This window comes from Zingiber officinale, chromosome 5B (genome assembly GCF_018446385.1).
Source record: "Zingiber officinale cultivar Zhangliang chromosome 5B, Zo_v1.1, whole genome shotgun sequence".
NCBI classification, from domain to species: domain Eukaryota; kingdom Viridiplantae; phylum Streptophyta; class Magnoliopsida; order Zingiberales; family Zingiberaceae; genus Zingiber; species Zingiber officinale.
Window position 1 is genome coordinate 86,129,724 of NC_055995.1, and position 70,851 is coordinate 86,200,574.

At 41.7% G+C, this 70,851-nt stretch overlaps 4 protein-coding genes across 5 annotated transcripts; 3 read left to right on the top strand and 1 right to left on the bottom strand.

Annotated features, from left to right (window-relative positions):
• The first annotated feature begins 4,114 nt into the window (after positions 1-4,114).
• LOC121984797 (protein SET DOMAIN GROUP 40-like) lies at positions 4,115-10,588 on the top strand. 2 transcript variants are annotated; one of them, XR_006113000.1, is made up of 8 exons: positions 4,115-4,347; positions 4,423-4,573; positions 6,485-6,616; positions 6,714-6,854; positions 6,941-7,162; positions 7,637-8,308; positions 8,383-8,446; positions 9,900-10,588. XR_006113000.1 is itself a non-coding variant. In XM_042537930.1 (7 exons), the coding sequence occupies exons 1-6, from the start codon at positions 4,157-4,159 to the stop codon at positions 8,261-8,263; spliced, it is 1,464 nt and encodes a 487-aa protein (XP_042393864.1). In that variant the 5' UTR covers positions 4,115-4,156; the 3' UTR covers positions 8,264-8,308; positions 8,383-8,718. The 2 variants fall into 2 exon arrangements, 1 of the variants encoding a protein (XP_042393864.1); XM_042537930.1 differs by lacking the exon at positions 9,900-10,588 and having other exon boundaries at positions 8,383-8,718.
• Positions 8,894-10,469, bottom strand: LOC121984798 (RING-H2 finger protein ATL8-like). The gene is made up of 2 exons (XM_042537931.1): positions 9,941-10,469; positions 8,894-9,539 (listed from the first exon to the last, which is right to left on the bottom strand). Exons 1-2 carry the CDS (start codon positions 10,467-10,469, stop codon positions 9,508-9,510), a joined length of 561 nt encoding a protein of 186 aa, XP_042393865.1. The 3' UTR covers positions 8,894-9,507.
• A 10,980-nt stretch (positions 10,589-21,568) lies between the features above and the next one.
• On the top strand, positions 21,569-23,852 carry LOC121984799 (glyceraldehyde-3-phosphate dehydrogenase B, chloroplastic-like). The gene is made up of 9 exons (XM_042537933.1): positions 21,569-21,813; positions 21,915-22,028; positions 22,103-22,264; positions 22,336-22,503; positions 22,581-22,741; positions 22,822-22,883; positions 22,979-23,028; positions 23,096-23,502; positions 23,603-23,852. Exons 1-9 carry the CDS (start codon positions 21,727-21,729, stop codon positions 23,736-23,738), a joined length of 1,347 nt encoding a protein of 448 aa, XP_042393867.1. The 5' UTR covers positions 21,569-21,726; the 3' UTR covers positions 23,739-23,852.
• A 132-nt stretch (positions 23,853-23,984) lies between these two features.
• Positions 23,985-26,462, top strand: LOC121984800 (probable serine/threonine-protein kinase PBL21). Its single transcript, XM_042537934.1, has 5 exons — positions 23,985-24,303; positions 24,381-24,544; positions 24,639-24,828; positions 25,157-25,548; positions 26,026-26,462. The coding sequence occupies exons 1-5, from the start codon at positions 24,195-24,197 to the stop codon at positions 26,281-26,283; spliced, it is 1,113 nt and encodes a 370-aa protein (XP_042393868.1). The 5' UTR covers positions 23,985-24,194; the 3' UTR covers positions 26,284-26,462.
• Positions 26,463-70,851: the final 44,389 nt, after the last annotated feature.

Genomic DNA, 70,851 nt, shown 5'->3' on the forward strand with positions numbered 1-70,851 from the left:
CTGATTAACTAAGAATTTCTTAGGGATATACTTTTTTGAAATATTTCTAATTTGTCCCTTGTGATATCTAAAATACTAGTTTAGATTAGTGAATTTTCTAAAGCTTGTATTTGATGAACATGTATGATTTTTTAAGTTATCTACTTGTCTTTTCAAATTTTCATTTTCTAATTTTAATTTGTCTAATTCTTCTAATGGGCGAGATTTAGCTAGAATTACTTTTAAATTTTTAATCTCTTTTTATAATTTACATCAATCCTTAGTTAACAATTTAACAAACGTAAATAATTTATCCGGAGGAAGGGATCCTACCTGACTTACCTTGTCGATCTCGTTATCCATGTCTCCCCCTGAATTGTTGCTTTTTTCGACGTAGCTCCCCCTTCATTGATGCTCTCGATGCTCATTTCAGACGAGTTTGAATCGTAGCCCTCGTCTTGATAACTTGCCATTAATGCAAGTCTGGAGAAGGCCTCGACTTCCGATTCGGACGACATATCGCCCCACGTTGCTTTTAGTGTCTTGAATTTGTTCGATTTGACAGACTTCTTTCCTTTGTCCTTGTTTCTTAGCTTAGGACAGTTGTCCTTGACTTGCCCTTCTTCGTTGAAGTGGTAGCATCGGATCATCCTTTTCTTTCTACCCTGTGAATGGTTAGTTTTTCTAGATTTACATAATTTCTTAAATCGTCTTACCATCATTATCATTTCTTCATCGTCGAGAGAGGATTCTAACTCTTGTTTGTCTCTCGATGCCTTTAGGGCGATGTTGTGCTTTGGCTCCTTCATACCTGCACATCTCGATTCATGCACTTCAAATGTGAAAAATACTTCTTTTAAGGAAATAGTTTCTAAGTCCTTGGATATATAAAAAAACATCTACTATTGATGCCCATTTAGTATTTCTAGGAAATGAATTGAGTGCGTACCTTAGTGAATCTCGGTTACTTACCTTTTCTCTGAGATTTGAAAGTCCGGTGATAAGCTTCTTAATTCTTGAGTGCAGATGCACAACTGTTTCGTCTTCTTCAAGTCTCAGGCTGGTGAGCTGGTTGCGAAGTAAATCCCATATTGCGAGCTTGGCTTCGGACATCCCTTCGTGCAGCTTAATGAACTTTTCCCACAGTCCCTTTGCTGAGTCGTAGTTGTCAATCCGGTTGACTTCTTATGGCGGAAGGACGCTCAGCAGATGAAATTCTACTTTGTCGTTTGCCACGTAGTCGACCTGCTCCTTTTTCGTCCACTGGTATTTTTCTTTGCCCTCCGGTACTATAAAATCAAATTCTATAATTAAAAGTAAATCAAAGTCAATTTTGAAAAATACCTGCATTCGCTTTTTCCAGCTGGCGAACTCCCCCTCGAACTTTGGTGGATATATGCTTGGTCCGACCATTTGTTCGGTGCTTCGATCGGCGGTTAGTCCTCCTGAAGCGTCCTAGCTTTGATAGCACTTGTTGGATCGCGTTGGTTGACTAGAAGGGGGGTTGAATAGCCTGCCCAAATAAAAAAACAAAACTACCATTCTCGGACTTTCAAAAGAATACTTGCATTAATTAAAGAAAGAACTAAAAAGGTAGAGGCATAGGAATTTTTACTTAGTTACAACCGGGGAGGTTGGTAATCCAAGGAATGAACCGCACTAGTATCTCCTTCAGGCGGAGAAGCCTCTTACAGCAATAACGTAAAAAAAATAGAAGCTAAACTAAAAATGGAAGCGCAGAAGTGTTGGTTTGCTAATTGCTTGAATGAATGAATAGCTTCTGGACCAAGGTTGTATTTATAGTCTTGGTCGGGGCGCCTAGATGGTTCCAGGCGCCTAGGAGGGAAATAAAATTTTATCCCCTTAGCAACGGATCGTGTTTGACTGTGATCCAGTTAAAATCCAATTCCGAGCGCCCGGAATCGCTCCGGGTGCCCGAACTTGTCCGAGCGCCCGGAATGGGTCCGAGCGCCCAGACCACTAAAGTCAACCTAGTTGACTTTTGGTCCGAGCCCTCTTCTCTAGTGCTGCTCGCCTCGGTCTGAGTCTTCCGCTCCGGTTTCGCTCGCTTGGGTGATTTCAGCCAATCGAAATAAGGCTCACCCGAACCTAATTTCGGCCTTCTCGAGCAATCTTCCGCTCCGGCTTCTCGTCCCTCGGAAACGCTACGCGCCTCCTTCTCGTCTGTCCGCGTACTCTTCCGCAGCACCTCATACCTCAGACGTACTGTTCCCGTCGGCTTTCTCCCGTGTCATTCTTCTCGCTAGCTGCGTCTTTTGCTCAACTCCCTATGCTCCTAAGCTCCTGCACACTTAGACACAAGATTAAAACACCGCAGAACCAAACTTAACTTATTGATCACATCAAAACAACCTTGGGATTCCAACAAATTGAACATATTAGCACCCAATTATGATTGTAGATCCATTAATTAAAGGACTACCACCAACGACATTTAATGAACATGTCATAAGGATGGACATTATGAAAAATTGTTAATGACTCCATAATTAAGTTTATGCTCATTTGTATGATTCTCAGAGCTCTTTTAATGTTGTTTCTGATACATTAATGCATCATGTTTTTCTATGTTAGTATGAATTATGCCGTTATTAGCAAGATTTGTTTCTAATAAAAAATATTATAGATGGACCATTATGTTGTGTCTCATTTTAGTTCAAGTTAAGTATATAACTAATATTGTGATACATAGAAGGAAGTATGTCAAATTAATGATGTATAACTGTCATGATCCTTATTAGTTTTTACTTAATGATGGTTTATAATTGACCAATTTAAGAAAGGATTTATTTTACATATTATGCATTATGTTTGAAGTGAATAAAGTTATATAGTTAAATGGGAAAATGTTAGAAATAATTCCTTTTTTAATTAATACCCATACATTTATTTCTCTATTCATTCATATGATTTTATTATGATTAAATAGCCATAATTATTATTAATGACTATATTTATATTGGCCAATGAAGAGACAATTCTCTTCGTATTCATGCAAATAAATTTAAAGGAAAATGAAAATATCATTCTCATATTCATGTAATATGAGAATTAATGTATTGCATTAAGAGATAATTGAATGTATACATTGATGGAATGCGTAAATATAGCAAAAGGTGATTCGCTTGCTCCAACGCCTTTATCAACACATTCCTAGGCCAACACGGAGGAGATAAATCATGAGTGACTACTAACCATTAGTACAATGATCAAGATATGAAGAAAGACATGCTCAGACACACTAATGGAATGTGTAAATGAAAAGTGACAAAATGATTCTCTCTCTATCCAATATATAGGTCTTTGCTCCATTAAAAAAGTTAAATAAGAAGAGAGGTCAAGATAGAGAAATATAATTGTTTAAGAAATTTTAATTTTTTCATACTTGAAGGTCATCATAAGTATGTTTTACTTTTAAGTATCATATTATAAAAATCATTTAGTTCAAACCTTGGGTATTAAGGAGTATACAATAACTTAAATTACATACGCATGAATGTGCATATTCACATTCATAAAAATATATGTTAGGTTAATAATGATAACTTTGAAGCTCAAGCTAAGGTTGGTAGCACGATTTGAGTGGAAATGAATTCGAAGTTAGAACGCCAAATCAAGTGGAGATGGAGGAACCCAAGAACAAACCTCATATCAAAGAGTTTGATGAACTTAAGGGAAAGAGAGCCAAATCAAGTGATGCTTAGAGTTAGTTTAGTAGCCCACTTTGCTTGTTCATAATAGAAATATTAATGTCAATATTAGAGTTCTTACATTTAAATTAAGGATGTTCAAAATTGAAAAAAAAAAAATAAACAATTAAATCTATACTGAGATTTGAAGAATTTAATACATAATTTAAGTTATTAATATCTGCTACTCATGATGTTAAAGATTAGTTTGTCGAGAGTTTCAATTATTAAATATTTTTCACACTTTATTTTCTCTGTATCTTACATTTTCCTCGATTTCAGGCTCTTTTTGTGAACCAAATGGAAAAAAAAAAAGGAAAATCAAAAGGTAATTTTTAAAAATATTTTGGGACTTCATTAATGTTAAAATGTTTTTTTTCTTTTTAAAATTAGTATTTAAACATTTTGTTACCTAGTTAAGCTACGAAGGGGAAGGGATAGGCGGAAGGGCGACTCAAAGTCTCAAGATGGCTAAATCCGCCGAACAGGATTGCATCGCCGCCCTCCTCTGTTTGGCGGCGCAGCTGGGCATATCCGATTCGCCGCCCTCTCCATCGCTTACTCTCTCCACTAACTCTGGCCATCCTTCTTCTTTTACCTCCTCGTTTCCTTGTTTGGGTCATTCCCTTTTCGTCTTCTACTTCCCCGATGCCGGCGGGTAAGTGTTTCGTTCTTTACTTGCTGCTATTTTCTATTGCTCTTGAATTTTCATAATCTTCCTTTTGGTCTGCAGCCGAGGACTGGCCGCTGCCCGAGACCTCGAGAAGGGCGAGCTGATTCTAAGAGTACCAAAGGCTGCTCTTTTTACAACGGATAGCGCGATGGCTGATGCCAAATTGGCGTCTTGCCTTGAGAGGCATCGACATCGCCTCTCCCCCGTTCAGGTCGGCTCGTTTCATTAATTTAGATTTTGTTCCATTTCATTTCTATGTTCTAGTGTTGTTTGCATAAGATGGAATTATTAGACATAAGTATGCAGATGAAGATGTTCGAATTTAATGGATGAATAAGTTGAGAGATAGCCCGGCCATCAACCACTGCAATTTCTTCTCAAGGTTGAATCTTTGTTGGTCATCCTTGATCCAGTTAACTGCATAGACAAACTAATCCTTCTCAACCTGAAACTGGACCTAAAATTTTACCCTATGCTTGTATTTTGAGAAAGCACATATGTAAATGATCCTGGATAAAAGAGCAGGGAAAAAATAGTAATTTATTTGGTGTTGTTATGGAGTAATACAAGTTGAATGTGGAAAACTGTCTGAATCCATGATAATTAAACGCTCCTTGCATGTAATGCTTATGTAGGATATCTGACAATTCTATGGACACTCAGTTGATATATTGTTGCAAAAGCACTCTAGCATTGTATTAGACATTTGAACTTTTGAAGTATTCATCCTCTTGGGTATTAAACACTGTTTAATGAAATGTGAAGGAGAATAGAGTAAATCTGATGGTTGAGATCTTTTGTAAAGAAGGCAATATGTAACCCAGTTTCTGAAATCTTTTGAAGGATACAGATTAATCATGTGTGTATGAGAGGCACATATGCACGCAATAACAAATTGGATCACTAGTTTTGCATGTGAGAGTTGTGGACCATGAATTGTCCAGGACCTCTGGAAATGGCCAATTCTACAAGTACAGACCATTTGTATCTTATTATAAGCTCTCTTGGTTATATGATAGCTATATAGCTTTGCTTTTTCTTTTTCCTTTGTGTGTGTGTGTGTGTGTGTTTGGGGGTAGATTATTGGAGAGTTGATTTAGGGCATACCCCGATAAAATAAAATATATTAATTATCACAATAGAGTTTGGTGAAACAACCTAAGAATAGCCAATCATATTGGTCATCAGGTTAATGTCTTATGCGCAAGAGAATTTTATTGGTTAAAAAAATGGCTATCTCTTGTTATATTATTTTGAAGTATATAAAAATAAAACAATTCCTGCTTGTTAGCTTCTGCTTCTATTGGTCTGAGTACATCTGACTGACCAAGTAGTTTTAAATCTCATCTAAGACCTTCTAAATACCATCAGTTAAACCTGTCGAGTACTCGAGTTATTGTGTTTGCCTAAATGTGCAAATGGAAATGCCATCTAAACTTTAATTTCTGTATCTTATGTGGGTTTTCCCTTTATATTGGCACTATGTTGGATAACAAAGAAAAATCGTACAACTGAAATCATTTTGTCATCAAACTAATCTATTCTTTGCCCCATTAAATCTAACTGAATCAGAAAATCCCTGAGAGCAGATTTCATGGTCAATCAACTATGTCTATCCTTTTACAATACAGTTTATTTAGCATTTCAACTTGACAAGTTTACTAAATCAAGATCTATAATATAAAATAAATGGTAGTTTCATCATTCGTGGTGTTGAATCAGAAATCTCAAATACATACTTTTGTGGATTGTATATGTATCTGGACTTATGCTGTAAATTTTATATATACAAGACTTTTCATAACATATCTTGTAAACTAGCCACATAGCCATTCTATATAATTGTATCTTATGAGGCCCCCAGGGCGTAGCATAGACGGTGGGCGCATGACATCTCTGGCGTAATAGCCAGGGGTCGATTCTCAGAAATTGGCGACCTGGGGTTTACCCCACCATGCGCTTGAACCTGCATGTACCTCCCTCCATATCCGTGGGGCCGGCACTAGGGGGGCCGTTAATGTAGCGGATCTACATCTTATGAGAAGTTAGACCGTTTCATAAAACTTCTCTCTCCTTCCGAAATTCCTCTTATTTTTATGACCAACTAATGGTTCATTTTCAGATGCTAGCAGTATCCCTGTTGGCTGAAGTGGGAAAAGGAAGAAGTTCTCAGTGGTACCCTTACTTGGAGAATTTACCTCGTAGTTATGATACATTAGCTAACTTCACCAATTTTGAAGTTAAAGCTTTTCAAGTAATGTTTGGTATAGTTGTTTCCCTTGTTTTCTTGTAATTTATGATTGTCTAGCATACTTATGTGCCACCAAAAAGACTATTCTTATTATTGTCAGGTTGAAGATGCTATTGGAGCTTCTGAGAAAGCCATTGCTCTGGCAAAGTCAGACTGGAAAGAGGCTGTTGGCGTCTTGAAGGAATTGGACCTTAAGCCTCAATTTTTAACTTTTAGTTCCTGGCGTTGGGCTTCAGCAACTGTAGGTCATGGATCCTAAACCATTTTTGCTTATTGTTTCTTCCAATCACTTAATTATTAGTAATTTTATCTGTTTTCTGCTTGCAGGTATCCTCTCGGACATTGCACATACCCTGGGACAGTGCTGGTTGCTTATGCCCCATCGGCGATTTGTTTAATTATGCTGCACCTGATGAAGAACATTCTCCTGAAAACTCAGAAGATACACATCCTGATGTCCCAGTATCGAGGTTAACTGATGGTGGATATGAGGAAAGTAAAAGTTCATACTGCTTTTATGCAAGAAAAAATTACAAGCAAGGAGAGCAGGTACTTTGCTGACATGTTTGAATCATATACTCTTAGAGCCACCATAGTGTAACGTCTTCTAAGTTTTGGTTTTCTCCATAGATATTTTCCTTCATAGTATACTCTTCTTTTTTTTTGAGCTTTTTGTTTGGTTAGTAAAATGAGAGAAAATAGGTTGAGATACTATGCACATGTTCAAAGCCAGACGATTAGAAGGGTTGAATTGATTAGATTTGAAGGTGTAAGGGATAGAGAGATCAAAAAGAGTTAATGTAATAAAAATAATTTAATTAATTTGAATATTGTTGCCTGTTGTACACCTCTATTATCACTCTGCTCTTAGGTTGAAGCTGGAGATGTTGTGATTACAACTGTTATGCCATTAGAACTTTCGGATCATAAATGACTAATAGATTGTTGAACTTCTATGTTTTACACTTAATTTTTTCGCAACTGTGATTAACTTGGCTGTTGTACCTGAAATTTTCCTTTCAGGTACTTCTTGGGTATGGGACCTATACTAACTTAGAGCTTCTAGAACATTATGGTTTTCTATTGAAAGAAAATCCAAATGACAAGGTGTTCATTGACTTAAATGGAGGAATGTGCACATCAACTAGTTGGCCTAAAGATTCTCTTTACATCCAACCGGATGGAACTCCTTCATTTGCCTTGTTATGTGCTTTACGCTTGTGGGCTACTCCGGCAAAACTACGTAAGACAATTGGGAGTCGAATTTATAGTGGATCATTAGTGTCGGTGGAAAATGAGCGTTTGATCATGAAATGGTTAGCTAAACGCTGCACATGTATATTAGGAAGGTTGAACACTACAATTGGTGAAGATAACAGGCTACTTAGCAAGATTGACAGAATGATTGACCAGTATTCTTGTCTAGGATCGACAGAGACTCTCTATCAGGACAACGAAATTAGGGACTTTTTTCAAGCACATGGCATCAAAGAGGAAGGGTATGATCATATTCAACTGCTGAAAGTTAGGAGGTATCTGGAGAGATGGAAATTGGCCATTGAATGGAGGGTGGCCTATAAGAAGATTCTTCAAAGCTGTGTTTTTTACTGTGAAAACATGGTTTGCTGCCTACCTATCAAGCATGCTTAACAGACAGATCAGTATATCATGGATTTCATTGGAGATATTAAAGATGTAAGTTTTTTTAATGGGCCGTACTTTAGTCCTGCAGCTGTTATTATTATTATTATTTTTGCTTGATAATCCAGGTATCATCTTTACCGACTCAACTAATTATGGAGGTGGATGGTCTTCTCCCAATTCGTCCATTAGGTAAATCCGGAAGCATGAGCAATTTCTTATTCAGCAGTCAACCACTTAGATTTTTCATCCATATTCAACTGACAACCAGCCAAACACTAGAAGAAAAGCAGAATCTTCTCCTGCTTTATATGCATAGGAATTTGATGTAACGTAATCATCTATAGAGGATCCAATGAATGTGCCCCTGGCATGGTGCAGCTGCAAAAGCACATTAAAAAAAAACAATGAATGGAGATCATGCTTCAAAACTTTGTCCATCAACAGAATTATTGTATTTTATAGCCGCCACTTTTGAATTCTCAAACTGCAAACAACTTTACAGCATGGTTTCTAGTTTGAAGGCAGGCATGTAGGCCCCAAGCACAAACCCACTCCAATAATTACTCCCACCAAACTTGCCAAACTACATATGGATGATTCTTCCCCTTTATTTTCCTGCTCCCACCTCTCATTTTGATCCAAGGAGAATTTAAAATCAAATAATCATACTTCCTTTTGTTTAGCTTCTTGGAGAAAATTCCAATTTCTTTTTCAGTGCATTCTGTTCTTTAATTCTTTAAAAATCCACCAGCCAAGAACCTTGGTGGAGTAAAATATAGTCCAATGGTGGAGGAAGAGTTGCCTTTCTCATTCAAACTTAAAGATGTTAAGATATAGTCCAATGGTGATTATGTAATCCATCACCAGAACAAACACTTCCATTTGTTTTAACTTCTTGAGGAAAATTCCAATTTCTTTTTAGTGTCATGCTATCTCGCTTCTTTAAAAATCCACCACCCAAGACCCTTGGTGGAGTAAATTAATTCAGAGGTGGAGGAAGAGTTGCCTCTCTCAATCAAACTTAAAGATGACTACAAAGGAGACTAGAAATGGCCAACTTCAGTTCATATTCAGATGCTTCAGCTTAGGTTGTTTTCCACAAGCTTTTCGTTTGATTTCTATGGTATTTTACAATCCTAAGACATCAATTTGCCAATGAATGACCTTGTTTCCCAAGTCGGCATAAGTTAGTGGGAGAAGAAAATCTCGAGGAAAAGTAATCAATCAAACACTCCCATCTGTTCAGCTTCTTAGGAGAATATGCCTCCAGAACTTCGGTGCACTGAAAGAACATCAAATTATCATTCTTTTACTCTTACTACTACTGAAAAATAAAATCCACCATCCAAGACAATTGGTGGAGTAAAATACAGTCCGGTGGAGGAAGAGTTGTCTTTCTCGATCAAACTTAAGATGTCAACAAAGGACTAGAAAATAATGGCTTTAGGTTTCTTGAACTGATGAAAAAGTTCTTTTAAAGTTTTAATCGACATCTAAAGGTGCTTACATATTCAAGATGTTTCAAGTCGAAGTTTTGCTCGATTTTTGCGGTATTGAACAATACAAAGGCACCAATTTACAGAACAATGGCCTTGTAATCCATTACAAGAACAAACCCTAACCAGAGAGATGAATTTTACAGGTATTTTTAATGAAAAGGTTAAAGCTAGGGGAGGAACGTACCGGCGCTGCCGTCCTCTCTAGCCTCCGTCGCAGAGGCGGCGGAGGTGGAAGCGCATGAATTCTCGGAGCTCGCTCCGTGCCGCGGCGACGGCTGGGCAGCGGGGGCCGCGACGACGAGGACCCGGCGGCAGAAGGGGCAGCTGGAACGGGACATGAGCCAGGTGTCGACGCACCCGACGTGGAATCCGTGTCCGCACTGTGGCAAGATGCGGATCTCGTCGCCACCCACGAACTCCGCGAGGCAAATTGGGCACTCGGCGGGCTTCGCGTCCGCCGAGGCGGCGTAAGCGACCTTGGGAAGATCCCCGAGCGCCTTCTTCTTGAGCCCCTTGCACGGCGGCGCTGCGGAGGCTCCCCGGCGGAGACAGGAGCAACGGGCCACGAGCGCGAGCCCGACAAGGCAGATCAGCGCGCAGAGAAGCGCCGCGAGGATCACCACCACGTCGGAGTCTACTGCGAACGGATCCGATGGCTGGGTCGCCGGTAGCACATCGGAGTTCGCCTGCAGGATTCTCGCCGCCCGGGGCATTGGCGTATCGAAGAGAAGGGCGTGCGACTGTGGAGTGAGCTCACAGCTGTTGGGATTCGATAACAATTAATTGCCTTGAAATAAATAATAAAGTATAATTTCCGTTTTGCTATCTATAATTTACCATCTTTCTAAAACGATCGCTCAAAATTTTACAGAATACCTCTAAAATTTTCAGGATTGCTATTACAACTATAATAAAAGTATATCCTTTCTTCCTCCTTATTTATTAGAACTTACTATTTTAATTTAAAATATAATCTTTAATAATTAATTTTGATTAAATTGTTTATTTTTTTCTTTACCTACTAAAAATAATTTTAAGATTTATTAATAAATTTTTTTTATCATTTTTATATAAAAACATATATTGTCATATTTCTTTTTAGTCTCATACTTTAAAAGTGATAGTACCAGAGAATATTTTATAAAAATTTTAGACAGATAATATTAAAAAATATAATTTTCTCAACCTTTTGACTAAGATCAAATATAGTATCTATTTTATTTTTATCAATTTAATATCTGATATAAAAAAATAATTTGATATTTGATATAAAAAATTAAATTAATTTTTTATTAAAAAAATCTTTTATAATAACTCGTTATTGGGATTCTCAAGCATAGTCAGAATTCTTGAGTGCCTAGCCTGAGGCGCATGTATGATGATTAATTCATATTATTTCTTATTGAATATTCAATTTTTATTTTTCTCCTCTCAGGTCTATGAGAAATCCGATATCCATAGTATACTCAAATATCATATTACACTTATAATTTTTTTTTCATTTATATATATATATATATATATATATATATATAATCAGTTATTTTGATAGTATTCTACAGAACCGTCTTTAATTCTTTATACTCAATTATTTAATCGGATTAAAAAAAATTCTTTCATTTCCTTTCTGATTCGGATGGAATAGAATGTATATAGAAAATTTGGCATCCCTAATCGACTTTATTTACCTTTTTAAGAGATCTCTGTATGGAGTCTTCCTAGAACTTGCGGTAGCACCCCCAAAAACTGCAGCCACTATGTCGAATGACAGGCCTCACTTGCATGAAAGAGGTTGAGTATCTCAATGCACCTTCTACATCGCTTTACAATCCCTGACAAGGAATAGTGGAGCTCAACGTGACACATCCCTGGCATTGAATGAATCTGCGATTGCAGATTCTGAACCTGTTAAAAATAAAGGAGTCGATGTTGTGCGAAAGTTGAATATACGGAAAGTTAAGAATTTGACGTTCACGTTGATCTTTTACAGACTCTGTTCGGATTTATAACATAGATTATATTAGTACTGAGTTCAGAACCGTCAATTTGGGTTGGGCCCATCGGGTTGACCCGCCCCGCCAAATAATTTAAGTGGGTTGGGTTGGAATTTTATCAACCCAAGTCCACCGTGGGCCGACCCGCCTAGGCCCGCGACCCGCGCGGGTCGGCCCGCTCGGGCTTGGGTTGGCCCGCGGGTTGGAAAACATACGTAAGTTAAGTTTTAGATTAATTTATTATCTTTCTTTGTTATAATTTTGAAATAAAAATAGTAATTTTCATCCAACATAAGTACTCGTTCATGTTCATTTATATTTAAAATACATGTTTATGTATACATTTAATTGTAGAAAACTTTGTCGAAGTAAAATATTGAAGATATGAAATATTTTTTAATTTTTTAAAAAAATTTTGATGGGCCCGCGGGTTGGCCCGCCAAACCCGCAACCCGCCTTAGAATGGGTTGGGTTGGAAATTTCCCAACCCGCCAATTTGGCGGGTTGGCCCGCCCCGCCCCGCCAAATGATTAACCCGCCACGGGCCGACCCGCCCCGCCACGGGTTGGCCCGTCTGACAGCTCTAACTGAGTCAGAAAAGAAATTTTCGATGTTTATCCTCTGACATTAAAGTCAGTCATTGGCGATGAAAAATAAAGCAGAACAATAAGAAAAATAAAGCGAAGCAACAAGAAGACTGTAGCACAAACAGTGAATATCACATACCTCCGTCAATGCTTGGACTCCCTTTATATAGAGCTCTGGTAGTACGCGTGCACGCTTCTCAAAGCTTTCTCTAAAAAGACTTGTCAATAAAGTATCCCTGACACGATACCTTTATATCTGAAGTGACAATGGAAGTTTCCGCCATATGATCTTCTAGCAATCCATGCTCGGTGTCGGCGCCATCAACTCCCAAAAGGATGTTGATGTATATCAATATACTGTATCGCTAGGCCGAGTGGGTTGGTCGCTCGGTCAGTGATTCGCCGCTCTAGTGCCCCGTCCTATCGACCAGTACCTCGATACTCCTTTGCGTGTCTGCTCGACCGAAGCTCCACTCTGCCACTGTCGAGACCTGCTGCTAGGCCGAGCGGGGGTAGCCGCTCTGCCGAAGTTGAACTCTGTCGATGTCAGGTTCTGTTGTTTGGCTGAGCGGGGTAGCCGCTCGGCTCGACTTCTGCATGTCGTCTCCCTTGAGTGTCAATTGTTTGACTTCTCTTCGTAGCGAAGGCGACGACAGGTCGGAGCCTTCTCCCCGGTCGGGGCATGCTTCTCCTGACCTGACGATGCCATCTACGCATTGACCGCCTTGAATTTGGCCTCCTTTGACTTTCATCGTGGTAGCAGAGGTGGGACCCCTCATTATCACCGCATCACATGCCTCTCACTCAAGTCTAGTCGAAGGAGGTTGTAAGTCCGACTGACTGGACAATTGTCTGAGCAGTCTTCCACCCGATCGGCCTTCGACCCTATGTGGTTTCTGTTTGGGATGCGACCGCTCCTTGTCGATCGACCCGTTGAAGCTTGTCGTTCGGCCGCAGATATGCTCCCTCAATCCGATCGGCACAACGAAGGTTTGTACTTATGAAATCTTTGCTAGGACTGTCTTGGGTGAACGTGAGTCAGGCTTACGTCACCCAAATTTCTGGGAAAACATACAAATCTCTTCGCATTAAGACTGAGCACGCCCCCATGCCCTCATTAAATGCCGACCCATGGCGATCGCCACGTGTCCTGCTCTCTGTCGTCGCACGCCTGATGTGATAGGTGGATATCCACTATGATGTGACTTTTGGCAGTTCAAATTCAACGGTGAGATCTTGACCCGGGTTTCCGTGACCTAAATCGGAAGGCTTCGGTTGGCCGACCCCAGGCTTATGAGCCCGTGCATGACGCCACATTTGCGCACTTGAAGCGAATTCTTCGACGACGCTCCTGTGCTCCGGCGACATCCTTCTTTTTCGCTCCTCCGACGACCTTTCCAGTAAGCTTTCTCCCCATCTCCCCTTATTTTCACGTCTTCCGGCGTCTATTCTTCCTCGTCCTAGAGTTTTTCGGCGTCTCAGTGTTCTGACGACAATTCCGCCACTTCATTCCTTCTCTTTCTTTCTTGTTTTGCAATGGCAAGTTCCTCGCAGCCTCCCGCTGGTAGCCCGGGGCTCTGGTACACCTCTACCGAGTCCCGGTTTGACGCCGGGGATGCTGAGAGTCTGAAAGCTGCTTTTGAGCTTCCTCCTGAATACGAAGTTGTCCTTCCTTCTCCCTTCGATCGACCGAATTCTCCGTCGCCTGGCTGTATTTGCTTCTTTAGGGATCATTTTACCACCGGTCTGCGGTTTCCCATCCATCCCTTTTTCTCTTCCGTATGTAAATATTTTCGAGTCTCCCTTCATCAACTAGTGTTGAACTCCTTTCGACTGTTGTGCGAGGCGGTGGTTCTTTTTCTCCTGCACGACATTCCACTTACTCCCCGGCTCTTTCATTACTTTTATTATCCCCAATCATCCGAGCCGGAGACTTTCCTTTTCCAAGCCCGAGTGAGTTTGATTTTCTTTGATAAAATGTCAACTTCCAACAAACACTGGAACGAGTACTTTTTTTTTGTGCGCTTTCCCGAGCGGTTGGATTTTCCCACCTCCTGGCAACTCGATGTGATGGCTCAGCCTCCATTAAAAAAGTACAAGAGCCGATCGGACTACCTCAACGTAGCTTCAATGTTGGCTGGTCAGAAGTATAGCATCCACAAGCTGCTGCTGGAGGGTGTCATTTATATCTTCGGCTTGGGTCCGATCCACACCCGGCTTCCGTTTAGCCTAGGTATGTGACCTCTTTACTCCTTCCTTTGATTTTAACTGATTTTTCTTCCTTTTTTTTGCAGCCGAAGTCATGCTTCGGCCACGTCTGGCCGACAAGGCAAAGCTCACGGATGCTGCGATCAATGCGACCGCTGTGGAAGAACTGGGGAGCAGCAGGCTGCAGCCGGTCAGCTCACAAGAGGAACCTCAGGACGAGAGCAAAGCGGCTCCCGCCTTGGCAAGTGGTGGAGCGACCGGTGGCTCCCCCGAACGGCATCCGGTCGTTCAAGTTAAGGTAGCATCAGGCTCAGTCTCTTCAGCAGAGCCCTTGATTAGGCGCAAGAGGCGCTGGGCGAAGACACCATCGCGTTCTGCTACCTCAGCGATGCGATCCGTCGAGCGGGTTGGGACTTCGACCCCCACTCCAGTTCAAGAGACAACAACTCCTACATCATCTGACTGGACTCCCTCCCTGTCCAGTCTGCCGCAAGGAACCATCTGCGCGCCGCCCCGTGGCCTTTATGCCACCAAAACCGAAGGCCAAGAAGTCGGGCATCCGACCAGTGTCTTTATCACGGTCGTCCGGACGAGTTACTTTTGCAGAATCGGCCTCGAGCGGCCAACGCCACATTACGGCAGTTCTTCACCTGCCGACAGAAGAATGGCGTGAATCCAACGCCGAATCCTAAGCTCCGGAGCACGAAATTATTATCCAAGGGCCGCTCGCCCAAATATGGGTCGATACCCGGGGCCGTGCGGCGATGATACCTCCAGGGGTGCTCGCGGACAACCCAGATGTCTACTGGGGTAAGTTTTGCATCTTCATAGTTTATTCCCAATTGACGCTAATATTCGCTTCGTGTTGCTTGTAGTACTGGGTGGAGAGTCTGGCCATGTGCCAAAGGCTCACATTTTTGGAGGAGGAAATGAAGAAGATGAAGGCGTTAGGCAGCCAATCCTCCACCGCTCAAGAGCAAACAAACGTCAAGGTGGCCAAACTGCGGCCCGATCTAGAGAAGAGCAACAAACCGCTCGAGGCCGAACGGGAAAAGAGTTCGGGGCATGCCACCCTTCTGGCTCGGCTCAATAAGCAAGTCACCACCTTCGACAATAAAATCGAGTCGACCAATGCGAGAAAGAATCGGGCTATCGAAGACCTTGAGCTGAAGAATAAGGAGGTCCGGACCCTCGCCCAAAAACTCAAGGAAGTTGAAGATTTTTTGGTCGCTGAGCGAAATAGCCGATTGACTGAAGAGGTTGTTCTTTGCAGCCAACTCGATCGCGGCCAAAAACAATGAGCTTACCACCTCCAAGGATGAGCTGGAAGCCTCCCGAGCGGCCCTGAAGACCTACCAAGATACCGAGCCTAGCCGTTTCGACGATATGAAGAAGAATTACCTTCGCTCGGATGCTTTCAACAAGAATGTCGCTGATCGGGCTCTGCGTCTTTTTGATCTATCCATCGATGGGACGATCGACCAGCTTCACGAGGGAGGTTACCTGTCGGCAGCTCTGACCAGTAACATCATAAGCTGGGACAAGCTTACCTCGTCACTACCTGATGACGTCCTTGACTACCTTGAGTGAGGCGGAGAGCTCTTTTAATTTTGAGTTTCATAAAATTTTGAAGTCTTAATGAATACTTGTCCGCTTGGACAAGGTTTATCTCCTTGTATGTTTTTCAACTCTTTTGAGCATTACAAGAACTTGTGGCCTCGTAACTTCGATCGATCGTCGGAGCATTTCTAAAAATAGTGTCGAACGTTCACTATACTTTGAAGACTTCGAGCTTTTGAGTAGCCCGGGTTCACGGTCAGCTATTCATCGATGCTTGCCCTTACTTAGCCAAGAGTTTAAGGTCGTCGCTCGACCGTCGAGGAAGATTATGCGAACACTGGGGTTTAAGGTCGCCGCTTGACCGTTGATGTACACCCGGGTTTAAGGTCGTGCTCGACCGTTGATGACGACTCGAGTTTAAGGTCTCCGCTCGACTGTTGACGTACACCCGAGTTTAAGGTCGTCGCTCGACCGTTAATGGAGACAAGAGTTTAAGGTCGTTGCTTGACCGTTGATGATGACTTGAGTTTAAGGTCGCTGCTCGACCGCTGGTGGAGACAAGAGTTTAAAGTCATTGCTCGACCGTCGATGGAGACAAGGGCTTAAGGTCGCCGCTCGACATTGATGGAGACAAGAGTTTAAGGTCGTCACTCGATCGTCAATGGAGACAAAGATTTAAGGTCGCTGCTCGACCATCGATGGAGACAAGGGTTTAAGGTCATCGCTAAACCGTCGATAGAGATATATTTCAAGAGACCTTCGCTTTTTATTCATATTTTGCCCTGCGTTCAAGAATCATGCAAAAAAAACAAATTCACTCGCGCACCTCTCATCCTAGCCCTGTAGGGTTGGAGATGATTCCCGCTCTCCGACCGCTCTGCCCTCTTCTCGGGTTTCCAATCAATCATAATTAATATGGTGGCCTTCGTTCGGCTTGGGTGACTCTGGACTTTTCTTCGTAAACCAACCCCTGAAGCTTTCTGGTGACGACGTTCACCTCTAAGCGTGGATTCTTCCGAGCGCTCCTAGCTTCAGACTTGATCATCTCAACATAGCATCACTGAGTGACCAATTGATCGCCTTTGACCTCACCCACCTGGTCGTCTACCGGGAACTTGATTTTTGGCAATAAGTAGACACCACCGCCCGAAACTCATTCAGGGCCGGTCGACCCAAGATAACGTTGTAGGCCAATAGTACGTCCACCATGATGAAGTTTGTAGTCCTAGTTCTCCTCAATGGCTCTTTCCAGAGCGAGATAGTCAGTCGGGCATGTCCGAGCTACAGTACCTCGTTGCCCGTGAAGCCATAAAGTGGGGTTGTCATGGGCAGTAGCTCACTTCGATCAATTTGTAATTGATTGAACGCCTTCTTGAATATGATGTTCACTGAACTCCCTGTATCAACAAAAGTTCGATGAATAGTATACTTAGCAATTACCGCTCGAATGATCAGCACGTCGTCGTGAGGGATCTCCACTTCCTCCAAGTCGTTGGGGTCCAAGTTGATCTCGGGCCCTTCGGCCTTCTCCCTGCAGCATACCACTGCGTGGATCTCCAACCACTGAGCGTATGACTTCCTGACTCTGTTGGAGTCGCCACCGGTCGGCCCTCCGATGATCATGTCTATTTCTCCTCGGGCAGCATTGATTCTATTTTCTTCTTCCCGAGTGGAGGGCCTATTTCACTCGGCAGGGACTCGGGAAGGATTAACGTTATCCCTCCCCTGGTGCCGATCGGACCGCTCGAGCGCTCCTCTTTCGTACTCTCGTCGTCCGGCAGACCATTGCCTCTGTCGCCGATCGAGAGTTGGAGATCAGCGGCGGTATCCTCTGGGAGCTGGTCGACTAACGATTGGCGTTATACTACGGCAATCACGTGTGTTGTAAGTCGGCGACTAGTGAAAGGAGCAAAACATGGGCATCCACACCTTGCCTCTTGTCATCTTTGGCCGACCGGAGGCCACATGCTGCGCGTCATGTGTCGTAGCCTCCTGGTATGGGCGCACTCCCTCCGCTCTCGGCCCTTTGGACAGTTGGTGGCTGCTTGCAGATCATCGCTTAGGCGCCAGTGGGGGCTCGGTCGGCGTTTCCTTCTTCCTTGCTGCTTGGGCTTCTTCCATATTTATGTACTCATTAGCTTTCCTGAGCAAGTGATCGAAGTCCTTAGGCAGCTTCTGGATGAGCGATCAGAAAAAATCTCCCTCGACGAGCCCATGAGTGAAGGCATACATCATCGTCTCGGATGAGACCGAGGGGATGTCCATGGCTACTTGATTGAAACACTGTATGTAGGCTCGGAGCATTTCTTTTGATCCTTGCTTCAAGGAGAAGAGGTTGACACTCGTCTTTTGATAGCGTCGACTGCTGGTGAAGTAATGTAAGAAGACAGCTCGGAAGTCCTTAAAGTTGCGTATTGAGTCGTCCGACAATCTTCTGAACCAACGTTGCACCGATCCGGAGAGGGTAGTGAGGAAGACTCAGCACTTCACTCCATCTGTATATTGGTGCACCGTGGCTTCATTATCGAACCTATCTAGATGATCATCTGGATCGATCGATCCGTTGTAAGTCCCGATCGTCAGCAGGGTGTAATGTCTAAGCAAAGGGTGGTCTTGTAAGATCTCTTCGGAGAACTGTCAGTTGATCCGTTCGGGCGACGTGTTGCCTCGGGGCGCCTTGCCCTTTCGTGTGTCCCAAACAGGAGCATCATCCGAAGACGATCCCCGCTCTTGATTTGCTTAGGCTATTTCCAAGGGGGTTTGGAACAAGGCGCGATGGAAGGGAATCAGCGCGGGTGGAGCTTCCCCCTGTGTACCGGTCGACCTTCAGTTCTGCCCCCATACGGAGATTTGCTCCGCTCGTTCTTCTTACCCTGCTCGTCTGTTGACCGTCGATGTTGTAGGTTGCGACGCTTGCCGATCGGCTAACACCTGTTGTTGCTGCTGCTCAATCATTTTTGCCACTCATGCTTGAACGAGCATCTCAAGCTCTTCCTGGGTGAGCGTCACGGTGGTGAGTCGTCCAGTGTCCTCCATTTCTCAGTTCGGACGCAGGCTACGTTCCCACAGACGACGCCAAATATGATTCTGTCCGAAAGTCGAAGAGACGGAAAGCTGGGGATGTGACGCTCACGCTGACCTCTTGTGGACTTCGTTCGGACCTGCAACATAGACTACGTTAGTGCCGAGTTAGGGAAGGGGTCCCCGGCGTTGGCCCTTCGATGCTCAAATTAGTCACCGACGATGAAGAATAAAGTGGAGTAACAAGAAGACTATAGCACAAATAATGAATATCGCATACCTCCGTCGATGCTTAGACCTCCCTTTATATAGAGCTCCGGTAGCGCGTGTGCATGCTTCCCAAGACGAGCACGCTTCTCAAAACTTCTCTGAAAAGACTTGTCAGTAAAGTGTCCCTGACACAGTACCTTAATAGGTCGAACATATTTCTGAAGTGATAGTGGAAGCTTCCGCCGTATGATCTTCTAGCAGTCCATGCCCGGTGTCAGCGACATCAACTCTCAAAAGGATGTTGATGGATATCAATGTACTCTACCGCTAGGTCGAGTGGGTTGGCTGCTCGACTGGTGATTCGTCGCTCTGGTGCCCCGTCCGATCGGTCAGAAACTCGATACTCCTTTGCGTGTCTGCTCGACCGAAGCTCCATTCTGCCACTGTCGAGACCTGCTGCTAGACTGAGCGGGGTAGCCGCTCTGCCCAAGTTGAATTCTGTCGATGTCAGGTTCTGCTGTTTGGCCGAGTAGGGTAGCCGCTCGGCTCGACTTCTGCACGTCGTCTCCCTTGAGCGTTGGTTATTTGACTTCTCTTTGTAGTGAAGGCGACGACGGGTCGGAGCCTTCTCCCTAGTCGGGGCATGCTTTGCTCGACCGGACGATGTCATCTACGTATTGACCACCTTGACTTTACCCTCCTTTGATTTTTACCGTGACAGCGGGGTGAAACCCTCGTTATCACCGCATCAGTAGCACCTGATGTTTTGCTAGGACTACCAATCACCAGTAGAAGTTGTCTTTTAACCACATTATTTGGTGTTGAATCTATAGAAAGAGATTTGACAAAATGGCAGGGATCACCTTGTTGAATGATACTCCACTTCCAGTGTTCTTGTCGAACTTGAACATCAGTATTCCTTAGTTCCATAGAATGCTTGTAACAAATCATGCCAAGCCCGTCCGCATGATTGAGCATCCTTCTGAGGGAAGCTTAACCTGTGAGTTCATCTTTTGTGTTTATGTTCTGCTGTGCTTAAGTCATCTTCAGTGATAGTGTCTCTTTTCATCCACTTCGATTTCTTTTTTCCTTCCTTCTCTTAGGGTCATGATCGCAAGGGATGTCCTTCAAGAAGTGCAGCCTGAGGATCAGCGAACGTTAGTAGGGGGCTGACATTGCCCATCTAACAATCAAGTCAATGGATGGACAAAGGACCGTAAGGAGCTCGAAAGAAAAAGATGGAACGAAATAGCCTTTGCAAATATCTAAAAAGATCATACCTTTACCTACCTTACCTACCTTTGTAAAGATTTAAAAAGCCTCGGCCAAAGAGAATCCATAAGGGGACCAATTGGTGGATACTGATCCTGCATCATAGATGGTTAGAGGGTAAACATCCAAAAAAGTCAGTTAGGAGTGGATCTACTATAGGACTAGGGGCCACACCCCTCCCCTCCCCAGAAGTCGAAGGAAGAGTTTGGATTGTCGAACGACTGATCACACTATCCTACGACGACGACGCTTTCATGGAACAAGTCATCCCACAGCTGGGAGATCCCACCACCACCATCCTAAATCTCTCTAAATTTAAAATCCTAGATCGCTCAGTCAGGCTCCTCTATAGCAGGCCCCTAACGGGGCCATTTAGCCCAAAGCTAACTGGGTTTCTCCAGTTGGGAAAGGAGATTGGTTGAGTGTATCTGATCCTGAAAGATTGGTGACCTGACTGGGTTTACCTAGGCTGCATCATTGAGTTATTATAGGCTCTTGTTTATCGGCTTTTGATGTGATTTGCATCTCATTTTGAGTAGAAGGGTTGGCTGTTTGTCTCTGTACAGCTTGGCGCCATTTCTTGAGGGCCTTTGAGGTCCGTTAGTGGAAGATTAACTTCTTCATGTGGGTACCCATCTAGGGTCATTTTAAACAAATATAACCTCAGTTTGAAACTTGTTGGGAAATTATCTCTGCAAGGGGTGCACTTATCCCTGACAACTTGACAGTCTACTTATAGTCCGTGATTTATATTTAGTCATATAATCTGAAAATGAGCTATGCAGAACTTCAGAAATGAACGTAGTAATCATCTTCTGTTACAATTAGAAAATTATCTCAATATATAATCCTGAATTGAATTTGCGGTGGTTGGGAAATAAAATGTGTGGCTGCCTTTGAAGATTGATATCAGACACAACCACCTTATCTGAACAAGATTGTTTCTTCCACAATGAGAAAGCTGAGGCCTTCCCCATGCACTTCATTCCACCATCACCATACAAAAAATGAGTGATGATGCCATTTCCAATGGCTTCTCTTTTCTTCTTTTTTTCTTGAGTACCTCACTTGGCATATAAATCTCTTATCAGCAACCCTGGTGCTCTTCAGTTGCAGCCATGGCGAGCCATGCAACTCTTGCCTCCTCCAGAATCCCTTGCAGCATGGGGTTCCACTCCAAGACCAACTCACCCTGCTTCACCAAGGTGATCTCTCTCTCTCTTTCATTCTACAAGTGATTTTAACAGTAATTTGCAGGTGTATGAGTGTCATGTCGAAGGATCTGAATCCAATTTCATGATTGCAGAGGCTAGAGTTTGCTGAATTCTCCGGACTAAAATCATGCTCGAGCATCACTTTTGCAGGGCACAGCAGAGAAGCATCCTTCTCGGAAGCGTTGGCCTACCAGTTATCTACCAAGGCAAGTTCTTCCACAATTTTCAGCATGAAATGTAGAAACCATGCTTGTAGTTATGCTTTTGTGTATCCTTCCAGGCAGCTAGAGCTGTTCCTCCAAAAGGGGTGACTGTTGCAAAGTTGAAGGTTGCAATCAATGGTTTCGGGAGAATAGGTCGAAACTTCCTCCGCTGTTGGCACGGCCGGAAGGACTCACCGCTGGAGGTCATCGTCGTCAACGACAGTGGCGGTGTCAAGAATGTATGGCACATCTGATGTTTAAGCCTTTCCTAGGAAACAAAACAATGTTAGAACAAGTTATTCTGTAACAGGCATCTCACCTTCTCAAATATGACTCAATGCTTGGGACCTTCAAAGCTGATGTGAAGATTGTAGACAATGAGACTATCAGCGTCGACGGCAAGCCCATCAAGGTCGTAGCCAATCGCGATCCTCTCAAGTTACCTTGGGCCGAGCTCGGAATCGATATCGTCATTGAGGTACATGATTCCTATTTAAATTTCACAAGCAATTGTGAACTTACTACAACAAATTTGCTAATCCCTTACAAGAACAGGGGACGGGAGTCTTTGTCGATGGTCCGGGAGCTGGGAAACACATACAGGCCGGTGCAAAGAAGGTGATCATCACAGCACCAGCAAAAGGAGCAGACATTCCGACGTACGTTGTGGGGGTGAATGAGGGAGATTACAGTCACGAGGTTTCAAATATAGTTAGGTATGCAGCCTTTATTTTGCTCCCGATCGAACACAATATTTCTTCTCCCTCTTGATGTCTTTCATTTGATCGTCGCATAGCAATGCATCTTGCACAACCAATTGCCTCGCTCCTTTCGTCAAGATCTTGGACGAAGAATTCGGTAATACATCCATTGCTTGTGCTTCTTGAACTTCAAGCTAAATGAACGCTACGTACTCTTGTAATTCTTGTTTGTGTTTCTTGTTACTTTTGTAGGCATTGTGAAGGGAACCATGACGACTACTCACTCTTACACAGGAGATCAGGTCTGATGTCTTCTCTTACGCATGGTTTGATTGACTGATATCTATCAAAGTGGTTAGCACTTTGCAGAGGCTGCTAGATGCGTCGCACAGGGACTTGAGGCGCGCGCGAGCGGCGGCGCTGAACATTGTGCCGACGAGCACCGGCGCAGCAAAAGCGGTGTCGCTGGTGCTGCCGCAGCTCAAGGGGAAGCTCAACGGGATCGCGCTTCGCGTGCCGACGCCCAACGTGTCGGTCGTCGACCTGGTCATCAACGTCGAGAAGAAGGGAATTTCGGCGGAAGACGTCAACGCCGCGTTCCGAAAGGCCGCTGACGGGCCGCTGAAGGGCGTCCTGGCCGTGTGCGACATTCCCCTGGTTTCCGTTGACTTCCGATGCACCGACGTCTCCTCCACGATAGATTCCTCGTTGACAATGGTGATGGGGGAGGACATGGTCAAGGTGGTGGCTTGGTACGACAACGAATGGGGATACAGGTATATATATCATCGCATTGCTTTCGCATAGTCGATCGTAGACGATGAATCAGAACAGAATTGTTCGACGTGATGATTTCATGATGCTTCGATGATGCAGCCAAAGAGTTGTCGATTTGGCTCATCTGGTGGCGAGCCAGTGGCCTGGAGCCCCTGCACAGGCGAGTGGAGATCCTCTCGAGGACTTCTGTCAGACCAATCCGTCGACCGACGAATGCAAAGTCTTTGAAAGTTAAAAAAACAAGATACAACACGATCTCTTTAATTTCCTTGCAGCGTGGCCGCAAGAATCTTGTGCTGAATTTGTACTGGTTTTTTACATAATAAAAAACATGTGTTCTAAGGATCAAGATGATTGATATCTTTGAAGAAAAAGAAAAGAAAGGGCTGTTGTTCATATGTACGCAACTGCTTCGCAGCAAAGGCCTTCGAGTTCTTACTAAAATGAAAGAAAAGTAAGGTGCTGAAAGCTTCCTTGTTGATCTCGATGTCATTTAAGGAAAATTTTCATCCAAAATTACTCCATTCTCGTCTCGATTTCCGGCTGAAATTATAACTCAGAGCTTTCCAGTTTGAAATGCCCGTCGGGCGGCCTAATCCCAATCTCCTTATGTAAATGCGTTACCTTCGTCATTGCATCGGCGAGAAGTGAAATGGTTTTGGCGAAGAGAAGATTTCGGTTGCTGCTATAAATGAGGTGTTTTCCCTGTTTCAGCCCTCGCCGGAGGGGAATCGACGGTAGGATTGAAGACGCCCCTCGCTCCGATTCTACTTCGGGAGTAGCGGTCGATGCTTCTTCAGGTGGGCGTCTCAAACCCTAAACTACCTCCTCATGCTTGCTTGGTTCAAAAGTTAGCTCTTTTTTGGACGCGCGATAGGGAATGAGAAGAATGCGTCATATCAAGAGAGCGGGAGGAGAGAATCCGCGAAAAAGTTCGCCTTTAAGGATCTCGCCATGGCCTGCCAGAACTTTCAAAAGACCAGTGTAATCGGTGAAGGGGGTTTCGGTAGGGTTTACAAAGGGCGACTTGATACAGGCCAGGCAAGTGATTTCCCTCCCCCTTCTTCTTCTTCTTCTTCTTTCCTTCTCTTCCTACTGAACAAAACTGAGCCTTTTGATGCATCTCGGGGAGCAGATGGTGGCCATCAAGCAGCTTGACCATGACGGTGCGCAGGGAAGTAAAGAATTCCTGGTGGAGGTTCTGATGCTGGTGGTGTTGCGGCATCCGAACCTTGTGAGTTTGGTAGGGTATTGTGCTGAGGGAGGTGAGCGACTGTTAGTTTACGAGTACATGCCTAAAGGAAGCTTGGAGGATCACTTATTCAGTAAGCTTTGTTGTTTCCCTTGTTACATTGTCGATCCAAACTTATGATCTTTGTTTTATGGCTTCAATCAATCAATTTGATCTTCAGAGAAATGCTTTTGGGTCCGTTAGGGATCTTTACTTTCAATCAGATGTTGCAATATCAAGTTTATTGACAGAAATTAGGAGAATCATTATGATATTTAGATTGGCTTGAAGTTATTTTGAATAACCCAGAGATTATAATCCTCTGGTTATTGACAGATGTTTGTAATAATACATCAAGAATTGCATCATGTTTTAGCTTTGGTAATCAAATGTTTATCAATCTATTACTGTCGTTTTGGCAGATGTATCACCAGAGAGACCACCTCTCGACTGGAATGCGCGAATGAAGATTGCTCTTGGAGTTGCAAAAGGGCTCACATACTTGCATAATGTTGCAAACCCACCTGTTATTTACCGAGACATGAAGGCTGCAAATATATTGTTGGATAACGACTTCAACCCGAAGCTCTCTGATTTTGGGCTTGCAAAACTAGGACCCGTTGGCGACGATACACATGTTTCGACAAGAGTAATGGGAACATACGGCTACTGTGCCCCTGACTATGCCATGACTGGTAAGCTCACTCTGAAATCTGATGTTTACAGTTTCGGTGTGCTGCTTCTGGAGCTGATAACAGGACGACGAGCTTTTGACCCTTTGAGGCCTTATGCACAGCGGAACTTGACACTTTGGGTGAGTCAGTGCAAGTTTTATCATGTCCCGTTAATTGCTTATTTTGATCGAAATCATTATGATTCTTAGTAAGTTAATTCTATAGCAAAGGTTGGAAGTGGGGAATGTTAGGATCTTCAACAGTGATGGTAATACTTACTGAGCTAGACATAACTCTTCAGGTTGAGTAATCAGTATGTTAAGCTTTTTTGCATCGGTATCAATATGTGATAGCGCAAACTATGACTTTCAAAATCCTTGTTCTCATTGGATTTATCTTTAGTTCTCCTTTGATGAAGTAAAACTGCATTGTAAATCCATTTCTTGAAACATAACTATGCATTCGTTAGAAGTTTCAGAGATCAAGGGCAATCTCATCAGTTCATGTTAGAAAGCTATCGTATCGTATGGTAGCCTTGGTAAAGAAAATATTTTGCTTTCCTTTGTCCCTTTTCAAGCTTTACTGATGCTTTAGTTTGTCTATTGTCTTTCTGTAAGGTGCATCCCTTTCTCAACCACAGGAAGACAATTTTGCGGCTGGCTGATCCATATCTCCGACACTGCTTTCCTCCACAGGCATTCCAACAGTTGGTTTACATAAGCTCAATGTGTCTGAAGGAGCAGGCTCATGTTCGGCCGACCATGACCGATGTTGTGGCTACCCTAGACGTTGTAGCATCCCAGCCTTATGCTCCGGAACCTGCCTTCATGTTCACAGACAGAGCTCCATCTTTGAATCTAAGACAAAAGGGCTAACAAAGACCAATCACGAGGTAAAAAAGGATGATTCCATATAGAAGAATTGTTTGTAGATTGGACAATGAAATAAAACAAATATTTATCATTAAATTACTGGCAGTATTCACCTCTACCAAATTCAAGATGTTAAAATGTCCCACGGAGCATGGTTTAAATACATTTCTTGTAGAGTTTTAACCCGATTTTACCTAGATAAAAAAAATGTTAGACTGTTAATAGTAAATATTTGCTTTATTTTTAAATTTTATTTTTATTTTTGGAGAACCAAATTTTAAAATGGGAATTTTCAATATATTTAAATGCCTTTCAACATCTTTATAGAAGAAGACTAAACAAATAAATTGAGAAGGGTTAAAAAGTTTGAATTAAAAAAAAACATTAAATAATTACCGTGTTTAATGTGAGATAGACAGAAACTTTATTTTTGACCAAAAAAAATAAAATGGAGATTTATTTTATTATTATTTAAAATCTTGAGCTACATATACTTAGGAAAACTCTATTATGTAAATACTTTGTGATAGGATCATAAGTAGCATGATGGTATTATTTCCTAGAAAAATCAGTCATAATACACATGATGCAAATATTCATTGGTTCTCATCAAAAACCAAAGCAAGATAATTAGGACATCTTCAATAGTTAGAATTTTACAACAACTTTTTTTATGATCTCAATATGTCACATCAACATTCTAAAAATCTATTGAAACATCTCCAATAGTTAGAGCTTTAAATAATTTTTGTGTACTTCATTTTATAATATGTAATTGCATGACTACATGCATATTACATTAATTTTAACAAAAAAAACAGTTTTGAAATTTCACTACTGCTCTTTAACAATAAACTTCAAACCTTACATCCACAATGGTTAGAACTTTTTTATTTAGCTTTTTCATTTTACAAACCGCTTTAAAAACCTTACATTAGAGATGCTCTTAGTGTCGGTCTTCATCCTATATTTTTCCACACTCTGTCTCAAAAATTATGTTTTTTTTTTAAATTTAGGTATTATTATTTTTGAAGATGATTCATCCAGATTTATGAAAGTTTTTTTTATCAACTATCAAGATAAATTGAGAAATATTCATGAAGGCTTATTTAAATAGTCAATATTCTTAGAGTTGCTATCCCATTGAAAAAAAATTCTACAGTAGTTAGGATTCAACTTTTAGATGCTTGATTAATTATTTGATGGTGTAGGTACCCCGAGATAGTTTTGATGTAGTCAACCGAGTTAAGTTAGATCCTATGTGTTTGATGCTTTGTGTCTAAATGTGCAAGAACTTAGGAGCACAAGAAGTCGAGCGAAAGACGCAGCTAACGAGAAGGATGACACGGGAGAGAGTCACGAGCTCGATGCGTCCAAGAGACGAGGTGCTGCGAAAGAGTACGCTGGTGGATGAGAATGAAGCTTATGGTATTTCCGAGGGACGAGAAGCTAGAGCGGAAGCTTGCTCGAGGAAAAAAGGTCGAAAAATGAGTTCGGGTGAACCCTATTTCGGATGACCAAAATCACTCAAGCGAACGAAGCCTGAATGGAAGAGATATGAGCAGTCAACAATGGTTTACTGCTCCAAGCACCTGGAGCAACTCCAGGCGCCCGGATGCTCCAAGCGCCCGGAGGTGCTCCGAGCACCCAAACCCCTGGGGCAGCCGAGGGTGCCTCCCTTGGCGAGCTTTAAACAGGCCGCACTAGCACGGTCCAGGTGCCCGGAGGTGCTCCGAGTGCCCAGACCATATAAGGTTTATCCAGATCAAGCAGTTGCAATGTGGATAAAGTTTTATCCATGCCCAAGTGCCCGAAGCCCTTCTAGATGCCCAAAGCTGCCACATCAGCAAACGGTCAGATTCGACCAGCAGGCTATAAATAGAGCCATCATCACTTGTACACGAATTCATTTTCAGTTTTACTTCATTAATTGTGAGCTATCAACGTTATAAGAGGTTACTCCGTTTGAAGGAGAATTCTAGTAAGCTTTTTATAGTCTTGAATTAGCAATCTTCTAATTACAAACCAAGTAAATTTCTGTGCCTCTATCTTTTATTAATTAGTTTATTATTTCTTTTTATACAAGTGTTTCTCTAAATTATTTCAAAAAAATGAGAAAGGTCTATTTGGTTTTTAGGGCAATTCACGCCTCTTGCCAGCCGACCGAGGACCATCAATTGGTATCAGAACCAGGCTTGTTTCAAAAGGACTAACTGCTAGTCGAAACAAAAGAAATGGTCAGATCCGACATCTACTCGTCAAAATTTGAGGGAAACTTCACAACATGGAAAAAGCGCATGGAGGTATTTTTAAGACCGATTTTGAAATCTTATTAATTATAAAATACGGTTTTGTAGCACCTAAGGATCAACACGGAGTTAAGAAAGAAGAGTACACATAGACGAAGAAGGAACAAGCCGACTTCATGGCTAATGGAAAAGTAGAGTTTCATCTACTTAGTGTTCTTCCGCCCCAGGAGGTTAGCCAGATCGGAAGCTATGACTCCGACAAAGATCTCTGGGAAAAATTCCTAGAGTTTTACAAGGGTACTTCGGAAGCCAAACTAGTAAAGCGAGATATCCTCTGAAACCAACTGATGAACCTTCGAATGAACAAGGGAGAAATGGTAGGCCAACTCCATGCAAGGATCGAAGATCTGATCACCCAACTCAACAACCTCAGAGAAAAGGTAACAAATCGTGACTCTTTAAGGTACACACTTAACACCTTTTCAAGAACTCAAGAGCGGTCAACCTTAGTAGATGATTACTATATTTCTAAGGACCTCGAAGCAAGTACGCTTAAAAGTTTATTTCTATGTTTGAACTTCACTAGTCTTGTTGTGTAGATACTTAATAAATAGAAAAATAAAATAATATTGCTCTAAAAGCCAATAAGGACGAATCAGACGTCGACATTTCTCTCGACAATGACGAATCAACATATATGGTAAGGAAATTTAATAAATTTTTTAGATCTAATAAATTTAATCAAGTGCAGCGCGAAGAAAAGAAGAGCAAGGAAGATAAGATGCTATAACTGTAATGAAGAGGGGCACATCAAAAAGGATTGCTCAAAGATGAAGAATAAGGACAACAAGAAAGGACCAAGCACAAGACTTTGAAGGTGACTTGGAACGAGTCATCATCAGAATCTGATTTGGAGTATGCTGAACTTGCACTGATGGCGAGTCATAGGGGTGTCAAAAATGAACCCGACCCGACGACCCAACCCGAGTCGACCCGAAAAAAATCGGGTTCGGGTTGGGCATTTTCGGGTTCGGGTCGGGTTCAGGTTGGAGGGTTGGAGAGTAAAAAAATTTCGGGTTGGGTCGGGTCGGGTTCGGGTTGACCCGGGTTGACCCGGGTTGGCTTAAATATAGGGTTTTGTGGGTTTTTTTGAGGTTAAATCAAATTTTATTTTAAAAATTTAGATGTTTTTATGTATATTAATATCATGTTTGTATGATAATGATGGAATATTGAGATAAAAGTGAAGAATTATAGGGAAAATAACCCAAAAAAGTCGTTTTGAATCGGATTTTCGAGTTATATGGGTCGGGTTCGGGTTGGTCGGGTTCGGGTTCGGGTTCGGGTTGAGGTGTTTTGGGTTGAACTCGGGTTCGGGTCGGGTTCGGGTTGGGTTAAAAAAAAAAAAACTCAACCCGACCCAACCCGACCTGACCCATCCGAATTGACACCCCTAGCGAGTCACCAGGAGGAGTGTTAGAATGTATACTAAAAGCCTAGCTTTTTGTATAAACATTTATTTTGAAATGAGAATCACATTGGTCAAATGTCAGCATTTAGTTAAATGCAGTTGTCTATTTAATTTATATTGTAGATAACATGGTATGTGGTGTCACACAGAAGATCATGTTATCAGTTCCTTATAAATTATAAATAGTAGCTCATAACCAAGATGGATTGGGACAAACCATTGGAATGGTTGTAGTGTAATTTGGTATTAGTTTATCTTGACTATAAAATTACACTAGTACATTATGTGTGTATTGATCAGGACCATTTGAGGTCGTTTCTTTTATACTGACTGCATAAAAGAATAGAACCTCTGTTATTATGGATATACGTACTCTTAATCCCGATATAATAACAAGCACATATACTTAGTATTTATTTTTTTAATTTATCAAAGGGTGAGATTTATTCGTTAAATCAATATGCCCGATAAGTTGGGAAATAATATTATTTATATGGTGTGTTGTTGATTATAGAAGAAAATTGTGTCCTATTTATTAGGATGATGATGTCCCTTTGAGGAGCTCATAAGGATTGTTATGTAAACCCTGCAGGTGGACTTAGTTCCGACATGACAATGAAGTTGAGTAGTACTACTCTTGGAGCTAGATGTTAATTAAATGAGTTGTCAGTAACTCATTTAATTAATGAGCATTCGATATCTTAAACACAGGGAGATTAGCGCACTCATGATAAGAAGGAGCCCATAATGTAATATGGGATTGGTGCGATAGTTCAATAATAACTCATTAGTGGTATGAATTATTATTGATAAATTTGAGTTGGGTGTTCGGGTCAAACATAGGAATGTTAGGACCTTCGGAGGCGGCTATACGGGGGGGGTGAATAGCCGACCCCAAATTTTCGTTTCTTCCTACAATTTAGGTTAGCGCAGCGGAAATACAATGTAGAAACGAAAGTGGAGAAGATCAAACCTCAAACACGATGATGTAACGAGGTTCGGAGATAATACTCCTACTCCTCGGCGTGTCCGTAAGGTGGACGAAGCCTATCAATCCGTCGGTGGATGAGATCCCGAAAAACCGGCTAATAGAAACTCCTTCTGGGTGGAGAAACCTCGCCACAAACTTCTTGCAACAGCAAGATAGGAGTACAAAGATACAACACAATACAAAGGCAGTAAGAATGTAAAAACACAGCTTGCCTTCTAGTCGACTGGATGAAGCAGCAACTTCACGAAACACCTACAACAGCAGGAACCAGCCGAAGGAAGCTTCCACGAAGCTTCAGGAAGATGAGAGCTTAGCAAAGCTCTGATTGCAGTAAGATCAGAAAGAAAAGAGAGACAGTTCCTACTGTAGAGGCACTCGACCCCTTTATATCCCTGAACCTGCGAACCTGTGAAGAGGGCAGAAGACACAGCAGAAATCTAGCCGTTGTGACTCAGCGGCTAGAGTCGACCGATCAGCTCCACCGATCGGTCCAGACCTTCTCGATTGGTCTTGGGACCGATCAGGACCCTTTCGATCGGTCCCCGGACCGATCAGACGCTTCACAGAGAGTTGCCCAACTCTATGATCGGTCCGTGGACCGATTGTGGAGCTTTCGTCCATGCAGACTTCTCCCGATCTTCTTCACCGAGCATGCCCGATCGGTCACCGGACCGATCAGGTAATCACTTCAGCACACTTGATCGGTCACCGGACCGATCATCAACACAGTCATATGTGGATCGGTCACTGGGCCGATCCAGTTTAAAGCTCCCACCCTAAACCCTACCGGTCCCGAGCGAGCTACCGAGCCCTCTCCGATCTAGTCCGGAGAACGAGCCGACCTCTCCTACCTGGTCCTGAGAACGAGCTACCGAGCCCTCTCTGACCTAGTCCGGAGAACGAGCTGTCGAGCCCTCTCCGACTTCGTCCGGTCCAGAGAACGAGCTACCGAGCCCTCTCTGACCTAGTCCGGAGAACGAGCTACCAAGCCCTCTCCGACTTCCCATGCCAAGTTTCCATACTTGGACTTTTCCCGTGCCAAGCTCCCTGCTTGGACTTTTCCGTGCCAAGTCTCCATACTTGGACTTTTCTCGTGTCAAGCTCCCTGCTTGGACTTTTCACCAGATGTCTGGTCAACCTTGACCTATCTGGATTTCTCTTGCCTGGCTTCACTCACCAGAACTTTCCAACTGCCTGGCTTCACTCACCAGAACTTTCCAACTGCCTGGCTTCACTCACCAGGATTTTCACCTGGCTTCACTCACCAGGATTTCCCGAATCAGGTCGACTCACCTCGGGTCAACCAGGTCAACCTTGACCAAAGATTGCACCCACAATCTCCCAAGTTTGTATTCTGTCAAACATCAGAATACAACTTTTCTACTCTCGTCAAACATCAGAATAGAACTTTTCTATTCTCGTCAAAAATCAAAATACAACTCGAGTCAGGTCAACTCGAGTCAGGTCAACCAGGTCAACCTTGACCTAAGGTTGCACCAACAATCTCCCCCTTTTTGATATTTGACAAAAACCATAATCAAGTTAGGTTAACCCGATAACCTAACTTAGGTTTTCCAATGTTCTTTCTTGAACATTCTCCCCAAACTCTAATGTTCTTCCATGAACATTCTTTGGACATTCTCCCATTCTCACCCTTTTTGACACACATCAAAAAGAGTGAATCAAGGTCAAGAGTTTCTTCCTAACGAAAGTCCCATACCTTTCATTGAAACCCTTAAATTCCCCCTTGATACTAAAGTCAACAATCAACTTAGTGATAATCCCATATCACTCAAGTTTTTAGAGTAAAAACTCCCCCTAAAAGGCAACTCCCCCTTGACTAATAGGTAAAACTCCTCCTAAAGGTCAACTCCCTCTTGACCATTGCACCAACAATGTCTTGGAGAGTTTCAAACCTTTAGAAATCCAAAATACAAACTGTGTTTTAACTTTCAGACAACACAGTCGAAAATCAGCATTTTGGCACGCTCAGCCCTTTATTGGATCGGTCACCAGACCGATCCACACTTCCCTGGATCAGTCCAGTGACCGATCCAGACCTCCCGGGACCGATCAGCATCCCTTCTGATCGGTCCATAAAGCTCTGATAGGAATTTCTGATTTTTCTCCCGAAATTCAGAACCCCCTAAAAATTCACAGAAAATTCCAAAAATTATAAAATTTTGAGGATACATTTCTCATAACATATATTATCATGGAAAAATAGTTTTCTATGAAAATCACTTCCATTTTCAAATCTTGATACAAAGTTTAAAAACTTTGAAATAGTTCGAGTTTACCTCAACTTTGTATCAACTTGCTCAATGATGAATGCTATCACTAGAAAAGCTTCATTAAGGTTTTTCAAATCAATTTTAAAATGATTTTAAACCATTCAATTTAGAACCATAATCTTAGGGCTAAATGTACATGACTTGTACACAAGCTTTCCCTATGATCCTCAATTTAGAATTAGGCTCATCTAGGTACAAGAGCTATGCACCTTGATTCTAACTCATAATCCTAATATCTCACACACATCTAAGGTGTATCAAACACATCCAAGTCAATTTTGATGTGAGATATGGGTTTAGGTCATCTTAAGCTAAGTTCTCATGCATTTTCTAGACAACAATTTGATTTCCATATCAAATTGAGTTTTTATCCTTAAATCAATTTAATTGATCATAAATGCAAGAGATGATGACATGACATAAAATAATATCATAAGTGAAAACATGTGCCAATGTCATGATGTCATGTCATAAAGTATGAAACTTAAATAAGGCATGACATATAACTAACCTAAGCATTATCATGACATTTCAAATGATAATAAATTAAATATGATGTCATGACATGACATATGACAAACAATATATGGCAAATAACATGTAAAAGTATAGAAGATATCTAATTCTAGCCTTAGTTGCCATTTTTGATAGTTTTGATCATTTTGCCATAGATTCTATATTCCTAAGTGTAATAGACCTAAAATCATATACCAAAGATTTTTAGATCACTATGTGCCAATTAGATTGACTCTAGAAAACTCCTCAAATGTGATTGGCACGTCCTAATCACCATAGGAATAACTTTCCATTTCATTTTCAAGGCTTGATTACACCTTGAAAATTCCTAAAGTGCCACCTTTTGCCATGATTAGGTTAACTACCTATTCAAGTAAGGTTGGCACACCCTAAACCATCTAGCGTGATGGAATCACGCTCTTAGGAACCCAATACCTATTGGAGCTCATTGGGTTCACTAAATATTCACTAGGGATGACTTCCCTAGCAACCCTCCTAATGACCCTCCTAGGCTTTAAAGCCTTGGTCATTTGGGACTCATCAAGATCAACTCTAAGGGTGACTCCCCTTGTGACCTTGGTGATGGTCTTTCTAGCCCTAGGTCTTGTTCCATAATCGAATAGAACATTATGATAAGTGGGCTTGACCACTTGAGTCTTAGGTTTGTGACCCAAACCTCTCATGTTCTTGGGCTTTGATTTCTGACCCTTAGACCCTTGAGTTGACTTCTCTAAATTCTTAAGGGTCTTTTCTAAGTTGTCAAGTCTTGACCTCAAGACTTGATTTTCCTTTTCTAATACCTCAAGTTTTAATTTGTCATTTTTCTTTGAGGTATACCTAGGCATATGTCTAGTTTTTTTGGGATTCCTACCTAGGTTTTCCTTAACCTTAGATGAGTTAATTCTAGGGTTGGTTTTTCTAGTATTGTCCTTATCTAGGCTAACATGTTTGGCACCTAAGCACGTGTATCGGTTACTATAGTTATCATGCTTATTATTATTGACAATAGCAATAAGGCTACTAGCATGCATCCTACTAGAATTGCAAGAATGTACCTTAAAGATTACCTTAGGGTTTACCTTAGCTCCCCCTATAGACGTGCTCGGTCTCTTGTCCTTGTGAGATTGCCTCCCCCTCGGACATTGGCTCATATAGTGTTCCCTTCGCTTACATTGGAAGCACACCACGTGCTCCTTACCCTTGCGTATCGGGACTCCGGCTTTCTTGACCTTTGGCGCCGGTGGAGTCTTCCTAATCCTCCTTGGACACTTACTCTTGTAATGTCCATATTCCCTACACTCAAAGTACATTATATGTAATTTACAAGAAATTAAATTGCTTGAGTTACCTAGTGTTGAGGGTGGAGATGAGCTTTCTCCTTCATCCCTTCCGGAGGTAGAAGTTTCTTCTTCTTGCTCCAATCTTGAAGAAGAACTCTCCTCCTCTTCTTCCTTAGATGTTGAGTAGCCCTCAACTTCTAATTCCTTACCTCCATGAAGTGAGCTACTTGACTCACTTGACTCCTCTTCATGACTTGAATTGGAGTTTCCCTCATGGAACTTGGCCAAGTTGTTCCACAATTCCTTGGCATTGTTGTAACCACCTATCTTACACAAGATATCGTTAGGTAATGAGAATTCAAAATTTTTCATTACCTCGTCGTTGATTATGGATTGGTGGATTTGTTCCTTCGTCCACCTCTTCTTTTCAAGAATTTCTCCTTCTTCATCCCTTGGAGGAACAAAACCTACTTGTACACAATTCCAATTAACTAAGTTAGTCATAAGAAAGTACTTCATTCTTACCTTCCAAAATGCGAAGTCATCGCGATCGTAGAAGGGTGGAATCGTGACGTCTTCTCCAAGTCCATCCATTCTCTAGCTTGTGCTCCCTTGGGTGTTAATCCGACGAAGAGCAACCAAGCTCTGATACCACTTGTTAGGACCTTCGGATGCGGCTAGAGGGGGGGTGTGAATAGCCGACCCCAAATTTTTGTTTCTTCCTACAATTTAGGTTAGCGTAGCAGAAATACAATGTAGAAACGAAAGTGGAGAAGATCAAACCTCAAACACGATGATGTAACGAGGTTCGGAGATAATACTCCTACTCCTCGGCGTGTCCGTAAGGTGGACGAAGCCTATCAATCCGTCGGTGGATGAGACCCCGGAAAACCGGCTAATAGAAACTCCTTCTAGGTGGAGAAACCTCGCCACAAACTTCTTGCAACAACAAGATAGGAGTACAAAGATACAACATAATACAAAGGCAGTAAGAATGTAAAAACACAGCTTGCCTTCTCGTCGACTGGATGAAGCAGCAACTTCACGAAACACCTACAACAGCAAGAACCAGCCGAAGGAAGCTTCCACGAAGCTTCAGGAAGATGAGAGCTCAGCAAAGCTCTGATTGCAGTAAGATCAGAAAGAAAAGAGAGGCAGTTCCTACTGTAGAGGCACTCGACCCCTTTATATCCCTGAACCTGCGAACCTGTGAAGAGGGCGAAGACGAAATTCAGCCGTGTGACTCAGCGGCTGAACCGATCGAGCTCCACCACGATCGGTCCAGATTTTCTCTGATCGGTCTTGGGACCGATCAGGGCCTATTCTGATCGGTCCCCGGACCGATCGGACGTTCATAGAATCTGATGGCACTGTACACGAGGGACTCAGTGGATCGGTCCACGCACCGATCCCCTCTTTCTTCTCCCGATCTTCTTCGCTTCAGATCCTGATCGGTCACCGGACCGATCGGGACCCCTCTGGTCACCAGACTGATCAGTCAACCAGCGTATCACTGGATCGGTCACCAGACCAATCCAGGTTTAGAGCTCCCAGCCCTAAACCCTACCTGGTCTTGAGAACGAGCTACCGAGCCCTCTCTGACCTAGGCGATCCCTCTCCGACTTCCCATGCCAAGTTTCCATACTTGGACTTTTCCTGTGCCAAGCTCCCTGCTTAGACTTTTCCGTGCCAAGTCTCCATACTTGGACTTTTCTCGTGCCAAGCTCCCTGCTTTGACTTTTCCGTGCCAAGTCTCCATACTTGGACTTTTCTCGTGCCAAGCTCCCTGCTTGGACTTTTCACCAGATGTCTGGTCAACCTTGACCTATCTGGATTTCCCTTGCCTGGCTTCACTCACCAGAACTTTCCAACTGTCTGGCTTCACTCACCAGGACTTTCCCTTGCCTGGCTTCACTCACCAGGACTTTCACCTGGCTTCACTCACCAGGATTTCTCGAATCAGGTCGACTCACCTCGGGTCAACCTTGACCAAAGATTGCACCCATAATCTCCCAAGTTTGTATTCTGTCAAACATCAGAATACAATTTTTCTACTCTCGTCAAACATCAGAATAGAACTTTTCTATTCTCGTCAAACATCAAAATATAACTCGAGTCAGGTCAACCAGGTCAACCTTGACCTAAGGTTGCACCAACAAGGAAGCTCAAGCTCATCAGGAGGTGAAAACTAATTCCTCCTCTAGGTCCCTATTGTAGCCTCTATAAAGTCTCGCATTCACCCATTTTGATTATCCTTCCTACCCATGAAAAGGGTCGGCCACATCCTTGCTTGGTGCCCAAGCAAGGGGTCGGCTAAGCCTTGCTTGGTGCCCAAGATGTGGGCCGACCAAGCCTTGCTTGGTGTCCAAGCAAGGGGTCGATCATACCATAAAAAAAGAGAAAAGGAAGTTTTTATTTAAAATAAAATTTTATTAAAAGAGAAATTTTAATTTTGTTAAAATCTTTCCTTTATTTTGTAAACAACCATTATAGGAATAAAAGGAAGATTTTGTTTAAAACAAAATTTTGTTATCTTTCCTTTTATAACTATTTATAATGGTTTAAAAGAGAGATTTTAATTTTGTTAAAATATTTCCTTTTTTGTAAACCATCCACAATAGAAATAAAAGGAAAATTTTATTAAAACTTTACTTTTTTTGCCGCTAGCAAAGAATATAAAAGAGGAGGAGGGTGGTGCCCAAAGATAACCTAAGCTCTTTTTCTTTTATTCTCTTATGTGGTCGACCCTCTTCTATTGTTTTTTTCTTTCTCTTGAGGCCGGCAGCACCTTTCTTCAACCTTTGTGGCCGGCGGTGCTTGGAGGAGAAGAAGAAAAGGTTCAGGTGCTTTGTCTTGATTGATTGTTACCCACATGACGTCCAAGAGGAGGAGAGGAATACAGCAGAAGATTAAGAGGTCTTTGTCTACGAAGAAAAGTACAACTAGTTCTTTATTCCGCAGCGAAACTAGTTTTATTTTTCTTTGTATAGATCCTAAAATACTAGCACAATGTTGGAGCAATCCCAATGGTCCGTGTGACCATGTGTTTTGGTGTTTGGGCAAAGGGTTTAAGTTAGGTTCACCCTTGTATTTGATATGTGTATTTGAATTGTGCAGGTTTGCAGGATACACATGTGATTCAGGTTGATGGCTTCGGGTCCGATGAAGGATGGAGCATCCGAGGGACCGTGGACAAGGCAGCGAGGACAAGGGCCGAGGGAAGCGACTTCGAGGCATACGCGAAGGATGGCATTGGGGACGAGCCGCGGGCTTGAATGCATCCGAGGGACGAGAGCCAAAGGAAGTAGGCTTGAAGGCAAGAGGTCAAAGCTGCAAATGAAGTGTCAAATGAGTCATAAGGGTGAGGGTACGAGTGCATGAGAGATTGTACTCGGAGTAAAATCCTAGTTTTAGGGTTTTACTGTAGCAGTACTATAGCGTTACTGTAGCAGTACTGTAGCAGTCGACTGCATGTTATAGCAGTCGACTGGTGCAGTCGACTGGGGCAGTCGACTAGCAGCGAACAGAATGTCTCTGGGGCAGTCGACTGCATGTTTTAGCAATCGACTGGTGCAGTCGACTGGGGCAGTCGACTAGCAGCGAACAGAATGTCTCTGTAGCAGTCGACTGCATGTTTTAGCAGTCGACTGGTGCAGTCGACTGGGGCAGTCGACTAACAACGAACAGAATGTCTCTGTTCGTATGGAATCGAGCCGGTGGGATGTAACGGTCGAATTTTCACTGAGGGCAGTCGACTGCATGTTTTGGCAGTCGACTGGTAGGCGGGGTTTTCAACCCGCGGCCTATATAACCAAAGCTTGGGAGCTTGGTTAGAGCTGACGAAATTAGTGGTGGGTAACCTCTAATTAGTAGTCAACTAGTGCCCTAGCAATCCAAGTGCTCTTGATCGAGTTGTGGCGATGTTTCTCCACCGACAAGGAGGATTGTGCTAGTCGGAGTTTCCAGGGATTAATCCACTGACGGATTGAGGGATTGTCCACCTTACGAACACGCCGTGGAGTAGGAGCAAGTTATCTCCGAACCACGTAAACGAACGTGTCAATTGGTTTGCTTGTCTTTCTCATTCTTAGTCTTTAGCTTTCGTATTTGTATTTGTATTGTTTGTATTCCGCTGTGCTAACAAATACGTAGGAAGCGAGTATTTGGGGGTGCCGTCTATCCAACCCCCCTTCAAGCTGGCCACCGATCTTCCAACAAGTGGTATCAGAGCGAGGACGCTCTCCGTTGGATTAACCGCCAAGGAAGCACAAGATGACTGGCTTGATAGAACCGCTAAAGCTTGAAGGTAGAGGCTTATGAGACATCACATATTGGATGATGAAGATGGAGGTGTTCTTCAATACGGATTGGGACACCATGATGGTGGTAAAGGAACCGTTCGAGGTCCCGAAGGACAAGAAGGGAAAGAAGCTCCAACCACGACATTGGACGGAGGAGCAAACCACACGATCAAAGGCAAACGACAAGGTAATATCTATATTAATTGATATTTTGCCTAATGACGTAATGAGCCTTGTAGGAAAATACAAGAATGCTCATGATTTGTGGAGCAAGATAAAGAAGGCTCAATGGGAAGAACCTATGCTTACACAAGAAGAAGAAAAATCCGAAGAAACGAATGAAGAAGCTCAAGTAGAGGAGGATCAACTGGAAGGTGAAGAGCACTCAACTTCCGAGGAGAAAGAGGAGAAGGATGAAGAAATGTCATCCACTAGTGTGGATGAGGAGACGTCCGCAAAGGTTGAAGAAAAATCCAAGACAAGTGAAGAGAATAAAGAGGAGGTCTTGGAAGTGGTCAACCTAGTGAGCACCTCCACCGAAGCAAAATCAAGAGATTACATCATTTGCTTCGGGTGCAATGAGAAGGGACACTACAAGAGTAGATGTCCATTGGGTAAGAAGAAGGTAAATCCTAAACTCATTCAAGTTAATTTAAACACTAACAAGGGTTGTAGGAAAGAAGAAGCCCAAAGGAGGAGATTGCGCATTGTGTGCTTCATGTGTGGGGAGAAGGGTCACTACCACACCAAATGTCCCAAGAAGGGGGAAATTAAGAAGCTAGCACATCTAAAGAAATGGGAGAAGAAGAGGAGCTCGAGTAAAGGGGGAGCCTCAAGGGTAAGGGAGGTACATCCTAATTTAAAATTTAATTCGAATTTTCATTCTTCCATGCATGCTAGAAATAATGATTATCATCATGTAGCAATGCAAAATTTTGGATTTAAATATCATGATAGGAGTAAGGTAATTGTAGATCAAAACCCTAGAAGACCAATGCATGATAAACAAAGAAATAGTAGACCTAAGGAGACTCAAAGCATTAATCCCAAGAAGGGGAGACACATGCCTAGAAAGGGTAGGTCTAGGAATGTCCATGGTGGACATGTTGACTCTAGGTTTAGGAACTTAGAGAGGGAAAATCAAGCTTTGAAGGCAAAGCTTGATAAATTGGAGAAAACCCTAGAAAGATTCAATGTTGGATCTAAGGGTTTAAGTATGGTGTTGGGTAGCTAAAGACCCAACAATGATAGATCGGGTTTGGGATATCGATCTAGTGGCTCCAATGCTAAGGGAAAGTCTTATGCTAGGGTGACATATGACTATGGCAAGGAGAAACCAATAAATGTCAAGGGAAAGCCATTTAAAGGTAAGGATAAATTAACCAAGGACAAAGTGTCCAAGGTTAAGAAAGTTAGGTTTGTAGGCCAAGTGTCACCGGAGGTGAACCAATGTGGCCTAGTCATTGTGGATGAGTCACCTAGGGAGGTGGCTAAGGTTAAGGGCTCTAGGGGGAGTTCTAAGAGTCAAATTGGGACCCATGGCCAATGGATCTCAGGTGGGTTGTACTTGGGAGTTTAGAGGGGTCATGGGATGTGCCAAGTGGTTTGGAGACAGACTTGAGTCTCAAACCTAGGATTTTGGCACAATTTAGTTTTGTTTCATGCTTAGAAATATGACATTGGGGTCATATAGCATGATAATTGATTTTGGATGTATAGATGCCATATAAACCAATGCTAGAGATGTATTGTGGGTTAGTATGGGCAAATACATCAAGAGGAAGCCAAAACTAGGACTTTAGGTCAAGGTTAAATTGAATCATTTAGCTAGTTTCGAGTTTTGTGTCAATCTTGGGATTGGTGATAGATACATTTTTGAATGTATTTTTCCCAAGTAGACATGGGTAAAACAGACCTCTCCACAAAATTTGGGGATTTTTGGAGGTCTGTGGAATTATTAGTGCATTTCTGAAATTGGGTCAGAAATGTTGAAAAAGGCTGAAAAACTGTGCCAGTCGACTGCTAGTTTTAGCAGTCGACTGGTTAAAGTTGCAGTCGACTGGCAGCGAACAGAAGCATTCTGTTCGCTCAGCTAGTGGTGACCAGTCGACTGGTACTTCTTGCAGTCGACTGATACCAGTCTGAAATTGTCTTCAGCACTGAATTTTGACCAAGTCAACTCATACAAGTGTATGAAATCCATGGGGGATAAACACACGAGTTTAGGGTCAATTGGAATGACAAGTTTTCAATAATTGGGATATTGTTGGAGGACTTTTTGGATGTTAGGCAAAGAGGGAGAAGTAAGGTTTAGTTAGGAAAACCTGAAAGTGCCTTTGCGTAGGGAGAGCCTTGGGATATGTTCTTAAAAAACCCGTTGTAAAAATCCTAGCTCATTGGGGAGCGTAGGTGTAGGGGAGCCTTGGGATAGGTTGTTAAAAAGCCTGTTGTGAAAATCCTAGCTCATTGGAGAGCATAGGTGTAGGGGGAGTCTTGGGATAGGTTCAAATGCATGTTGCATTGTTTTTTTTCATTCGGCAGTGTAAGTCCAAGTGTGTAGCCTTGACATCGTAAGTCCATTCGGCGTTGTAAGTCCAAGTGTGTAGCCTTGGCATCGTAAGTCCATTCGGCAGTGTAAGTCCAAGTGTGTAGCCTTGGCAACGTAAGTCCATTCGGCGGTGTAAGTCCAAGTGTGTAGCATTGGCAACGTAAGTCCAATTGTTTTTAGCATATTGTTTTTCTATTTGTCTTCCCTAACTTAAACGTATTGCCAAACACCAAAAAGGGGGAGATTGTTGGAGCAATCTCAATGGTCCGTGTGACCATGTGTTTTGGTGTTTGGGCAAAGGATTTAAGTTAGGTTCACCCTTGTATTTGATATGTGTATTTGAGTTGTGCAGGTTTGCAGGATACACATGTGACTCAGGTTGATGGCTTCGGGTCCGGTGAAGGATGGAGCATCCGAGGGACCATGGACAAGGCAGCGAGGACAAGGGCCGAGGGAAGCGACTTCAAGGCATACGCGAAGGGTGGCATTGGGGACGAGCCGCGGGCTTGAATGCATCCGAGGGACGAGAGCCAAAGGAAGTAGGCTTGAAGGCAAGAGGTCAAAGCTGCAAATGAAGTGTCAAATGAGTCATAAGGGTGAGGGTACGAGTGCATGAGAGATTGTACTTGGAGTAAAATCCTAGTTTTAGGGTTTTACTGTAGCAGTACTGTAGCGCTATTGTAGCAGTACTGTAGCGCTACTATAGTAGTACTGTAGCAGTCGACTGCATGTTTTAGCAGTCGACTGGGGCAGTCGACTAGCAGCGAACAGAATGTCTCTGTTCGTATGGAATCGAGCCGTTGGGATGTAACGGTCGAATTTCCACTGAGGGCAGTCGACTGCATGTTTTGGCAGTCGACTAGTAGGCGGGGTTTTCAACCCGCGGCCTATATAACCAAAGCTTGGGAGCTTGGTTAGAGTTGACGAAATTAGTGGTGGGTAACCTTTAATTAGTAGTCAACTAGTGCCCTAGCAATCCAAGTGCTCTTGATCGAGTTGTGACGAGGTTTCTCCACCGACAAGGAGGATTGTGCTAGTCGGAGTTTCCGGGGATTAATCCACCGACGGATTGAGGGATCGTCCACCTTACGGACACGCCGTGGAGTAGGAGCAAGTTATCTCCGAACCACGTAAACGAACGTGTCAATTGGTTTGCTTGTCTTTCTCATTCTTAGTCTTTAGCTTTCGTATTTGTATTTGTATTGTTTGTATTCCGCTGTGCTAACAAATATGTAGGAAGCGACTATTTGGGGGTGCCGTCTATCCAACCCTCCTTCAAGCCAGCCACCGATCTTCCAACACACAAGAGGTTATCAATTTTGTGCTTCAATTGAGTTCTCTGTAGTTAAACCTAGAGTTTACTGTAAGGAGTTTAAATATTCAATTTCTTTGAAAGGCTTTGTCTATGAAGTGGTGGATGATCCCATAACCAAGAAGGCCAAGTGTCTTGCCAACGACCTGGAAGTCAATCCTTAAAATAGATATTTAATCAATTTCTGTAATATGGTTTAACTTTTGAAGAACACATGAGTTGAACTTGGATTAATAATGTTAAGTTTCGTTTGCAATCCAAGTTTAACTTTTGAAGAACACATGGGTTGCTAAGAAAAGTTCTGTACTTGTACAAATTTTTGTACAGGAGAAACAAAACAGAATTCCAAGGAACGCCAACAAAGAGCATAGACTAAGGATGAGGCTCCTCAGAAGAAAGTTGCAGCTTGGAGGAAGAGACAAACTTAAGAGCAAATCTGATAAGTGAGGTATATTTACTACCTTTTGACCAATTATATTCAGGTATTAAATCAATGACTAGATCATTATATAAACTTAAGTCTAAAAATAATAATTTGAAAAAGAAAATTTTAAAATTGAAAATAATTTTAATAAATAGATGTCCTGTAGAAATGTATGATAAATTAAAGGATAAAAATGATATTGAAGGATCAAATTGAAAAATTAAGAAATTCTGCATGTGTTAATCAAAATACCTGGCGAGATTATAGAAGCTTAAATTGATATCTTAAATATCATAAGATTCAAATTAGAAAAATATCGCAAAAATATATTTCAAAGAAATTTTTTATCAATTCTGTAGGTAAAAATTTATTTTGGATCCCAAAATCTTACTTAATATAAATAAATGATTAAGCATGTTTTATATTTAGGAATATTAATTTTACTTGCAAAATTAAATCCATATGCTTACTATTAACATTTATTGTTGAATTTCTGTTCTTGAATAAAAAATCTTTTAGTATTAAATTTTTTAGAATTTTTGTTCGATTAAATTTTTTTATAAATTTTTAATTAAAATATCATATTTTAAATTTTAAATTTTAAAATTCTTCGAGTAAATATTTTTATAAACCTAATTTTTATAGAATTACCGTTATATTTGAATAAAAATAAAAAATAACTTGATTTTTAAATTAATAAAATTATTTTTAAAATATTTTTTTTTGAAAAAATTATGTCTGTTTTAAGCATTCTTTATACCACCTTTCTATTCGAAATTCTTATCCAAAATTATTTATAGTGATAGAATCATTGAGTTTCTATTTGAAAATATTTTTTGTAAATTTTTGATAAATAATAAATTTTTTATGGATTATTTACCGAAAACCTTATTTTTAAAACTAAAAAGTCTTTAATTTTTTTTTTTAAAAAATAATTTTTTATTAGTTATGCATTTTGTTCTCAATACTTAGAAAAACTTGAGAGATTATTTAAATAAAAATAAATTTTTAAAATTTATCTTTCAAAAACTATGTTTCTATATAAAATTTTTCATTTATACTAAAATACTTCAACAATTTTCAAGATTTTTTTTTACATATTCATATACTTCTGCTGATATTTATGATAAATTTTTAAAATTTTTCAAAATATTAAACTTATTTTTAAATTAAATTTGCAATTGTGATTATTAAATCTTGGAAATATTACTGCGATTAGCACTAACGGTCTAACCCAGATTTTGATGAATGATAAAATATGTTAAGTTAGTTTTGTTGTTGATCTAACACTCTGACCGAGTGTGCAGGAGAAGCCCAGACAGGTCGACGGGTTGACCGGATGTCTGGCACGAAGCCCATCTAGGTCAACGGGTCGACCGAATAGCTGACATGAAGTCCAAACGGGTCGACGGGCTGACCGAACGTTTGGCATGAAGTCCAGCTAGGTCGAAGGGCTGACCGGACATCTGGCAGGTAAGTGAAGGTAAGTCACTGGAGGGGAGTGACTGTGAGGACGTGTTCCCGGGAAGGGAACTTAGGCACCGATCCGACTTAGAACCATTTCGGAACTATAAGTCGAAATCGTGACTAGACTCCAGTTTCGAAAAGATGGAATCTAAGTCATACTCTTTCTATTTTGAATTATGAACTGTGCTAATAATCTGTTTTGCAGGAGATATGAGTGTCTCGGACTAACGTTTTTCTTGCAGAAAGGAATCTGTTGGAAAACAGGGTCCGGGCGCCCGGAAGGTACCCAGGCGTCCGGAGGTCCAGGCGTCCGGAGGTCCGGGCGCCCGGGAGGTCCCCGAGCGCCCTGAGGCGGAATTTTATCCCCAACATCGTTGTGCCACGTGGAGTTCACTGGTTGGCTTGGCTACGTCATGGTCGAGGTGCCCTGAAGGTTCCAGGCGCCCCGAACCTCCTATATAAGGAGGGTTAAGGCTGAAGCTCCAAAACAACTCTCAATTCAATCTCTGGTGCTCCTGCAACGCTGCGAAAGCTCTCCAACAAAGTTCTAGTTCGCTCCTTTACTAATTGTCAATTTTTATTTTTCCTAATTAATTTTGTACTTAGTCCTGTAATAATATTTCGAATTAATTAGTGATTGCCCATCGAAAACACCCTTGTGTGTGAGCATTGGAGTAGGAGTCGACATAGGCTCCGAACCAAGTAAATCGAACTGTGTCAGCATTGTTCTTTTCGCTTATTCTTTTTCTGCTGCTTAACTCTTTACGAAAGTTTTTCGATATTCACGCCCCCCCTTTATCAAACGATCACGATCCAACAGGAAATTCATATTTTTATAAAAATATTTTGTAATTATTTTTACTTTGAATTTTGTTTCCTTAACCCTTAGAATAAGTTTAATTTTTTTTTATATAACTTTGTTATTTCCCTGACTTTATTTTGTTGTGATCAAAAAGGGAGAATGGAAATGAGAGCTTTAAGTCTAGGGGAAGTTATGTTTGTAATTTTGTAGTTTGCAAAATTCTAGTTTTAATTCACATTATATTAATTCTATGTTTTTACCCTAACATTAACTCGGATTGATGCATATCAAAAAGAGAGAGATTATAGGTAATTTGAGATATTTTTGATGTGGTCAACCAAGTTAACCTAGGTATTGTGTGTGTTTGATACCTTGTGTTTAAGTGTGCAGGAACTTAGGAGCACAAGAAGTATAACAAAAGACACAGCTAGCGAGAAGAATGACACGAAAAAGAGTTGACGGGCTCGGTGCATTCAAAGGACGAGATGCTACAGAAAAATACGCTGGCGGACGAGAAGGAAGCGCACTGCATTTCAGAGGGATAAGAAGCCGGAGCTGAAACTTGTTTTAAAAGAATACCGAAAAATGGGCTCAGGTAAGCCCTATTCCGGAGGACAAAATCACCCAAGCGAATGGAGCTGGAATGGAGGAGAAACAAGTAGTCAACAAAGATTGACTGCTCCAGGGATTCGAACGGGCCGCATCAGCATGGTCCGGGCATCCGGAGGTGCTCTGGAAGGTCTATCCAGATTCAGCCGTTGTGAACTGTTGGGACGTGGATGAAGTTTTATCCACGCTCAAATGCCTGGAATCCTTTCAAGTGTCCGGAGCTATCACGTCAGCAAATTGTCAGATTCGACCAGTACTATATAAATAGAGTCCTAGTCTCAGTAGTTCAGATCATCACTTGTACACGAATTCATTTTCTATTCTACTACTTTAATTATGAGTTGTCAACGTTATAAAAGGCTACTTCGTCTGAAAAGAATTCTATTAAATTTTTCATAGTCTTAAATTAGTGATTTTCTTATTACAAACTACATAAATTTTTGTGTCTCTTTTTTTATTAATTAATTTATTATTTTTTTATAAAAATGTTTGTCTAAATTATTTTAAAAAACGAGAAAAATTTATTTACTTTTTCAGAATAATCTTTTTTTTTTAATTTCAAAAAAAGTATTCCACGCCACGCAGGTTACATCGTTAATTGACCAATTCAACCGTTAATCTTGCGGCAAATTCATACATGAAATTGTAGAATTTCTAAAAGACCTATCAAGATTTTATTATTCCCAAAAGACATATCAAATTATAATTTCATCCTTCTGTATGGAACTTTTTTTTTTCCTATTGTGCATGCATTATCTTTCTTCTTTTTTCCTTTCCTCCTAAATTAAATTAAATTAAACAACATTTAACCATTAATAAATAATTCTCTAAATTATTTATTTATTTTTTAATTTTAATTTTAATTTTAAAACTTTAATAAAAATTTAAAAATAAAAATAAGGTTAATAAAACATGAAAAATATTTTTTCCCTATTTTTTAATATCTTTAATTTTTTTAATATGTAATTATAAAAGAGTAAAAAAAATAAATTAATAACAAGAGTTGATTTTATTAATTAAAAATAAAAAAAATCATTTTGGTACTGATTTGACAGTACCACGATGATGTTAGTTTCTAAAAATTAGGACTACAATGGTGCTGGTCTCTAAAAATCAGTACCACAATATTTTAAAAGTTTTAAATCATTTTGAGCATCATTGGGAAGACTTTAAAATAGTAAAAGAGAGCTTATTTAGGCTAATGTTCACCTAATAAATCCATTGAAGTTGGAATGAGCATGATCGGAGCTCTCTAGGTTCATTAATGGATTTTAATCGAAACTCATTGATAGACCTAGACGACTTGGATTTCTGAAATTTTATAATGAGATGAAAATATTAAATATGTAGAAGATAGATTTGGTGAGAAATCTTAATCCTGTGTTTCCTTCACGAAATTATAGGCCTGTGCCAATTTATATAAAGTCTGAAACTTTATAAACCATTTGAGCAATGCTGGAAATACTTTACGATGATAATAGAGAACACATTGGATTCCTAGGCATTACAGAAACCTACATGAGTTGGAATGAGTTTAATCAAAGGTCTCTAATGTTGGTGCAATATTCCCTAGGTCAAGGTTGACCTGTTTGACTTGGCTTGAAGTGACTCAAGCTCGAGTCTTGATTGTTAGGATCTTCGGATAGCGGCTAGAGAGGGGGGGTGTGAATAGCCGACCCCAAATTTTCGTTTCTTCCTACAATTTATGTTAGCGCAGCGGAAATATAATGTAGAAACGAAAGTGGAGAACATCAAACCTCAAACACGATGATGTAACGAGGTTCGGAGATGATACTCCTACTCCTCGGCGTGTCCGTAAGGTGGACGAAGCCTATCAATCCGTCGGTGGATGAGACCCCGGAAAACCGGCTAATAGAAACTCCTTCTAGGTGGAGAAACCTCGCCACAAACTTCTTGCAACAGCAAGATAGGAGTACAAAAAAATACAGCACAATACAAAGGCAGTAAGAATGTAAAAACACAGCTTGCCTTCTCGTCGACTGGATGAAGTAGCAACTTCACGAAACACCTACAACAGCAGGGACCAGCCGAAGGAAGCTTCCACGAAGCTTCAGGAGAATGAGAGCTCAGCAAAGCTCTGATTGTAGTAAGATCAGAAAAGAAAAGAGAGCGGCAATTCCTGTAGCCCTCGACCTGTTATATAACCTACGAAGAAGAAGACACATAAACTAGCCGTTGTGTCGCAACGGCTAGGGTCTGGACCGATCAGGCTCCACCCTGATCGGTCCAGACCTTCTCTGATCGGTCTTGGGACCGATCAGGACCTATGCTGATCGGTCCCCAGACCGATCAGCACGCTTCACAGAGAGTTGCCCAACTCTCTGATCGGTCTGTGGACCGATCAGGACTCAGGTGGATCGGTCCACAGACCGATCCCCCTCTTTCTTCATTTCAGCACGCCCGATCGGTCACCGGACCGATCGGTAATCCTGAAACACCTTGTTGTTCCGATCGGTCACGGACCGATCGATCAACCAACGTATCCCGGATCGGTCACGGACCGATCTAGGTTTAAACTCGACCCTAAACCCTACGGTCACGAGCGAGCTACCGAGCCCTCTCGACCTAGTCGAATAAGCTGCCGAGCCCTCTCCGGCTTCGTCAGGTCCAGAGGAGCTACGAGCCCTCTCGACCTAGTCAGGAGAACAGTGCCGAGCCCTCTCCGACTTCGGTCCGGAGCGAGCTACTGGGCCCTCTCGACTTAGTCGGAGGCGAGCTACGAGCCCTCTCCGACTTCATCCGGTCCAGAGAACGAGCTCCCGAGCCCTCTCTAACCTAGTCCGGAGAAGCTACTGAGCCCTCTCCGACTTCCACGTCCGGTCCAGAGAACGAGCTCCCGAGCCCTCTCTGACCTAGTCCGGAGAACGAGCTACCAAGCCCTCTCCGACTTCCCATGCCAAGTCTCCATACTTGGACTTTTCCCGTGCCAAGCTCCCTGCTTGGACTTTTCCGTGCCAAGTCTCCATACTTGGACTTTTCTCATGCCAAGCTCCCTGCTTGGACTTTTCACCAGATGTCTGGTCAACCTTGACCTATCTGGATTTCCCTTGCCTGGCTTCACTCACCAGAACTTTCCAACTGCCTGGCTTCACTCACCAGGACTTTCCCTTGCCTGGCTTCACTCACCAGGACTTTCACCTGGCTTCACTCACCAGGATTTCCCAAATCAGGTCGACTCACCTTGGGTCAACTAGGTCAACCTTGACCAAAGATTGCACCCACAATCTCCCAAGTTTGTATTATGTCAAACATCAGAATACAACTTTTCTACTCTCGTCAAACATCAGAATAAAACTTTTCTATTCTCGTCAAAAATCAAAATACAACTCGGGTCAGGTCAACTCGAGTCAGGTCAACCAGGTCAACCTTGACCTAAGGTTGCACCAACAATCTCCCCCTTTATGATGTTTGACAAAAATCATAATCAAGTTAGGTAACCCGATAACCTAACTTAGGTTTTCCAATGTTCTTCCTTGAATATTCTCCCCAAACTCTAATGTTCTTCCTTGAACATTCTTTGGACATTCTCCCATTCTCCCCCTTTTTGACACACATCAAAAAGAGTGAATCAAGGTCAAGAGTTTCTTCCTAATGAAAGTCTCATACCTTTCATTGAAACCCTTAAATTCCCCCTTGATACTAAAGTCAACAATCAACTTAGTGATAATCTCATATCACTCAAGTCTTTAGAGTAAAAAATCCCCCTAAAAGTCAACTCCCCCTTGACTAATAGGTAAGACTCCCCCTAAAGGTCAACTCCCCCTTGACCATTGCACCAACAATGTCTTGGAGAGTTTCAACCTTTAGAAATCTAAAATCCCAACCTTCAGCTAAAATTTCATAAATTTCAGAAAGAATTTGGCACGCCCGATCGGTCACCAGACCGATTAGGATCTCCCTGGATCGGTCCAGTGACCGATCCAGCATCCCCTGGACCGATCAGGGAACCTCCTGATCGGTCACACATGTCTTATTTCTGATTTCTTCCTCCCGAAATTCAGAAACCCCTACAAAATTACATAAAATTCCAAAAATTATAAAATTTTGAGGATACATTCCTCATAACATATACTATCATGGAAAAATAGTTTTCTATGAAAATAACTTCCATTTTCAAATCTTGATACAAAGTTTAAAAACTTTGAAATAGTTCGAGTTTACCTCAACTTTGTATCAACTTGCTCAATGATGAATGCTATCACTAGAAAAGCTTCATTAAGTTTTTTCAAATCAATTTTAAAATGATTTTAAACCATTCAATTTAGAACCATAATCTTAGGGCTAAATGTACATGACTTGTACATAAGCTTTCCCTATGATCCTCCATTTTAAATTAGGCTCATCTAGGTACAAGAACTATGCACCTTGATCCTAACTCATGATCCTAATATCTCACACACATCTAAGGTGTATCAAACACATCCAAGTCAATTTTGATGTGAGATATGGTTTAGGTCATCTTAATCTAAGTTCTCATGCATTTTCTAAACAACAATTTGATTTCCATATCAAGTTGTGTTTTTGTCCTTAAATCAAATTAATTGATTATAAATGCAAAAGATGATGACATGACATATAATGATATCATAAGTAAAAACATGTGCCAATGTCATGATGTCATGTCATAAAGTATGAAACTTAAATAAAGCATGACATATAACTAACCTAAGCATTATCATGACATTTGAAATGATAATAAAATAAATATGATGTCATGACATGGCATATGGCAAACAATATATGGCAAATAACATATAAAGGTATAGAAAATACCTAATTCTAGCCTTAGTTGCCATTTTTGATAATTTTGATCATTTTGCCATAAATTCTATATTCCTAAGTGTAATAGATCTAAAATCATATGCTAAAGATTTTTAGATCACTATGTGCCAATTAGATTGACCCTAGAAAATTCCTCAAATGTGGTTGGCACATCCTAATCACCTTAGGAATAATTTTTAATTTCATTTTCAAGGCTTGATTACACCTTGAATATTCCTAAAATGTCACCTTTTGCCATGAGTAGGTTAACTACCTATTCAATTAAGGTTGGCACACCCTAAACCATCTAGCGTGAAGGAATCACGCTCCTAGGAACCCAATACCTATTTGAGCTCATTGGGTTCACTAAATATTCACTAGGGATGACTTCCCTAGCAACCCTCCTAATGACCCTCCTAGGCTTTAAAGCCTTGGTCATTTGGGACTCATCAAGATCAACTCTAGGGGTGACTCCCCTTGTGACCTTGGTGATGGTCTTTCTAGGTCTTGTTCCATAATCGAATGAAACATTATGGTAAGTGGGCTTGACCACTTGAGACTTAGGTTTGTGACTCAAACCTCTCATGTCCTTGGGCTTTTGCTTTTGACCCTTAGACCCTAGAGTTGACTTCTCCAAATTCTTAAGGGTCTTTTCTAAGTTGTCAAGTCTTGACCTCAAGACTTGATTTTCCTTTTCTAATACCTCAAGTTTTAATTTGTCATTTTTCTTTGAGGTATACCTAGGCATATGTCTAGTTGTTTTGGGATTCCTACCTAGGTTTTCCTCAACCTTAGATGAGTTAATTCTAGGGTTGGTTTTCCTAGTATTGTCCTTATCTAGGCTAACATGTTTGGCACCTAAGCACGTGTATCGGTTACTATAGTTATCATGCTTATTATTATTGACAATAGCAATAAGGCTACTAGCATGCATCCTACTAGAATTGCAAGAATGTACCTTAGAGATTACCTTAGGGTTTGCCTTAGCTCCCCCTATAGACGTGCTCGGTCTCTTGTCCTTGTGAGATTGCCTCCCCCTCGGACATTGGCTCCTATAGTGTCCCCTTCGCTTGCATTGGAAGCACACCACGTGCTCCTTACCCTTGCGTATCGGGACTCTGGCTTTCTTGACCTTTGGCGCCGGTGGAGTCTTCCTAATCCTCCTTGGACACTTACTCTTGTAATGTCCATATTCCCTACACTCAAAGCACATTATATGTAATTTACAAGAAATTAAATTGCTTGAGTTACCTAGTGTTGAGGGTGGAGATGAGCTTTCTCCTTCATCCCTTCCGGAGGTAGAGGCTTCTTCTTCTTGCTCCAATCTTGAAGAAGAACCCTTCTCCTCTTCTTCCTTAGATGTTGAGTAGCCCTCAACTTCTAATTCCTTACCTCCATGAAGTGAGCTACTTGACTCACTTGACTCCTCTTCATGACTTGAATTGGAGTTTCCCTCATGGAACTTGGCCAAGTTGTTCCAAAATTCCTTGGCATTGTTGTAACCACCTATCTTACACAAGATATCGTTAGGTAATGAGAATTCAAAAATTTTCATTACCTCGTCGTTGATTACGGATTGGTGGATTTGTTCCTTCGTCCACCTCTTCTTTCAAGAATTTCTCCTTCTTCATCATTTGGAGGAACAAAACCTACTTGTACACAATTCCAATTAACTAAGTTAGTCATAAGAAAGTACTTCATTCTTACCTTCCAAAACGCGAAGTCGTCGCGATCGTAGAAGGGTGGAATCGTGACGTCTTCTCCAAGTTGATCCATTCTCAAGCTCGTGCTCCCCCGGGTGTTAATCCGACGAAGAGCGACCTGGCTCTGATACCACTTGTTAGGACCTTCGGATAGCGGCTAGAGAGGGGGGGTGTGAATAGCCGACCCCAAATTTTCGTTTCTTCCTACAATTTAGGTTAGCGCAGCGGAAATACAATGTAGAAACGAAAGTGGAGAAGATCAAACCTCAAACAGATGATGTAACGAGGTTCGGAGATGATACTCCTACTCCTCGGCGTGTCCGTAAGGTGGATGAAGCCTATCAATCCGTCGGTGGATGAGACCCCGGAAAATCGGCTAATAGAAACTCCTTCTGGGTGGAGAAACCTCGCCACAAACTTCTTGCAACAGCAAGATAGGAGTACAAAAAAATACAGCACAATACAAAGGCAGTAAGAATGTAAAAACACAGCTTGCCTTCTCGTCGACTGGAAGAAGCAGCAACTTCACGAAACACCTACAACAGCAAGGACTAGCCGAAGGAAGCTTCCACGAAGCTTCAGGAGAATGAGAGCTCAGCAAAGCTCTGATTGCAGTAAGATCAGAAAAGAAAAGAGAGCGGCAATTCCTGTAGCCCTCGACCTGTTATATAACCTGCGAAGAAGAAGACACATAAACTAGCCGTTGTGTCGCAACGGCTAGGGCCTGGACCGATCAAGCTCCACCCTGATCGGTCCAGACCTTCTCTGATCGGTCTTGGGACCGATCAGGACCTATGCTGATCGGTCCCCAGACCGATCCACGCACGCCCGCTGACAAGTTCTCGTTCGGTCTGTGGACCGTCGGGACTCAGTGGATCGGTCCGCACCGATCCCCTCTTCTTCTCGATTTTCTTTGCTTCAGATGATTCTGATCGGTCACCGGACCGATCGGGAGTCCTCTGAATCACTGCTTATTCTGATCGGTCACCGGACCGATCGATCAACCATATCGGATCGGTCACGGGCCGATCCGGTTTAAACTCGACCCTAAACCCTACGGTCCCGAGCGAGCTATCGAACCCTCTCGACCTAGTCCGGAGAACGAGCTGCCGAGCCCTCCGACTTCGTCCGGTCCAGAGAGCGAGCTGAGCCCTCTCGGCCTGGTCCGGAGAGCAGTGCCGAGGCCCTCTCCGACTTAGTCCAGAGAACGAGCCCTCTCTGACTTAGTCCGGAGAACGAGCTACCGAGCCCTCTTCGACTTCATCCGGTCCAGAGAACGAGCTCCCGAGCCCTCTCTAACCTAGTCCGGAGAACGAGCTACCGAGCTCTCTCCGACTTCCACGTCCAGTCCAGAGAATGAGCTCCCGAGCCCTCTCTGACCTAGTCCGGAGAACGAGCTACCAAGCCCTCTCCGACTTCCCATGCCAAGTCTCCATACTTGGACTTTTCCCGTGCCAAGCTCCCTGCTTGGACTTTTCCGTGCCAAGTCTCCATACTTGGACTTTTCCCGTGCCAAGCTCCCTGCTTGGACTTTTCCGTGCCAAGTGTCCATACTTGGACTTTTCTCGTGCCAAGCTCCCTGCTTGGACTTTTCACCAGATGTCTGGTCAACCTTGACCTATCTGGATTTCCCTTGCCTGGCTTCACTCACCAGAACTTTCCAACTGCCTGGCTTCACTCACTAGGACTTTCCCTTGCCTGGCTTCACTTACCAGGACTTTCACCTGGCTTCACTCACCAGGATTTCCCAAATCAGGTCGACTCACCTTGGGTCAACTAGGTCAACCTTGACCAAAGATTGCACCCACAATCTCCCAAGTTTGTATTCTGTCAAACATCATAATACAACTTTTCTACTCTCGTCAAACATCAGAATAGAACTTTTCTATTCTCGTCAAACATCAAAATACAACTCGAGTCAGGTCAACTCGAGTCAGGTCAACCAGGTCAACCTTGACCTAAGGTTGCACCAACATTGATGATTTGGTTTCGATGTTTGACAATACTTGTAAACAACACATGAACATTGCAGGTGCAATTGTTCATGTGGGGGGATTGTGAAGGAGAGTCAAGTAGGTCAAGGTTGACTGGATACTTGACTGAAAATCCTAGTGAGTGAAGCTAGGTGAAAGTCCTGGTGAGTGAAGCCAGGAGTGAAGCTAGGTGAAAGTCCTGGCAGATGAGAAGACCTAGTGAGTGAAGCTAGGCAGAAGGGAAATCCTGGTGAGTGAAGCCAGGTGAAAGTCCTAGTGAATGAAGCTAGCCAGAAGGGAAATCCTGGTGAGTGAAGCCAGGTGAAAGTCCTAGTGAGTGAAGCTAGGCAGAAGGGAAGTCTTGGTGAGTGAAGCCAGGCACGGGGAAATCCAGATGGGTCAAGGTTGACCAGACATCTGGTGAAAGTTCAAGTAGGTCAAAGGGATTGACTGGATACTTGGCAAGAGGAGAAAAGTCCAAGTGGGTCAAAGGGATTGACCAGACACTTGGTGAGAGAGTCCTAGCTGGTCAAGGGTGACCGGATGTTAGGTTTTATGTACCAACAAGTCATGGTTGACTGGATGTTGGTTTAGAGAGCTTTGGACTTGCTTTTGGGCAAAAACCAAGATCTGGATTGATCAGCCGATTGATCCAGCAGATCTGGATCGATCAGTCGATCGATTGGATCATGCCCAATCGATCAGCTGATCGATCGGGTGAGTCCCCACGAACAGAACCCCTTTGGATCGATCCGTGGATCGATCCAGAGGTCCCAATCGATCAGTGGATCGATTGGGAGCTGCTGTTTGTGCGCGATAAGCCCTGGATCGATCAGCCGATCGATCCAGGCTATTCCAGAGAGCACAGAGGCAATCTGGATCGATCGGTTGATCGATCCAATGCCTCCCCGATCGATTGGGAGCAATCCAATCGATCGGGATCAGACCGTTGGCGTCGTATTTAGCTGCAAGCGAGCGTTTCCTTCAGCAGCGCTTACACGATTCATCTCCGATCTTCACCAGCGACTCCACAGCTCTCTCTCAAGTTCAGATCGCCAGTTCTTGAAGATTCTTGGAGGTTCTTCCAAGTCAAGAGGTGGATCAAAAGCAAGAAGAGAAGTTAGGGTTAGGGTTTATTGTAAGATTTTGCTTGTATTTCATATCCTTTCCTTTCTTCTTGTATTGAGAGTTTGTAAAGGCTTCTCCGCCTTCGGTAGTTACCGTAGAAGAGTGTGTTTCATAGTGGAGGGTGCGTGAGTGTGTGGATCATTGGATTAGTCACCTCTTGTGAGGTGGATACCAAGTAAAATCTATTTGTTAGTGTTGTATTTTGTTTCTTGTACATTTTCGCTGCACATCTTTGAAGAAACAAGCAATGCCAACCACGAAGCATGCGACGAGCTATTCATCCCCCCCCCCTCTAGCTACTTTTCGGTCCCAACAAGTGGTATCAGAGCAAGGTCGCTCTTCACCGAAATCATTGCCAGAAGGGGCAAACAAAATAAGCAAAGCTAGAGGGTGAAGAAGTTGGAGCAAATTCATTAAAGTCAAAGAATTCAAGAAGCTCAACTTTAAGATGCAATTCCAAGATGGACTTGGATTTGACACAAGGGTGGCTCCACCATACACATCTATTAGCTTCGATCTTTGGAAATCAAGGATCGAAAACTTCTTAATGGTGGAGATAGAGCAATGGTTTGCTCTAATGGAAGGCTTCGAGTCTCCAAGAAATTCAAAGGGCAAAGTCCTCAAGAAAAGCAATTGGAGTAAAGAGTAAATCCAAAGATGTGAGGTCAATGATAAAGTGACCAAGCTTTTGGTCAATCTATTGCCTAGCCACATTCTTGGAAAAATTGGAGAGTTAAAGGATGCCAAGGAGCTTTGGAGCAAATTGGCATCAATCCATGAGATCCCCTCCACTGTACCGAATCAAGAGGAATCCAAAGAGGGCGACTCATTGGATCAAGACCAAGAGGAGGACTCCGAAGTTGAGAGATGCTCAACTTCCAAAGAAGAAGTCTAAGAAGAATCTTCATCTTCGAGGGAATGCAATGAAGGGAACAAGGAGGGAGCATACTCCTTGTTCCATGTTCAAGATGATGAAGCCTCCACCTCTAGGATTGAGGGGGAGCGATCTTCGGTGACACCGGATCAAGAAGAAGGAGAAGTCTCCACATCCGGGTCAAGAAGAGAAGAGGATGAAGAAGCTTCCACCTCCACAAATCAAGACATATCTATTGGAGGAGAATCATCATCGGATCAAGAGGAAGCCTCCGCATCCGGATCCAAAGGAGAAGAAGCCACCCCTACACAAGAAGGTATAAATAGTTCATTTAATAATAAAAATCATATCATATGCTTTGAATGTAGGGAACATGGGCATTACAAGAGCAAATGCCCTAAATTGGCCAATAAGAAGGACCAAATGGCACAAAGGGCAATGAGAAGCCCAAGGAGACCGCTCCCGGAACAAAAATGAGCAAGGAGCACATTGTGTGCTTTTTGTGCAATCAAAAGGGACATTACCGGAGCCAATGTCCCAAGGGGAAGAAGGCGGTCAAGGCTCAAGGAGGAAGCTCAACTAAAGGGGGAGCCTTCAAGGTAAAAAGGAAGGTATCATTCATTGAGCATATCCCCCTAAATAATGGTAAAAAGCATGATAGTTCTAACTTATATCATTTTAATGCTATTTACCATAAGAATAGAGAGCATGGTAACATTAAAGAAAAACATATGGCTCTCCATGCTAAGACTACCACACCTAGGATTAGGAAGGTAGGTAAAAGTCTAGGCAAGAACTCTAAGGATTTTTAGCTACAAGCCTAGAAACAAAAATGCTCATGGACTTAGTGATAAATCAAAAACTAAGGACTTATGGAAAGAAAATCAAGTCTTGAGGTCAAGACTTGATAAAATGGAAAAGACCCTAAAAAGGATGGAAAATATCCTAATAGGGCAAGATGAGCAAAATCTAGGTTTAGGACAACAAGGGTCATCCAAAGGCCATAGAGGTTTGGGATACAAACCTAAAATTAAAAAGGATGTATCTACTTACCATAGAGTTCCATATAGTTATGGAACAAACCCTAGGCCTAGTGGGCAAGCAAAAAATACTAGGGAGGTCATTCCTAAGAGTATTTTTGCAACAAATGTGACTAAGACTTCTAAGAAGTTTAAGAAAGCCACAAAGAAGGTCACAAGGGAAGCAATTCCTAGGGTTGACCTAGAAAATGTAACAAAGGCTTCTAAGAAGCCAAACAAGGTCACTAGGAAGGTATCTAGGGAGGTTATCCCTAGTGAGTACCTAGAGCATCCAAGGAGCACCAATAGGTTTTGGGTTCCTAGGAGCATCTTCTCTACCCCATAGATAGGTTAGAGAGTGTCAACTTTAAGTGAAAGGGTAGTTAACCTAATCATGTTGAAGTTGACACTCAAGGAGCATTTTCAAGGTTATTATTAACCTTTGAAAATAAAATGGATTTATGATTTACTCTTTGAAAGAGTAAAATGTGCCAAAATTTGAGAAGTATTGATTTTATTTTAAAATGGCACATATTGGGAAAACATAAGGAAATACCAAGTTGGGACTTTGCTATTTTCTTAGTAATTTAAGGCAAATATAAGCCTTAATCTAAAGTGCTACTTTTGTGGAAAAATGAAATATGTCAACACTTGAGGTATATGCTTAATTTCAATTGGCATAAATTAATCAAGAAAATTAGAAATGCCAATTTAGGTTTTGGCACCTTCTTGAAGCACTTTGGGCAATCTAGGGTTTAAGTTTTAGGATTAACTAAGGTTAAGGATACTTAGATAGATAATCTAGGTATATGTTATTTATGCTAAACCTTGCCATGATTGTTTATTTGCCCATTATATGCCATGACATCATGATTATTGTTGCACTCATGTCTTATTATGAAAACACAAAAATACCATGTCATGACATACATACATCATGTAGTTATAGGAATCTTTCTTTTGAAAACTATTTCATTTTGATGTATGCCATAACACTATCATGCATTATTTTTAATTCCTTAAAATTAAGGACAAATGACATTTATTAACAAGTACCAACAAGTGCTACCAACAAGTGGTACCAACAAGTGGTACAAGTGTATCAACAAGTGACATCCTAGGTGGATGTCCAATATCTACAAAATGCCTATATAAATATGCATGATCCCTAGATTAGGGCAAAACCAAACTTTACATCTCACAAAGACCTATAAGATGACTTGTATGTGTTTTGTGCACTTTAGATACAAGTGAGATGTTAGGATGATGAACAAAACTCAAGATGTTGATTTAGTGCATTCTTTTGAGTTTTGAGTTCATCAAAACACATAGTTATGTGTTTTCCCATCATTGGGAAAGGTAATGTACAAGTCATATGCATTAAGCTCAAGGAACATGATGGGATATTGGTTTTGAAAAGGTTTTTAAAATGATTTTGGAAAACCTTGGTGAAGGCTATCTTTTGATAGTAATCACCATTGAATAGTTATACACAAACTTGAAGAAAACACTAAAGTTTATGCAAGTTTTCAAGTTTGTGTCAATCTTTGAAAATATGATGTATTTCATAGAAAATTATTTTTCCATGATAAAGTATACCCTAAATAATGTCTACACAAATTTTCACGATTTTTGAAATTTTGTAAAATTTTCTAGGGGTTTCTGAAATTGGCTGAAATTGAATTTCAGCAATTTCAGGCCTTCAATCGATCAGTGGATCGATTGGAGTGCCTCAATCTTGCCTCAATCGATCAATCGATCAACCGATCGATTGAGAAGGTATTTCTCACGAGCAGAAGCTCGCTGGATCGATCAGCCGATCGATCCAAGAAGACTGAATCGATCAGTGGATCGATTCAGCAGGGTTCAATCGATTGGAACCCAACTCCAATTGATCGAAGATGTTGATTTTGGCTAGGAAAGCTTATTTTCAGCATTTTGAACCTATTTTAGTCTAGGTAACCATTCCTAACCCCTCAAAATATATGTGTATACATAAAAAGGGTGTTTTCATGTTGAAAACAAGGATGGATTGGTTAAGGAAGACTAAATTGAAGTTTAGGTTGAGGTTTATTTTAATATTGAATTTTTGAACCTCAAAACTTCTAAATTTGGGTTTCCTAAAGGTTTAGGGATTCCAAGTCATTGTTGGTGCAATGACAAAAGTTACCACCATATCTTTAGAGGAAGGGACTCTTTAAAGACATGAAAACTATTTTTTCATGAACCTTAGAGGGTGGTTAACCTTCTTTTCAGAACATGCTCAAGGTTAAACGTTTGAATTTTAATGGGGAGTGGATATCCTCATTGTTCAAGTGGTTTAAGTTAAAAAAGCTCACGGATGAGCATTTGACTACATTAATGGGAGAATGTAGGGTTAAGGATAATGAAGGGTATGAGACTTTCATTATCATGTTGATCACAACGAGTGAAGTTGTGAACAACGATGAGCAACTCTTCAGGGGGAGAGTCTCAAAGGGGAGAGTCTCAAAAGGGAGAGTTTTCAACAAGTGAATTTGTTGATGTGTGCCCAAGGATGGAACATGTTGTTGATGTGTGCCAATAGGGGGAGAATGAAGGGTTTAAGTTAGGACTTCATTACCTAGAGGGAGTTTGCCCTCTAAGGAGGAGAATGAAGGGTTTAACTTATGCTTTCATTACCTAGTGGCATGAAGGAGGTTTAGGCTATGGGATTAGTCTAACTTACAAGTGGTATTGTTAAACATCAAAAAGGGGGAGATTGTTGGTGCAATATTCCCTAGGTCAAGGTTGACCTGTTTGACTGGGCTTGAAGTGAGTCAAGCTCGAGTCTTGATGATTTGGTTTCAATGTTTGACAATACTTGTATACAACACATGAACATTACAGGTGCAATTGTTCATGTGGGGAGATTGTGAAGGAGAGTCAAGTAGGTCAAGGTTGACTGGATACTTGACTGAAAATCCTAGTGAGTGAAGCTAGGTGAAAGTCCTGGTGAGTGAAGCCAGGCAGAAGGAAACCCTAGTGAGTGAAGCTAGGTGAAAGTCCTGGTGAGTGAAGCCAGGCAGATGAGAAGACCTAGTGAGTGAAGCTAGGCAGAAGGGAAATCCTGGTGAGTGAAGCCAAGTGAAAGTCCTAGTGAATGAAGCTAGCCAGAAGGGAAATCCTGGTGAGTGAAGCCAGGTGAAAATCCTAGTGAGTGAAGCTAGGCAGAAGGGAAGTCTTGGTGAGTGAAACCAGGCACGGGGAAATCCAGATGGGTCAAGGTTGACCAGACATCTGGTGAAAGTCCAAGTAGGTCAAAGGGATTGACCGGATACTTGGCAAGAGGAGAAAAGTCCAAGTGGGTCAAAGGGATTGACCAGACACTTGGTGAGAGAGTCCTAGCTGGTCAAGGGTGACCGGATGTTAGGTTTTATGTACCAACAAGTCATGGTTGACTGGATATTGGTTTAGAGGGCTTTGGACTTGCTTTTGGGCAAAAACCAAGATCTGGATTGATCAGCCGATTAATCCAGTAGATCTGGATCGATCAGTCGATCGATCCAGCAGATCTAGATCGATCAGCTGATCGATTGGATCATGCCCAATCGAGCAGCTGATCGATCGGGTGAGTCCCCACGAATAGAACCCCTTTGGATCGATCCGTGGATCGATCCAGAGGTCCCAATCGATTAGTGGATCGATTGGGAGCTGCTGTTTGTGCGTGATAAGCCCTGGATCGATCAGCTCTGATCGATCCAGGCTATTCCAGAGAGTACAGAGGCAATCTGGATCGATCGGTTGATTGATCCAAAGCCTCCTCGATCGATTGTGAGCAATCCAATCGATCGGGATCCGACCGTTGGCGTCGTATTTAGCTGCAGGCGAGCGTTTCCTTCAGCAGCCCTTACACGATTCATCTCCGATCTTCACCAGCGACTCCATAGCTCTCTCTTAAGTTCAGATCGCCAGTTCTTGAAGATTCTTGGAGGTTCTTCCAAGTCAAGAGGCGGATCAAAAGCAAGAAGAGAAGTTAGGGTTAGGGTTTATTGTAAGCTTTTGCTTGTATTTCATATCCTTTCCTTTCTTCTTGTATTGAGAGTTTGTAAAGGCTTCTCCGCCTTCGGTAGTTACCGTAGATGAGTGTGTTTCATAGTGGAGGGTGCGTGAGTGTGTGGATCCTTGGATTAGTCACCTCTTGTAAGGTGGATACCAAGTAAAATCTATTTGTTAGTGTTGTATTTCGTTTCTTGTACATTTCCGCTGCACATCTTTGAAGAAACAAGCAACGCCAACCACGAAGCACGCGATGAGCTATTCACCCCCCCCCCCCTCTAGCTACTTTTCGGTCCCAACATCTAAGTCCATTAATGAGATTTGACATAAACCCATTGATGAACCTAGACGACTTAGATTTCTAAAATTTTATAATGAGATAGAAGTGTGGAGTGTGTAAAAGATAGATATGGTAAGAAATCTTGATCCTGAGTCTCCTACACGAAGTTATAAACATGTGCCAATTTACATAAAGTTTGAAAAATTCTAACTTTTTAAACACTGCTAAAAATCCTTTATGATGATAACAAAAGGCACATTTGATCTCCTGAACACTGTAGAAACCTAAATGAGTTGGAATGAGTCTGATTAGAGCTCTCTAAGTTCATCAATGAGTTTTGACCGAAACCCAATGATGGATCTATGGTATTTGAATTTTTAAAATTTTGCCATGAAATGGGAGAGGTTAGTATGTAGAATATATATATGGTGTCAAATCTTGGTCCTAATATACATAACCAAAGTTATGATTGCATTCCAATTAGCACAAACTATGGTGCTGATTTTTGAAGACCAGCACCACAATGTTGGTTCTGATCACACACTGTGGTGTTGGTTTCCTAAGATCAACACCACTATGGTGCTGGTCACCATGTAGGTTTCTATAGTTCCTTGAAGTCAACAGTGCCCTCTGTTATCATCGTAAAAGATTCACAGCATTGCTCAGAAGGTTTAGAAAATTTCAGACTTTGTGCCAATTGACATAGGCCTATAACTTCATGAAGGAGACTTAGAACCAAGATTTCTCACTAAATCTACCTTCTACTCACTTCACATTTCCATCCATTACAAAAATTCATAAATCCAAGTCATCTAGGTCCATTAATAGGTCTTTCCACCGTCTTGGTCAAAATCCTTTGATGGACTTAGAGAGCTGACCAAAATCTATTAATGGATTTAGAGAGCTCTGATCAGACTCATTCTAACTCCTGTAGGTTTCTACGATGCCCTAAAGTTCAAGGGTGCCCTCTGTTATCATCATAAAAGATTCCTAGCATTGTTTAGAAGATTTATAAAATTTCAAACTTGGTACCAATTAGCACAAGTCTGTAACTTCGTGAAGGAGACTCGAGATCAGGATTTCTCACCATATCTCCCTTCTATACACTCCACACTTCCATCTCATTATACAATTTTAGAAATTCATATCGTCTAGGTTCATCAATGGGGTTCGATCAAGCTCATTCCAACTCATATAGGTGTCTGCGGAGCCCAGGAGTCTAAATGTGCCCTTCGTTATCATTGTATAGGATTTCCAACATTGCTCAAAAGGTTTAATAAGTTTCAGACTTTTTACAAATTAGCAAGGGCTTATTGTAAGTACCCTGTGGTAGTTTTAATAAGTTAAGTGCAGGAACTTAGAAGCACAAGAAGTCGAGCGAAACACACAGCTAGTGAGAAGGATGACACGAGAGAGAGTCGACTGGCTCGGTGCGTCAGAGGGACGAGGCACTGTGGAAAAGTATGTTGGCGGACGAAAATGAAGCGCGCAACGTTTCCGAGGGATGAGAAGCCAGAGCGGAAGGTTGCTCGAGGAGGTCGGAAAATGAGTTCGGGTGTGCCTGATTTCAGATGGCCGAAATCACCCAAGCGAGCGAAGCTAGAGTAGAAGACTCGGATCGAAAGTGAACACGGAGTTGACTTTGGTCCGGGCGCCTGGACCCCCGGGGTAACCAGGGTGCCCCGGGCTCGCACCCTGGTTAAGGGTTGGTTCAGCTCGATTCGGGTACCCGGACCTGGTCTAAGCGCTTAGACCAGAAATCTTATTGAAACACCAATTGTTGCGATTCGTTGCGACGTGGATAACATTTTATCCACGCCCAAGTGCCCGGAACCCTTCTAGGCGCCCGGATTAGGGCTATGAATACAACCTTGATCTCAGTAGCTAAAAAGAACATTTGTAAATGATCTTCTTTTTGTTTAGATTTATAATCTAGTGCTTTAATTGTTGTAAAAGACTTCTCCGCTAGAAGGAGATATGATAGTGAGTTTTCAACGTCTTGGATTAACAATTCCCTGATTGCAAATCAAGTAAATCTCCATGTCTATTTCTTTTTGTTAATTAGCTTTTTAATTCTTTTTGTATAGTGTTTATTTTAATCAAGCTATAAGATCGAGAAAGGTATTTCTTATTTTTATCGTGTAGGGCAATTCACCCTCCTTTTGTCGGTCGCAAGGGACCTACACTTATAACTATTGGTGCTGGTTGTACTAATAATCTAGTTTTGATGTATGACAAATATGTTTAAATTAGATGTGGTGTTTGTCTAATTGCTTTACCGAGTGTGTAGGAATTGACAAGTCCAAAGGATCAGACACCAGGCTGAAATCCAGCTAGGCCTGTGGGACCAGATAGCTGGTGCGAAGTCCAGATAGGTCGACGGGCCGACCGGATATCTGGCAAGAAGTCCAGATCGACAAGACGATCAGATATATGGCAAGAAGTCCAGATAGGTCGACAGACCGACCAGATATCTGAGAAAAAGTCTAGATAGGTCGACGGGTTGACCGGATATATGGCAGAAAGTCTAGTTGGGTCTATAGACCGGACAACTGATAAATTGTTAAGTAAAGGTAACTCATTGGAGGAGAGTGACTCGATGAGGGCGTGTCCCATTTGAGGGGACAGTAGGCGTCAGTCCAATTTAGATTCATTTTAGAAACCTAAATTGAGACCTTGACTAGATTTTGGTCTTGGGAAGATAGGATCTAACTCATAAATCTTTATAAAATATTCATGAATATATTTTTTAACTCTATGTTGTAGAGAAAAATGTAGACATTCGAATTCTGCACGCGTAGTAATTGACAGAGCTTGATTCCAAGTTCAGATTCAAAAGTTATGACCTTCGAAAAATTGTTGTATTAGACCAGTAGTTGGAGGCGCCTTCAAGTAGTGGAAGGCGCCTTGAAGTGCTTTGAAGGTGCCTTCTAGAGGATAAAACTTGCAGTTTATAGATTTTATCATCATCAAAGATAGGAGGATAATATTTGTTAGGGTCAAAATGTAGCTAGAGGGGGGGTGAATAGCTTGTCGTTGCTTGTTTCTTGGTGATGATATGCAGCGGAATGTACAAGAAACAAAAATACAATGCTAACACAAGGATTTACTTGGTATCCACATCAAGAAGAGGTGACTAATCCAAGGATCCATACACGACACACTCCACTAATAAAACGCTTCTTCTCGATCGATGTCGGAGGTGGAGAAACCTCGTACAAACTCACACAACCACAAGAAGAAGCAAAATACAAGTAAACCTTACAAGATTTTACACAGTAAACCCTAGCTAGCTTCCCCTTCTTGTTTGGAACGCCTCTTGACCTTAGAAGTGCAAAAACACCTTGCTCCAAGAAGCTTCAAGAATTGGCGGTAAGTAGTGAAGAAAGCGCTGTGAAGATCAGAGAATGATCGGGTGAAGAAGTGCTGAAGAAAACACTCACAACGATTTTATCCAGTGCCAACGGTCGGATCCCAATCCATTGAATTGCTCTCAATCGATTGGGGAGGCTTTGGATCGATCGATTGATCGATCTAGAGCACCTATGCGCTCTCTGAAACTCGTTTGAATCAATTTCCCGATCGATTCACTAACCCTCGCGCAATTCCAGTCTCTCAATCGATCACTCGATCGATTGGAGGCTCCCAATTGATCGGGTGATTGATTGTGAGGGTCTCTGTGCTTGCGCCGATTCTCCCCAATCGATCCACCGATCGATTGGGAGAAGATTTTGTCACGACACCTCACCCAATCGATCAACCGATCGATTGGGCATGAGTCAATCGATTGATTGATTGATTGATCCAACTTGATTTGTCCTAATCAAGTCCCAACCTCCTAAAATCCAACATCTGATCAACCATAACCTGTTGGGACATCATGCCTAGCATCCGGTCACCCTCGACTTGTTAGGACTTTCTCACCAAGTGTCTGGTCAATCCCTTTGACCCACTTGGACTTTTCTCCTCGTGCCAAGTATCCGGTCAACCCTTTGACCTACTTGGACTTCTCAATACCAGGTGTCTGGTTAACCTTGACCCACCTGGATTTTCACATGCCTGGCTTCACTCACCAGGACTTCCCTTCTGCCTAGCTTCACTCACTAGGACTTCCCATCTATCTGGCTTCACTCACCAGGATTTTACATCTGTCTGATTTCACTCACCAGGACTTTTACCTAGCGCACTCACTAGGATTTTCATACTGCCTAGCTTCATTCACTAGGTCTTTCTAGGGCTATAAACGAGCTGAGCCGAGCCGAGCTTAAAATGAACCAAGCTTTTGAAATGAGTATTCAAGCTTGACTTGGTTTATTTTTTATGAGCTTGAGCTTGTTTGAAGCTTGGCTTGAGCTTGGTTTGTTTTGATGTTATCAAGCTCTCAATTCAAGCTTGGCTTGAGCTCGGTTCGAGCTTGGCTTGAGCTTGGTTTGACCTTGGTTCGTTTAGATGTTATCAAGCTCTCAATTCAAGCTTGTTGATTGTTTGAAATTTTTAATTGTTTGATTGATTATTAAGATTGATAATTTAAATTTATTTATTTATTTTATTTTACTTTATTGTTTATTTAGCATATTGAAAAGAGTTTTATTAATAAATATGGTTCATGAATATTGTTCACGAACATTGTTTACGAACGTTGTTCACGAACATTGTTTACGAACGTTGTTCACGAACATTGTTCATGAACGTTGTTCATGAACGTTAACGAGCTGAACACATATGTGTTCAAGCTTGTTTGTTTAGCTTAACGAGCCATTCAAGCTTGTTTATTTATTAATCTTATGTATATTGAACGAGCATAAACAAGCTCTTACCAAGTCGAACACCAAGCTTATTCACGAACGCTTGGTTCATTTACAACCCTAGGTCTTTCACCTGGCTTCACTCACCAGGATTTCACTTCTGCCTAGCTTCACTCACTAGGACTTTCCATCTGCCTGGCTTCACTCACCAAGACTTTCCATCTGCCTGACTTCACTCACCAGGATTTCCCAACTGCCTGGCTTCACTCATCAGGACTTCTCAGTCAAGTATCAGTCAGTCTTGATGTACCTGACTCTTCTTCACATCTAACTGGTCAACCTTGATTAGAGTAGAATTGTACCAACAATCTCTCCAAATGAACGAGTACACCTGCAATCTTCATGTATTGTCAGTTTCCATGTACTGTCAAACATCGAAACTCAAACATCAAGACTCAAGCTTGAGTCAGCTCAAGCTTAGTCAACCAGGTCAACCTTGACCCAAGGGATATTGCACCAACAATATTTGCTTATGGAGGCGGCTTGGAGGAGGTTGAAGGTGCCTTCCACAGCTTATATAAGCCCTGTTTGTGCATGATTCAAGACACAACTCATATACAAGCTTCTACGCATCTAATTGAGGTTCCGTGTAACGACCCGACCCCTCAGCCCTTGGGCAGCCCAACTAGCGGCCCATTTGGCGGCCCCTTGGCGGCTCCTTGGCGGTCCCTTGGGCGGCCCAAATTGGCGACCCCTTATGTCGTCGACTGACGACCCTCGGCCGTGTCGTTACTCACTAGGTCTTCCCACCCCTGGGCAGTGGATTTTTGTCTTCCCGAGGATTCGAACTCTAGACCTCCAGGCTAAGTACTAGAGTTTATGAATCCTGATAGCCAAGTGAGCGGCCTTCCCCAGGATTCGAACTCTAGACCTCCAGGCTAAGTACTAGAGTTTATGAATCCTGGTAGCCAAGTGAGCGCCTCACTTGGCTACCAAGATTCATAAACTCTAGTACTTAGCCTAGAGGTCTAGAGTTCGAATCTTGGGGAAGACAAAAATCTACTAGCCAGGGGTGGGAAGACCTAGTGAGTAACGGTACGGCCGAGGGTCGTCGGTCGACGACATAAGGGGTCGCTAGTTGGGCCACTAGTTGGGCTGCCCAACGGACCTCCAAGGGGCCGCCAAATGGGCCGCCCAAGGGGCCGGGTCATTACAATAAAAGGCGCCTTTTTATTATAACGACCCGGCCCCTCAGCCCCTTGGGCGGTCCAACTGGCGACCCATTTGGCGGCCCCTTGGCAGCCCCTTAGCGGTCCCTTGGGCGGCCCAACTGGTGGCCCATTTGGCGACCCCTTATGTCATTGACCGACGACTCTTGGTCGTGTCGTTACTCACTAGGTCTTCCCACCTTTGGCCAGTGGATTTTTGCCTTCTCTAGGATTCGAACTCTAAACCTCTAGGTTAAGTACTAGAGTTTATGAATCCTGGTAGCCAAATGAGCGGCGCTCACTTGGCTACCAGGATTCATAAACTCTAGTACTTAACCTAGAGGTTTAGAGTTCGAATCCTGGGGAAGGCAAAAAATCCACTGGCCAAGGGTGGGAAGACCTAGTGAGTTGAGCCGCCCAAGGGGCCGAGGGGTCGGGTCGTTACATTCCGACTGCTCCGACTTCCTGCTGCTGCTTTGCTACGATGCTGCTACGCCTGATTACTGCTGAGAAGCTGTCCAACACCGAGCCTGATTTGATCATCTTTGAGTGTACTGGAAACGAAATTTTTAATACTGTACTTAATTGTTGCATAAAGAAAAGTGTAGCGTGTTACACTCTTTCTTACTCTTTAATTGTACTCGATCCTCTCTTCCGGCGGTCCCGGAAGAGGTATTTAGTGGATTACCTATCGATAGGTTCGCGGGACCTGAGTCTCGGAGTAGGAGTCACCGAAGGCTCCGAACCAAGTAAAACCGACTGTGTTTCTCTGGTATTTTCTATTTTCATTAGTTTTGCTTATTCTCCGCTGTGTATACTTTGTTTTTAAAATAAAAAAGAACTAGTTTTCGAAAACTATGTGATTCACCCCCCTGCGTGTGACCCGATCCAACAATAACTTCGTGTAAAAAATTTAGGATCAAGATTTCTCACCATATCTACCTTTTACACACTTCACACTTCCATCTCAATATAAAATTTCATAAATCCAAGTCGTGTAGGTCCATCAATGAGTTTTAGTCAAAACTCATTGATGGACTTAGATAGCTCTGATCAGACTCATTCAACTCACGTAGATTTCTATAATACCTAGAAGTCCAAATGTGCCCTTTGTTATTATTATCGTAAAAGATTTTTAGCATTGCTTAAAATGTTTAGAAAATTCAGATTTTGTGTAAATTGATACTGCCTATAACTTCATATAAAGAAATGTTTCATACATGTAGAGAGGTAAAATTATAATTTGGTACGCATTTTGAAAATAATAAAATATTAGTACATCTTTTAGGAATTTTAGAATTTTACGTGCGACCTTTAGTAATTTCTGATAATTCTAAATTTCTTTTTTCTAAAAAAAAATATCGTTAGGTGAATGGGACGATCCTAGAGTCATTTCTTTTTCCCTTGTTAAATAAATTTAACGACCCATCGTTTCCTTTTCTCCTGTTAAATAAATTTAAGCATTTTTTATCACTTACACAAACATATTAAGTTTATCAAATTTTAAGGAAATAAAGACATCATATTGTCTCTTACTTATCTAATAATTTAATCTCATCTTCCATTGAAAAAAATATAATTTTGTAGAAAATATTTGAGTTAAACTTAAGAGAACATTAGTTGGGCATTCTTTTTTTCCCAAAAATTAAAAATTAAATAGGTGTCTCTCTTATAATTTTATTCTGAAATTATCCTTTGAACTAATATTATCGTAAAAATTATTCGATAACTATCACAAAGGGTAGAAGTTATTTAATAGCCGCTATAACATGTTTAGGATAAGTTTAAGATTTAAAATGTATACCGTATAGAAGTTATTAGTAGTTGGTACAATATATAGAAGTAAGTCGATAATTGCTATAACCTATAGAAACTATCAATAACTGTTACGATGTGTTTAGTGTGAGCTTAGAGTAATGCGATTTTTTTAAAAAAATATTTTTAAGTAAAGAGATTAGTAGAGTTTTTTTTTTAAAGAAATATTTAAGTAAAGAGATTTTTAGACTTAAAAAATTTTAAGTAAAGAGATTTTAAAAGATAAGTAAAGAGAGTCTTTCAAAAAAAAATAATTAAAAAAAAAGTTAAGTGCAGTAGGAGGATTTTTTTTTTTTTAAGAAGGAAAGAAAAAAAAAAGGAAAAATGTTTTTTTTTTTTAGTAAGGGGGAAAAAATTAAGAGTAGAAATGAAATAAAATACCACTATATATGTTGTAGCAACTATTAGATAATTTTTAGATATTGTATTAAATATTGGTAATTTTTATACGATATAAATATTAAATCTTAAGTTAAATCCTAAACTCAATCTACATATATATACATGGTATAGCATTGTAAAAATTACTCGATAGCCGCTACACATTATAGAAGTTATCCAGTAACTTTTACAACAACGTTAAATCAAGAGATAATTTTGAAATAAAATCATAAGAGGGGCGCCCATAATTAAAATTGTTCAGAGTCTCTTAAAAAACTTTAAACGATATTTTTTAAATCTAAAATAGGGATATTGCAGGTTCCACCTTATAACTAGTTGTAGAATTTTTAATGGACTTCAATTAAATATATTGAATGTCTAG

Bases quoted from the DNA above. Each gene is read 5' to 3' on its own strand.
- LOC121984797 (XM_042537930.1), top strand. From the start codon at position 4,157: ATGGCTAAATCCGCCGAACAGGATTGCATCGCCGCCCTCCTCTGTTTG. The intron at 4,348-4,422 runs GTAAGTGTTTCG...TTTGGTCTGCAG, and splicing joins TACTTCCCCGATGCCGGCGG to CCGAGGACTGGCCGCTGCCC. The intron at 6,855-6,940 runs GTAGGTCATGGA...TTCTGCTTGCAG, and splicing joins GGCGTTGGGCTTCAGCAACT to GTATCCTCTCGGACATTGCA.
- LOC121984798 (XM_042537931.1), bottom strand. From the start codon at position 10,469: ATGCCCCGGGCGGCGAGAATCCTGCAGGCGAACTCCGATGTGCTACCG. The intron at 9,540-9,940 runs GTACGTTCCTCC...ATGTTCTTTCAG, and splicing joins TAGAGAGGACGGCAGCGCCG to TGCACCGAAGTTCTGGAGGC.
- LOC121984799 (XM_042537933.1), top strand. From the start codon at position 21,727: ATGGCGAGCCATGCAACTCTTGCCTCCTCCAGAATCCCTTGCAGCATG. The intron at 22,504-22,580 runs GTACATGATTCC...TTACAAGAACAG, and splicing joins GAATCGATATCGTCATTGAG to GGGACGGGAGTCTTTGTCGA. The intron at 22,884-22,978 runs GTAATACATCCA...TTACTTTTGTAG, and splicing joins GATCTTGGACGAAGAATTCG to GCATTGTGAAGGGAACCATG.
- LOC121984800 (XM_042537934.1), top strand. From the start codon at position 24,195: ATGAGGTGTTTTCCCTGTTTCAGCCCTCGCCGGAGGGGAATCGACGGT. The intron at 24,545-24,638 runs GCAAGTGATTTC...CTCGGGGAGCAG, and splicing joins GGCGACTTGATACAGGCCAG to ATGGTGGCCATCAAGCAGCT. The intron at 24,829-25,156 runs GTAAGCTTTGTT...TCGTTTTGGCAG, and splicing joins CTTGGAGGATCACTTATTCA to ATGTATCACCAGAGAGACCA.